The sequence below is a fragment of the Taurulus bubalis genome (assembly GCF_910589615.1).
Source record: "Taurulus bubalis genome assembly, chromosome: 4".
Taxonomy (NCBI): domain Eukaryota; kingdom Metazoa; phylum Chordata; class Actinopteri; order Perciformes; family Cottidae; genus Taurulus; species Taurulus bubalis.
This window is the reverse complement of record NC_136592.1, coordinates 17,140,373-17,212,256: the sequence shown is the minus strand read 5'-3', so window position 1 is coordinate 17,212,256 and position 71,884 is coordinate 17,140,373. Positions and strand designations below refer to the sequence as shown.

The 71,884-nt window shown below is 40.8% G+C and overlaps 6 protein-coding genes across 6 annotated transcripts in view; 5 read left to right on the top strand and 1 right to left on the bottom strand.

Annotated features, from left to right (window-relative positions):
* Positions 1-11,299: 11,299 nt before the first annotated feature.
* Positions 11,300-15,604, top strand: rcn1 (reticulocalbin 1, EF-hand calcium binding domain; the record flags this gene model as incomplete). The annotated part of the gene is made up of 6 exons (XM_079217442.1): positions 11,300-11,529; positions 12,371-12,564; positions 12,670-12,848; positions 13,772-13,832; positions 14,171-14,370; positions 14,524-15,604. The coding sequence occupies 6 exons, from the start codon at positions 11,300-11,302 to the stop codon at positions 14,629-14,631; spliced, it is 972 nt and encodes a 323-aa protein (XP_079073568.1). The 3' UTR covers positions 14,632-15,604.
* Positions 15,605-23,672: 8,068 nt separating this feature from the next.
* Positions 23,673-30,450, bottom strand: wt1b (WT1 transcription factor b; the record flags this gene model as incomplete). The annotated part of the gene is made up of 9 exons (XM_079217576.1): positions 23,673-23,794; positions 23,964-24,056; positions 24,574-24,663; positions 24,893-25,043; positions 25,128-25,233; positions 25,660-25,740; positions 27,013-27,109; positions 27,881-28,003; positions 30,033-30,450. The coding sequence occupies 9 exons, from the start codon at positions 30,448-30,450 to the stop codon at positions 23,673-23,675; spliced, it is 1,281 nt and encodes a 426-aa protein (XP_079073702.1).
* A 9,963-nt stretch (positions 30,451-40,413) lies between these two features.
* eif3m (eukaryotic translation initiation factor 3, subunit M) lies at positions 40,414-46,721 on the top strand. The gene is made up of 11 exons (XM_079217133.1): positions 40,414-40,512; positions 41,126-41,258; positions 41,569-41,707; positions 42,020-42,143; positions 42,337-42,431; positions 42,648-42,731; positions 42,827-42,926; positions 44,370-44,451; positions 45,247-45,390; positions 45,708-45,768; positions 46,481-46,721. Exons 1-11 carry the CDS (start codon positions 40,471-40,473, stop codon positions 46,602-46,604), a joined length of 1,128 nt encoding a protein of 375 aa, XP_079073259.1. The 5' UTR covers positions 40,414-40,470; the 3' UTR covers positions 46,605-46,721.
* Positions 46,722-50,901: 4,180 nt separating this feature from the next.
* prrg4 (proline rich Gla (G-carboxyglutamic acid) 4 (transmembrane)) lies at positions 50,902-54,579 on the top strand. Its single transcript, XM_079216419.1, has 6 exons — positions 50,902-51,211; positions 51,299-51,462; positions 51,550-51,577; positions 52,076-52,214; positions 52,966-53,154; positions 53,293-54,579. The coding sequence occupies exons 1-6, from the start codon at positions 51,118-51,120 to the stop codon at positions 53,318-53,320; spliced, it is 642 nt and encodes a 213-aa protein (XP_079072545.1). The 5' UTR covers positions 50,902-51,117; the 3' UTR covers positions 53,321-54,579.
* Positions 54,580-55,384: 805 nt separating this feature from the next.
* qser1 (glutamine and serine rich 1) lies at positions 55,385-66,085 on the top strand. The gene is made up of 13 exons (XM_079216917.1): positions 55,385-55,517; positions 57,358-57,467; positions 57,967-58,104; positions 58,455-61,772; positions 62,478-62,782; positions 62,889-63,005; positions 63,118-63,251; positions 63,338-63,525; positions 63,667-63,804; positions 63,940-64,037; positions 64,186-64,332; positions 64,518-64,613; positions 64,780-66,085. The coding sequence occupies exons 1-13, from the start codon at positions 55,408-55,410 to the stop codon at positions 64,918-64,920; spliced, it is 5,040 nt and encodes a 1,679-aa protein (XP_079073043.1). The 5' UTR covers positions 55,385-55,407; the 3' UTR covers positions 64,921-66,085.
* A 4,448-nt stretch (positions 66,086-70,533) lies between these two features.
* depdc7a (DEP domain containing 7, paralog a) overlaps positions 70,534-71,884 on the top strand; it is an 8,863-nt gene continuing 7,512 nt past the window's right edge. Inside the window, exon 1 of the mRNA XM_079216405.1 lies at positions 70,534-70,613. Coding sequence (XP_079072531.1) covers positions 70,598-70,613 — 16 coding nt within the window. The 5' untranslated portion in view covers positions 70,534-70,597. The remainder of the gene's footprint in view (positions 70,614-71,884) is intronic.

Sequence of the window (71,884 nt, the reverse complement as noted above, 5' to 3'; positions counted from 1 at the left end):
CCCATACTCTATATGCACAAAATATAATGCATGCAAAAGGGCGAGAAAGGAAAGCAAATTATGTTTGGGATACTTTGTTGTACCCTGAACATATAGATTATTGAGGACTTCTGTGAGAAAAATAATGATAAATTTCGGGTCAGTGCTTCACTATTGATCTTATTCACTCCATCTCTTATAGCCGGTTATTCAGCAGCACCCCGCTGTGGATACACACTACATTTCAGCCTATACAGTGTTAAGCCTGCGTACTGGCAACAGAAAGTCCCTGTATAGACCACGGAACGTTTCTAAATCTAATCACAAACGAACCGTAATTAGACAAGTAATTACCGGCGTAATTAACAGCCTCTTTCTGCTCGCTGTGCTTTGATATGGATGGCCAGTGAGCTCTGCGCTTTATGGCACACAGGCAGCAGCAGCGGCAGCGGATAAAGTCTTTATTATTATTGCTGGAAACCCATCTGGTAATAGTCTTGCCCGAGACCTCCTCCCCCCTAATCAAGGTTTTAATTAAAGACGGTTGAGGGCCATGGAGAACATGAAGGCCAGTAATTAAGACTAACATTGGACCCTAACAGATGCAGCCCTCCTTCTGCGTTTGTGCAGAAAAGGGAAGCTCTCAAACCAAGAAGCGCACAGTCGTTTATGCATAGATGTAATATTCAATAAATAATGATGGTTCAATGTGATTGGCGGTCGCTGATCATTACAATGCATTGTAACACGAAATATAAACAGGAAAACATTTGTATTTTTTGCCTGGGTGCTTGTTTTCATATTTCTTTGACATGTATGGATTTGTGGACAGCTCTGGGGTTTTGTTGCGAGAGAGAGAGCCCCCGGTCACACTGCATTAGTCTGATGCCTGCGCACAATAGTGCGTCATTTGATCATTTGATCATTCTCTCTCTCTCTCTCTCTCTCTCTCTCTCTCTCTCTCTCTCTCTCTCTCTCTCTCTCTCTCTCTTTTAACACACACACACACATACACAAAAATATTCTCAACTTTAAAAAGATATATTTATCTGAGGAAATTATTCTCAACCCCAAATGTCAGGACGATTTAGAAATTAAATTAGATTCCAAATGAGAGAAATCGTCTCATGAACAAAAGTTATGCATATATAATAAATTGATCGCACATGAATGATCCAAGGTAAGAGCCAGGTCTCAGTATAGGTACCACACAAATAATCAAGCAGCAGATTAGCTTAATTGCTAATACAAATCTGCAACAACATCAAAAACGGGATTAATGATACATGTGCATGCTATGTCTAAACGTGTACCTGTAATCAATCACGGAGAAAATACAATGCAACTGTTTCATGTGTGTTTATCAATATTCATCACATTCTCTTTCCATGGCCACTCATCCACTCTGTCTATACGCACGCACGCGCTCTCACACACCAAGAGACTTCCTCCATAAATTGCATTGTGGAAGTTAAAGATTTGCACCTCTTCAAATGGGCCAGCAGATGGGCGGACGTTTAGCCAAACGCCCACGCGAAGTCCCCCCTGGCCGCTCAGACACCACTGGAGAAGGCCGACAAGAAGGGTGAACTTTGGCTTCTCGATCTCGTCACATCTCCCTTAACAAATGGCAGACTTGAAAACGAGTCAAGATTCAACCCTGGGAGAAACGACAGAGTGAGAGAATGTTGCCAGGTGGAACCAAAGTAAACACACTCCAATGGAAGGGGCCATCATATCTTTCCCCTTTAAAGCATTCATGAAAGAACATCCGCCACTCAAGAGTACTAATACTTAAACACAACATCACAATAACAACTTTGACAAAAGTAACCGAATTTATGGTAATAATATGATGTTATGATAGTATATCGCTGTGTTATATAGGACTACTGTTTCTAAGTACTCATAAGTACGCGCCCATTATGTAATATAGCGATCTTTACTCAATTATATACAATTAATAGTTATATGAACTGCCTCAAAAAAAAAGCCCCAAAAACAGTTCATATCAAGTATATCTCAAGCTCTAAACAAACCAACCCAGAGCTCTTATGAAACCATCTTCAGGTGATAACGAGGAGAAAACTTGGCCAGTGCTGCAGTGTGCTCTCCACCATCGCCACTTGTGGAGCTTTTCTGCCCCCTAGTGGCTAACTGGAGACCCACAGACACTTTGAGTGACGACGCTGTCGTTAAATATCGAAATATGCTGCAGGTTGAATTTGGGCTCTGCGGAACAAAAGTGACTTGGCACTGTTTGTATTCACGTGAACGTATTCGCTGCATGATTAGTTTCACTGTTTGTGTGCACTATATACTTTGAGATATGTCAATAATTATATTATATAATTAAATAAAACGGTTTTTTATTTTGTATTTCTGATATTTGATTGGCTTCACGTGAATGAGGATCAGGTGAGGACACAAAACATGAGGATGTACTTTTTATTGCTAATCGTAATCTATATCTATGCTCTAAACCGCTGTAACAGTGAAATGTCCCGACTCCATTAATAAAGTACTCTATCTGTCTATCTATTTATCCTAACTGTCTTGAGTCATTCACTAAATTTAGTTTCTTGATTTATGAAAATAAACTATATCCCATTAACAAATATGTTGTTCTTAGGTCATAAATCACGATGAACAAGATGTAAGAACAAATGTAACTTTATAACTATTGCAGCTGATTTGATTATATGATATATTTAAGGATGTATCAGGGTTTCTCTGTGTTGCACTTTGGAGCGGTTGAATACAAATATTATCATTAGTTTATGCAAACATTAACATCTTAACGGCTGCTGACACATGTTGATGTTTTTACAGTCACACATTGTTCATTGATGCAGTTAATGTATGCATAGCTCCCTGGTCAATAGTGATGACCTCACATATCACAGTTTATGTTGGCAGAATACATCCATCCATCTAATTATCAAGCTTCTATTCTGCTAAAAATATACCACAGTATGGGGCCTTAAATATGTTATAACATTTGACACATTATCAAAATATATCAAAACAATACATGTTTGAAATAATTAATAAGAATTAGTATTTTATTGTCTTCATTTGAATACACACAAAGGTTGCCATTTAGAGTTTTGAACCAAATCCAGAGCCAAAGGAAAACAAACCTTACAGAGCATTAAGCAGGATTTTTAACAAAGTATCATTTCATGACACAGACTGATGACTTTCAGTCAGGGATGTAGTGGAGAGGATAACAAAGTTTTTAAACTGCACATTTAAACACATTTTCAAAATCTAAGTTTGTGTGAGATGTACTGCATACAAATGCATGTGTCTGATTTTCCCTTGTATTTGTAATAGTTTTCTTTATGACAGACACTGACCAGAGGCTTTAACTATAGTCCACCCTTGTTTTTTTTACCACTACATCAGGAGAGCCGCTCTATAATGCGTTCTGCTTCAGGTACACAAGTAGGAGGCAGGCAATTATCCTAATATCCCAGTAATGTTAAAAGAATGAGGCTTAATTTTCCATCTGGTTGCATGGAGAGAAATGTCAAACGTATTGGATTGAGACCGTTGTTTTAATCATTAAGGGATGAAGTCTGATGAAGAGGTTTTGCAGTTGTGCTGCTCATGCATAAATGACTATTGACCAGGTGAATCTTGAGCTTATATGAACTGTATATTGGCATTTTGGATACAGTTGTGAATCTTGTGAAAAAAAGTGTTTTAGACTTTGGAATATATATTATAATTTTCTGAAGGTAATAATATCTGAGTATAAACTGCATAACTTGATGAAAATATGACGATTATTGAGAAATAACTCTTAAATAAGCCAACAGTTGTGGCATCTCCAATAGACACACTGTGTCTATGCTGCAGTATTTTGTCCTGTAATGGAAATGTGTTTCCCTTAGAGGATCTCTGTCTCTCCCTCTCTCACTCATTCCCTCTGTTTCTCTCTCTATGCATGGAGGGAGGTTGGCATTTACTTGACAATTTCTGCCTTTAAGTGCAGGCTTTAAGTGCAGTGTTTTTATCTACACCTAAGATAGCTGCGGACCAGGACAATTTAACAGGCAATTTAACTGACCGTGTGTTAGTGAAGCTGTCTGAGTTCCACTCTCTGCCAGAGCGCCATGGCATGATGGATGTAGGCAGTCTGGGCTAGGTGAAGACACACACACACACACACACACACACACACACAACAGAAACACACATACATACACACGTGCACACACACATGCACACACGCACACACACACACACACACACACACAATCCTATTGAATACACAAATACACAGACACACCGCCCTGCCATATTTTCCCAATACAAACGCATATGGGCCAATCCACAGCCAACCCCCTTCCATTAAATCAACATCTTGTGCTGGCGGTTGGAACAGTGCAGGGCTGGAGTCAGGTCGTCCAAATCCGTCAGTAAGAGGACGCAGAGGCGTTTGTCATTCTCCTCTCTGGGCACCATCCTCCTGGAAGAGTGAAAGGGGGGACAGAGGGTGGTGAAGCTACGTAGCATCTGGCTCTGGTAGCTCCAGCTGCAGGGATAGAAGGGAACAGGAGCTCTGCTGCAGCCCAGGGAGACACTCTTTCTGCAGCCAAAACCGCTCCACCACCACCATAACTGCTTGATGGAGGAGTAAGGAATCGCATGAGACGACACAGAGAAGGAGCTTGCAGGTGTTGTCGATAACCTAAAGTGAGGAAGAAGATGTAGTTCAAAGAAAGTAAAGTACTGATATTTAGTTTCTTGATTACTGTTTCAGTGTTTTAATTATCATGGCAATGTTGCATTGATCTGACTTTGATCTCTTGATGACTCTGAGAAGAATTAGGGTCATTAGACTATGGAGACAAACCTCTTAAAATCACATATGATTAAGGTCTTTGTGGCTTCACATAGAGAGTGTCCTCTGTCACAGAACAACCCTGCAGCGACAGCAAAAAAGGGTTGGAAACAGCATCTGTGGATCGTGCGCACAGTTCATACAATTTCACTCAAACAGGCCACAGTCCAGAGAAGGTGTAAATAAAGTAGTGTGACGTCAACTGACTAGGATGTTGGACCAGAGGAAAATGTCACCCAAATGATGACCCATAAATTGCAGGGCACAGACACGCAGCCAAGGCCTAGAGACAGTCTTTATCATCCAACGTCAGCACACAAATGATTTTTAGCCAGTGGCGGACATTTAGCACCAGACTCCATTGCCTCTGAGGCCACTTTGTCACAGATCTATGGATGATTCAAAGCCTGGGGACGGCATTTAGTATTAGCACTTAATGTCCCAGTGTGTTTCAGGGTTTGTTCTTGGGCAATATAGTTATGCAGATTGAAGGGAAGGCAATCAAATTAGATGTTTTGAGGAAAAGGACGAGAAGTACTCGGGGAGGAGGGGCGGGGGGGGGGGGGGGGGGGGAGGGGGGGGGGGGGGGGGGGGGCAACACATGCTTTGTCTTATTGTGAAGCGTGACCTTTATCGGGAAAAGATCTAGGGGGCTGAGGAGCCCCTCTCCTCAATCTGAGGTGTCCTCTGGGATTAATTAACCCCATTCTCCCATTAGGCCCTCAGGATTTGCATTGCTTAAATTGGGAGAAGTTGACACGAGGAGCCTACATGCATCGCTCTTCTGATCTCTACCAGGTGTGTGCATTTCCTGTTCTATTTGAAAGACATCACTCCCCCCCCCCCCCATAATGTATAGTCAAATCTTTGAGATTTTAGCAGGACGTGATTTTGTATGCCTTACTCCCCATGAAGGATGACTGCATAGCTAATTCCAGATGCTGTAAACCCCAACAATGAAATATATAGTAGAATAGAAAAGCATGCACAGACCAAATATCAATCTCTTGCATTTTTGCACTTCTTGTTTGGATGCAACACAGACCTTTACCACATTGTAAAACTGTTGTGGTTAGCCGGAGAAGCTAATGAAATTAGCGGCACAGATCACAAGCATCTGTTCGATGTCACTAATGATGTGTCAAGGGGGCTGCCATGTGCTATTGTTCTGATAGCCTATAGATGCATGTCTGTGTAATGTGATGAATGTCATATTCTCAAAAGAGAGGACACAAATTTACTATTCTTTCCGTAAACTGGACCATTAATGTCAATCATGTGGACGGCAGCAGAAAGCCAGAGGGGTGCCAGCTCACACAACAAGCGCTGGTCCCTACAGCCTCATGATGATGGTCCCTAGACGGTCTGCTGTAACAGCTCCAGCTAATCTTCTTTTCATGGTCTTCATTACGACCTGTCAGGACATAAATTGACAGTAAATTGCCATGTTTATTAACACAGCACTAAAACAGCATCCTTAACCGTTCTGCCCCCTCGTGCAAATGTTAACGTTTAACAGTGACCAATGGGATCAATTAAGATGCGGCATAAAATGATGCTGCGCCTAAACAAATCCCCTCTAACACACACACACACACACACACACACACACACACACACACACACACACACACACACACACACACACACACACACACACACACACACACAAGGCCTCACATTTACAATCCCACCTTAATATGCCTCCTCAAACATTATGTCCTCTGTTGATGACCCCTTTTGAAGACCTATTCAGACAGACACTTGCTCGCCACATATTTGCAGCTCGAGTAACTAAAGGAAGAGCCATGCTTCACGAAGCAGTGCATCAACAGAGTCTTGAGTCTGAGACTTGCTGTGGCCTTTGCCATATAACACAGTAATTACTAGATCAAATCTGTTCAAATTGAGGCAACGCTGTTCTGTGATCCCTCCTATACTAATCAGCACGCTGAGGTATGGCTGTGCGACTATAAATTGCTGACTTAATTAAAACCAGGACCTCTCTGTCATCTAATTACAGGGAGAAAAGGTTATTGCTTCAATGCAATTTTCCAAATATGATTCCTTCACAGTTATTAAAGGCTCAGGCGTCGTTTATTGTTTCAGATTTTTCAATATGGAAATGGCCCTGATGACAGACGTAATGACTCGGGGAAAACGCTTCGTCTCGATAGTGGCCTGGCACGGTCATTTGTCTAAGATAAGTGGAGCGGACAGGAACTGGGAAATGTCATGGGAGGCATCCCATGATTGCCTCCATTTTACAGTTGTCATTAAACAGAGCAAAGGTTTCTTTTCTCCTATGTGGCAGCAATGAGAAGTTTATTAATCTATCCAGAATAGTATGGGCGGTGAGTTATTATAAGTATGTGAATTCACAAGGGGGGGTGGGAATAATTGTGTGATGAGAGACTTTATATTCCCTGTTATTGTTGAGTCAAATCAATATACTTCAACTCCTCCACAAACCAACCTAAACCCAGACAGAAAAATGATTGTAGACACAAAATTCATATTCATAAAGAACAGCACTGGGAATTCCCAAGAACACCACAAACCAAAACAATGTCTTAGAAAGAATATAGAAACATTGGTGAAATTACCGTACCTGAAGAGAATAAAGCAGAGGAGTAAATTGAGAAACAATGTCATTGTAGTTTCAAAGGTCATGTATTCAAATGTCTGGCTCTATGAATTATTTTTCTTTCTGCTCTCTGGTTTAAAGCTGCATTGGGGCAGCTTGAAGCAAATCAGGAAGAAGCCTTTTCTTACCATGAGTTGCAGCTGACTGATAGCATACAGCACAGCAATTCAATATACTTTCATTGGTCAGATGCCTGAGTAACAAACGGGGGTACATTTGTTTAAAGAGAGAGGTTATTCTTCTATTGAATGAAACGCCAGTGGAATATCCTACATTTACCCACAGGTTAGATGCCTTTTTAGGTAAATACTTTGTCTACAATAAGTAAAGTAAAATACATTAAAAAAAGCTTTTTGGTAACAGTCATATTCACTTCAATAAATTAGTGTAAAATCTCAGTTATTCATAAGCACTTAAATATTCACAAGTTCAGATGAAATTACGCATAAACAAACTAGAGCTTTTGTTGCAAAAAAAAGTAGATGGGATAAATACAGTCTGTGGCTGTGAGTGTGGGGCAGGAAAAGGCCACAACAGAACTGTATATCCCGGACACTAATGCTCTATGTCTCCCACCATAGGGTTTTCTTAATTACATTAACCAAATGCCTTCTGCAGTGTGTGTAATCTCATGGTTAACTGAACACCCCTGTAGCTGCAACCCCTCCCCTTTCTATTCCTCTGTGAAATATTCATGTTGAAAGCCACTCTTCCCAACCACTTTCTCTCTCCAACATGTTAATGTCTGCAGTTGTTCAGCTATGCTACTATTGTTTGAGATTAATCCTTACTTCAAAATAACCTTCAATTCAAAAGCATCCACTAAAATGTGGGATAAAATGGTATACATTGTTATTTAAGGGAGTTAAATGCAGATGCAGAAGTTTAAACATCTATAATATTGTTCACAGAAAATATGATCTATTATTGTTGTTGAAGCTTGTGAGATGCATGTCTAATACCAATACTTATGTTATCTTAATATAGCCCAGACTTTACAAAGTTTGTGTTTATTTAACATATTTTTAATAGATTTCAGAGAAGCCTCTCACTGGGAAGAAACATTTGTATTTCTTCATGTCTGCACAACACACTGATTCAAATTGACCAGGCAGGACTAATTTAAATACATTAACTATTCATTAATAGAATAAAGAGGCTAGTTAGCCCCAGGGCCCCTTTATAATCATAAACTGGGGTGTACTATTTATGCAAATAAGCAAAGTGCCATGTGCTGGCTTATTATGCTACTGATGAATGGCAAAGTACACATTTCTCCTGCCCACAAAGAAGGATTAGGCACGGCAGTGTCAGCGACTTGTTTCCAGGGTACAGAGTCTGCTAGTTAAGATGCATCCAAGTAATGTGATTCTTCTAGTCATCTTCATGTAGATATAATCGCCCCCCCCCCATGCAAATTATTTCTGTCTTTTCTTAAAACATTATGTCGCAAGCATGAAGTTAAGAAAACAGGGACACCTCCCCACCCTCACCGTAACACACGTAGACTAGACTAGAGCTACATGTAGGGCCACTGGCTTGTGCTTGTCTAGATTTAATAACAGGATGCATCGATTCAACTTGTTCTCTCCCAATACCTCAACTCAGAGAACCTACCAATAGAGTACAATCTAGTGTTTGTTCTGTTTGTTCTGTTTACAGTGTAATGCAGTGGAGGTCTCTGGCCTCTGAAAGCAGATAGCAGCAGGTAGATATATCCTGAGTTGAATGTAATTTGTAAAGCAATTTTTTGCTGTTAATTTTAGTATTGTTGTTTGTTGACTATGTGATCAACGACATGTCATGTGTTCTAGTGACAGGGTCGTTAAGGACAACTGGGAACACCTGTGCCCGCTCTTCCCAGTCTATAAAGCCCTGCTTGCTAGTAGCAGTTGAGCCCTGGCTGCTGCAGCGCTCAGCGTCGGCCCTCTAGGGATCTGAATCAGTTTGAGTATGCTGCCTTGGCTGTGTATTGTTTTTATGCACATTCCAACACACATACACCCATCACTTAACCACACACTGCTGGTTTCACTGAGGTTCACACTAACCCTTTAAGTATGTCTTTAGTTAAGCTGAATTTGGGTTATTTTGTTTCAATAAAAATGTGTTAAATTTCAACTTTGTGCATCTCACTTCTTTGTTGCAGCCCATGAGGTGGTCCTAGACCAGAGTGGAACTAAGTCTTGGACTTTATTGACAGTTAACAGGAGGAAATATATGAGATTGGGGGCATTTCGGTGGGCTCTCAACATGGCGATGGTGAGAGAACGTTTCTAGCAGCGCAAACGTGCCAACAGAGTGAACATTGTCTACCTGAGGGGCAACCAGAGGGTAGGTGCTCCGCTTCAATGCAGTCTGTTGATATAGCGTTATCAGCTGTAACCAGTGAAGAGCTAGCCAGTGGGACAGCTAACATGCAATAAAGGCACACCTGACTATGCCAACAAAGCAAGGAGAGAGAGAGATCTGCTCAGGTAGACATTACTCAACTGTATCTTTACATACATAATAGTTGTTTGATGCTATATTACTGCTCTGAATCCTGTATAAAGGCTGTTTTTACAGCAGCCATTCTGACATGTCATAGGGTAAACACAGGTGCAATCGATACCAATAATTATAGACCCATTGTATTTAGTGTCCCAGCAAGCCAGCATGCACAATAGCAGGGCCCTGGCCTACCTTAATGGAACAGGGCTGTAATTAATGTTAATTACACCTTTGTTTAATCTGCAATGACATCAAAATGGCTATTGTGACAAGGACAAATAGCACTGTTTAAGCAAAAACCAAATGCAGCACCCTACCTAATAACTTCATTCATACAATCCCTAAATTCAAATACTACAGGTTAGCTACTTTTGTGGTACCAAACTCAAAAGACTCAACCGCTAATGATTGTTGTAGTGATGAAACAGCTTTTGTCCCAACAGCAACCAAACATTGTACTAATTTTGTTTAAAAAAGAGACAACTGTGCCTCAACACACACAAACACTATGACTGAACATACAGGACTTTCTTGGGGACAACTAAAATATGTTCAAGGTGCCCTTTTTCAATAACTTCAAGCTTTGTTTGATACATTACAAACTACAACAGACACAAGCTTCTACAGGGTTACATATGTGTTGGTGACGGTGCATAATTAAAGCAATGGGGGCTTGGACCCTGTTTATACGTGCACACACCTGTACGCTCGACACATTACACACTGACAGCCACACCGTCATGGCTGGTGCATGTTGGTACGAGTGGAAACACGACCATGCTAAAGAAAGAAGCAGCTATGCAACCAACAGAGCTGTAACAATTTCGTATTTTCCCTCCTAACTTGTTTCAAACTGAGCCGTACTGAATCCACCGTGAACTGAGTTTGCGCGTCAGCGTGCAACGTGGCGACTGAATCCCTCTCGTGCTACGGCATCCCGTGGACCAATGGCAGGGCTCCTGTCAGCGGCGAGGCTGGGTCTTGCTTGAAACGGACACGGTGATTGGCTGTACGTAAGGCGGCAGGAAATCCCGGTTTGGTTGCGTCCCTCCTTCGGAAAAAAGGGGGACAGGATTGCCTAAAATCGTTTGAGTGAGGTACGTAAGTGTTCTCAGTGGACTCGTGTGCAGGCTCAGGTGCACTCTGCAGGTTTGGTTATTGCGCAGCTGCAACATTGTTGCACACCGCTGCTGAAGAGAGGAAGAAAGGTTGGTCTGGGTCGGCACGAGCAGTGGAAGTGGCTACACAGCCGCTTGCTCATTGTGCATCGTAGTGTCACAGGCCTGTTTAGAGCAAGTGGGAACCTCCAGCCTCATCCCTGACTGATGGACGTCTCCAGCTTCATGTGTGCTGCGCTTCTGTGCACCGTTGTGGTGCACGGTAAGCCAACGTTGAGGAAAGACAGAGTTCTTTCCCAGAATACTGACCCAGAATTGGGCAGGCAAGCCCACGAAGACAAGAACAGCTTCCAATACGACCATGAGGCCTTTCTTGGCAAAGAGGAGGCCAGGACATTTGACCAGCTCAATCCCGAGGAGAGCAAGGACAGGCTTGGGTAAGGACATATCATTACTCTGACACATGGGCTGGTTTTGATATCAGTCTTGGTTTTACTGTCACGGGCTCCTTTGAGCCTTTGTGTTTGTAAATCACGCTCTCTTCTCCTGAAGGGGTCTGTTGCGTGTAACTGTTCAGGCTAAGGACATTAAAATTTAACATGAGCACAAGTGCCTGAGAAAGATGTGCATGCCAGCATATCTACAAGGCTATATAAAACGGTGCATTATTGCGCCACCAGCACTAGTCGCACACTCTCCTATAGAGATAATTGCTCAGCCGAAATCTTAATTATACATCGGCATTAAAGAACCATATGTAGGTGGTAAAGTTTGAGTACAGTTGTGTTGCAGTACACAGTGTTCATGTAGAGGTGCTGTCACTTACAGCAGTGTTTAGGCCTACACTTCATGTGCTACGTGGTTCTGGGTGTGTGCTTCATGTTTTTTTTTTCTTTTCTTCTTTTGCCACTGCCTGGTTGACAAGTTGGCACCATGTAACACACGTTTGCTAAATGGGCTTTCCCTCTAAAAAAAACTGTTTCCTGTTGTGTTGAGAGTGGGAGGATCACTGTAACATCACAACGTGGCAAACTAGGTCTAAGAATACCCCCAGCTACACCGCATTCTTCACTAAAAGGGCTTTGCCTGCTCCTCCCTATAGGGTAGTCTCAGTGAAGCCACGTCCCTTATAGTAAAAGTGGTGCAAAAAAATATTAAATTATTGTCTGAAATTAAGATAGTGTGCCTATTTTGGATCTTTACCATCATGTTTGAGCATTGAAAGTATATATGATAACTCTAACAAATGTTTATTGTCCTTATTCTCTTGCCTTACAGTAAAATAGTGGACAGAATAGACGGTGACGCGGATGGCTACATTTCCACAGCTGAACTCAAGGCTTGGATAAAACGTGTACAGAAGCGTTACGTCTATGAGAATGTGGCGAAGGTGTGGACCGACTATGATTTGAACAAAGACAACAAGATTTCGTGGGATGAGTACAAGCAAGCCACATACGGATACTACCTTTGTACGTGTGTTTTGTTCACGCTACGTCATTTAGTTTTTAACGTACAGTATTAAAGTAGCTATTTATATGCGTGACTTTAACCTGATTTTAATTCCCCGTTTTTAGCCAATCCGGAGGAGTTTGAGGAAGCAACCGACCAGTTTAGCTTCAGGAAGATGCTCCCTCGTGATGAGAGGAGGTTTAAAACAGCTGATCTCGATGGGGACTTGGCAGCAGACAGAGAAGAGTTCACATCCTTCCTCCACCCTGAGGAGTTTGAACGCATGAGGGATACTGTGGTTCTGGTAAGCTCTCTGTAACCACATGGTTGTTATACGTGTAATTAGAAAGGGGCATTAAGCACAGTGTTGGACATTCAGATTTGCATGGAGAAAAATATATAATTCTTTTTAATTTTGAGTTATGTGCTACATTTGGATAACACCTTAATGAAATTTTAATGGGCCAGAAAATGATGGACTTTCTGTATGTTTTTGGAACCGGTCCAGTGGTATGGACCGACTGTCCTATTTAAGACTCAAACTTTAAATATAAAATTGGCTTCATGGAACAGTTGCGCGGCAAATGTTAGCAGTGATGCACTATGCGGCTCTGTTCATAAAAGTTGTACTACCCATTTGACAGAGTTAATAATTAATCTCTCATTTTTGTGACATCATCGAATGTTACAAACTGTTCCGCCAGTATGTTCACTGATTGTGGTAAATCTGGCTGAAGCTCAGCCTGATTCTCACAATATTAAGAGGTCAAGCTCCTTTTATTTCTCCTAACACAGATCTTTCACACAACAATGAGTGATTGATGGTCTATGTCGTCATACGAGGAAAGGACAGAAGGAGACACTTTAGAAAGGACATGATTGTAGGATAGCAGGACCGGTCACTAACGGAGCTCGTAGTGCAGGTTACATTTAAACCAGTTCTTGTTAAATGTTTGGCTTCACTTCTACCTGCTGCTATCTGCTTTCAGAGGCCCCAGAACTTCACTGCGTTACATTGTAAACCGAACAAGCACTAATAGGTTTTCTTTTCTTGTATAGCCTCCCCAGTGTCCCAGAGGAACATCGCGCTAGTTTGGAATGGCATATTCCATAAATCTTTGTATTGTTGTTTTTACATTGTTTTTCTTTTATTACTCAGTGAGAGTTCCACTAATGTTGACCCTTGTGTTTCCCTTTTATGATATCATTAACTTATTCTGAATGCAGGAAACCTTGGAGGACATTGACAAGAACGGAGACGGACATGTGGATGAAGATGAGTATATTGGTGAGTTTAAGCAATCTAATGCAATAAGATTACACAGTAAATATATTTTAAAAGGGCCACAACAGGCCAGTTGTCAGGCACAGGACAATACAGGTCTGTATCATCAGCATAGCTGTTATTAGCATTGATGGCAAAATTCATTACTTTTTTTTCAGGATGTTGTGAGTTGACCTGAGGAAAGAATCTGAAATGTTTGTTGCATGTGAAATATGTCCGACCGCTGTTGTTGCCATTTAAGTAGGCATCACAACAGTATTTTAAAAATATATATTTTTTTTTATCTGCCAACATTACCTTGAAATAATGTTTTTTGTTTCCATTGTCCTTTGCTTTTTCAGCCGACATGTTTGCCCATGAGGACGGGGGTCCGGAGCCGGACTGGATCAAGACTGAGAGGGAACAGTTTTCTGACTTCCGAGACCTGAACAAAGATGGTAAAATGGACCTGGACGAAATCCGCCACTGGATTATGCCACAAGACTACGACCATGCCCAAGCTGAAGCCAGACATCTGGTGTATGAGTCTGACCAGGACAAGGTGCGTAGTTTCATCTGATTGTATTTTATCATCATTGCTGTGGCCTTCGATTGACACAAACAACATGTACTTGTTTTTTCATATACTTTGATACATCTATTGTTATAAAATAGGGGTTACTTATCTTGCAATTCCCTTGTCCTCCCTCCTCAGGACCAGATGCTGACCAAAGAGGAGATCCTTGAAAACTGGAACATGTTTGTGGGAAGCCAGGCCACAAACTACGGAGAGGACCTCACCAAGAACCACGATGAGCTGTGAGCTCTCTGTGCAGTTTCTGACTTGTGTGGGAGGAGGGTTGATGAACATCTTTTGTCTTCAAAGACCAAATCAGACTCTTGCACCTCCTCCCATCCCCGCAACTACCACTCCATCCTTTCCTCATAGTAGTGGGACAGATGTCAGAGTGTTGGATTGTAAGTCAACACTGTAGATGCTAAACAAGAGGAGGGATAAGAGTTGGTCGTACCACTAACACTAAAGGTCTGCCTTGGTTCGGTTTCTGACATTCAGGAGCAAAGCCAGACACGGTGGACTTACTCTTCATCTATGGTCCCTTCTAGCCGCATCGCCGGCTTCACTGCCTCAGAGATCTGTGTAGAGAGTCTTTATAAAAACCTGTCAAATCTGAATGTCGGGCTTTAGGTGAATTGTAATATGCAAGAACAGTTTTTGTTAGCACTGTTAATGTGAAACTACAGCGCAGAACAATTATTCAGATTTTATTTATTTATCAAATATCTTTTGTACTTTAAGTTTGAGAGGAATACAGTGATTGTTTTTATTCACAAATTATGTTTCTTTGTTTACAGTTTCCTGGCCACATGATTTTAAAGACTTGTTGTTTTTGTGCTTTAAGAAATGTTTATTAACTGACAATTAATGGCATGTTTTTTTTGCACATGTTTAGATTTAAGTGTAGCCTGTGAAAATGTTTTTCTTTAAACTTAGTTTGAAATGTATTTATTGCTATACTTAGGCCAACAGTATGCTCCATGTTACATTTAATTTACCTTTTGTCACATTTGAGCTTCTTCCTTTTACAACTGTCTATTTTAATTAAGGACTGTGTTGTTTTTGAGTACATAACTCCACATGACCCCTTGTTTCCTGTTACATCACTCAGAGGTCATCTTTTTGTCTTAGATGTACCAAATGTATTTATACTGCATTTGAAACCATTGTGTGTATACTGTATAAACCAGGTGTTTTGTAACAACAGAAAGTCATCTTTTTATTTCTGTATTTCCTAATGGTTGCTTTGTATTACAAGTCATGATGAAAATCCAATTATGACCAGCATTTGTAATTTTAATCAAGTGAATGTCACTTAAGTTTACTTCGCTTTTCTTTCTTTCTTTTTCTGTTGTGCTTTGTTGTCCCAAACCTCATTGCATTCATAGTTCACAACACACATGGGCACAAACACATCAATATGTCTCATTTTCAACACTGCACATGCTCATTATTTGGGTCAAGATAAATCAAAATAATTATTTATTTAGTGGCTGCAAAGCATAATTATTATATTTTTCAGTATTTATCTTTTATAGTATTGCTGTTCAGTTGCATGGTGGTGTAGTGATGTCACCTCACAGCAAGGGGCCTGGGTTCAGATCCCCGGTCTGTGCAGTCCTTCTTGACCCGCGTCAGTGTGGGTTCCCTCCGGGTTCTCTGGCTTCCTCCCACAGTCCAAAGACATGCAGGTTGATTTTAAATTGCCCAAAGGTGTGAATGTGAAAGTTTGTCTGTCAGTCTATATGGGTGTGTGCCAGACGATAGATTAGCGACCTGTCCAGGGTGTACCGCCCAATGTCGGGCATTCAATTCCATTATCCAATAGCCATATGTTTATCCTATTAGGGTCGCGGGGAGGCTGGAGCCAATCCCAGCTGACAATGGGGCGAAGGCAGGGTCCTCCCTGTTTATCGCAGGGCACATATAGAGAGTCCAGTCACGCATTCATATTCACACCTACGGGCAATTTAGAGTCTCCAATTTACCTAAACTGCATGTTTTTGGGCTGTGCGAGGAACCCAGAGGGAACCCACACTACCACGGGGAGAACGTGCAAACTCCACACAGAAGGACCACCCAGACCGGAGATCGAACCCAGGCTCCTCTTAATGCGAGGCTACAGTGCTAGCCACTACACCACCATGCAGCCTGTATATCAGTGTCATTTTATATTGTAATTTCTTAGTCTTAACAGCTATGGCTTACAAATACCATAGTCTCTCCATTAAGAACAATTGGAATTTGAATAATTAGATAACAGTTAAAATACAGGTTAAGCAGTGTCCAACTGTCCTTGTCTCCCTTCTATTAAAGAATGTGTGCTGGTGAACACTTGTCTGTTCCCTTGTAGTCTGCAGCAGTCAGATGCCGGACTACAGCACATAATACTTTCGAACCCTTTCCTCCAGTACACTGTGCTATGTTCTCACAATTTCATTATTATGCTCCTGCTGTTATTACTCCCACTCATTCTGCCTCTGCTCACTTGCAACGGACAGTTTTGAAAGACACCAGGCTCTCATTGTGTTGTTTATTTGAGTCTATAGAACCTATAGAGTATTTCTCTTTTATGGTTCTCCTCACACTTTATCTGCGTGTGATGAGTAGCTCAAGGAACTATATCGGGAGTAGGCCATTCAAATGTTCACGCCTGCATTGGACTATTGACTTATTGAATACTAAGAACAAGTAGTTGCTGTTAACACTTCTCATGATTAATTGCAGTCTGCACACTCATAGCAGAGATGGAGTTAAGCTGACTTGCCGTTGCTGCTGGCTGTTGCAGTAAAACTCTCAGATGTAACTAAGAAAGCAGCTCTGCCACCCAGCCTGTCCCCTCTGCTTGCTCATGTGGAACATATGGATATATGTGTGCCAGTTAGCAAGACAAGTCAAGCGGGACCAATGCGATAAAGCTCATTAGGAACAAGGGACAGGGCGATGTATGTGTGGGATGTGTTATTCTGTCGTGAAGTAGAACCTTCCTCAAACACTCAGACCATGACTGCAAGAAGACAAAAATGTCTGGAAAGCTATTCAGCTCTGAGTTTAATATAAATGTATTTGACATTTTCCAGGTTTAGATAACTTTGTAAGAGGACGGCATGACAATAAAAATGTTTATTTCATACACATTTGCAGAAATAGGTTACCATATTCTGGCGTGGCTCCACTTGTGCAGCTTCATCCAAGAATACAGATTTGTTTTCAGATTAATTCCTTCTTTGTTCATCTGACAAAAGCTCTAGGTCTGAAGAACATTCAAAGTGGAGGTGTTGCCTGTGGTGTTGAAGTTTTTTGTTATTTTTGGTCTCTATAATGTCTACTGGATAATCAAATGTTTGCTCTGTTGCCTTTCTAAAGAGTGTGGGGTCAGTCTTGCATCATGCATTTGAATAATTGGGAGGCCTAAAACACTAAGTAGCTCAATATACTTCCTCCAAATAGCATATGAGGTTTGTCATGTGTCAGGGTGCATCTGTGAGTCTGTGCCAGTGTGTGAGTGAAGGTGGATGAGTATTAGTGGTGCACGCAGATGTAAAAGAACCAAATGTGTGTTTGACTGAGCAAGATGGGGGCACATGGGCTATCTGTGCAGCCTGCCTCGCGGTCATGTTTAACAGCCTGCCCCTCCTGTTTATGATAGGTTCCTAATCATTCACACTGGGGGAGTGTGTGTACAGTAATGCCTTCAGACAGCTCTCATATGAGTGTCTGCGTAGATCAACCCCTCTCCACTGATAATAATGAGCCCTCTGGGTGAGAACAGGATGGAAACAGTGGGAGAGGACAGTTATAAAGTGTAGAATATTAATGTCTAAGAAGCCCCCTAGTATAATCTTCAGTTAGACTTGCATCTCCTTTGAAAGAGCTTTTTTTCATAGTACACTGCCATTTCCATAACAGTAATTAACAGCAGCAAACCCAAAATGACTACTACAGTTAAACTGCCTGCATAATAAACTATACAGTGCATCGCCCTTCAACTCCCCTCCTGACTCTTATCATCATGATGCCCTATTTTTAAGCTGCATAAATCTGAGTTCCCTCATTTTTGTCTTTTATCTCTTGTGTTAGTTCCTTGTGCCCTGAGGATTTGTAGCCCACTGTGTGGTTTGTAATGATCTTTGGGACATCTAAACCATCCCGTGCTGAGACTTTCATAACAGGCGTTCCACCCATTATATAATAACATGCATAATGGTAAAACAACGGTGCAATCTCAGTTCATTATTGAGCTGTTTAGACAAAACATTTAATATTTACTAATCTGAATGGATGAACTTTATATGTTTCTTGGCCTTACATGACAGCTTGAGGGACAGGCTTTCCCTTTTGTCTTCTCAATGGAGGTCTGATCATAGTTTGTATTACTGAAAATGCATGATGTGACCGCACACAGAAGAACTTATATATGATATATAACATTTAGAATAATATCATTTGTATTGCTATTACTGTCATAATTAGTTACTACTTGCTAATATGTATATTTATATATATATATATATATATATATATATATATATATATATATATATATATATATATATATATATATAGTTTAATGAGGTCCTCTGTATTTTCTCTGTGAATTAGGCAGCTTTAGCAATCTAAAGGGAGGACTTTTCTTTCTACAGCCATCAAACGTATACATGGATGGGATCGTAAAGGCCGACGGCAGTTCCTCATGTTCCTCATGTTCCTCATGTTCCTCAAAGACACAAAAAAAAATAACAAGGTTAGGCCGACGGCAGTTCCTCATGTTCCTCATGTTCCTCATGTTCCTCAAAGACACAAAAAAAAATAACAAGCATAACATTGCAATCAATTAACTTTGTCTCTTATCTGCAACAATGTAGGTTCCCCTCCTAAAACACACCCCAATGAACGATGAACAAGTAAACATTACATGGAATCAATCTAACTTAGATCACAGAACAAGGTTGTTTGATAAGATTACATGTGAATACTTAAGGGCAATACATATTCTGGATTTTGTGCATATGTGGAATAGGCCATTTTGTGGAATAGGCATTTAGACCATCATGTAGGAAATTCCAATATCCTCTTGTCTGGTGTGTGGTGGAGGGGCTACATTTTGTCTTGGACCTTTGACCTCAGCCTTTCTATCAAGCCTTCTATCAAGCTGGCGATGCTACGCAGACCATTCCTTCTGTATTTGTGCAAGTTGTGTGATTGTATGTGCGTGTCATGTGAATATAGGCTGATTCGGCGCCTCACATGTTTCTACTTCTGGACAATGAAGCTTGAAGGAATCCATCAATCTTTAATGACATCTTGGAGAAAGTGGTTATCCCTCCTCTCGCCCATCACAGGACTCTACTCCTCCTAGTGGTGATGAGGCAGAACAAGAGGCGACTTCCTCTTGTTTTAACAATTGCACTTGTGCTCGTCTATCATCATGAGTTTTTATGTGCCCATCAACGTAGAGTAGATATGGAATCGGCCATTAATGACTACACAATTAGAGAGAAGGTTTTAAAGAGCGATACATTTCAATTTAGGAACCATAAACCTAGTGAGTTGGTAACTAATTGTAACTGCTTTCGGAGTAATGGGAGCCCTTTGGACTGAGGTCAGGATGACTCAAAATCAGTTTCAAACAGCTTTTATGCCGCTGCTTTGCTGCTTTAGTTGCCCACTCATTCTGACAGGCCACTGCATATCTTATAATGATACAGTATGCAGAGAGAAACTTTTCGAGTTTTAATTAAAAGACCAAAGTGGTCCACAATGTAGTAGTTTTGGAGTTCACGACAGTGAGGGTGGAGACAATGTTATCCAAGTGAGACTGATATCTTTGGACAAAACGCCTCTCTCGCTTCATTTGTCAACATTTTCCTCTTTCATTACTCTAGTCGTGTCTCCCCATGTCCCAGCATCTGGATACCTTTGGGATGGAGGGGAGGAGAGGGGAGACGTGGCCTTGTTTCATCCCTCCTGTCCCGCTGTTCCCCAGGGGGCTTGGGTTGGTTTGTGATCTTGTGTCTCACATGATAGAGACACATCTAATCCTGTTAGGCGTTAATATCTTCCAGTGGAATAGAGGAGACAGCAGGAGGTAGAAAAGAGGAGAAGATGAAAGACGGGATGGTTGAGGAGAGAGGGGAATATTTAAAAACACTCTATTTGCTGGCCCACATATTGGTTTTGAGTATAGTACATACATGTGTGTGTTTGTGTTTCTGTGCCTGTATACTCTCATGGGATCTTCCCGGCTGTTGCCTGCATATCTGACAGACTCTTCTCAAGGTGTTTTCCCCTCGCTGTCTTTATGTATCTGCTCCATCTCTGCTCCCTGTGTGAGAAAGTTTACCCTCTAGGCCCCATCTGAGCTCCAGGCCCCCAAGGCTTCTGCATTCCCAAAGCTCCTACACACCGGAGCCCCTCAGGCTCCCTGCTTTACCACAGGGAATACCCCCAAGAACCCCTAGGCCCCTCAGACTGTGTGGAGCAGCAGCTCTGCACAAGAGAGCTAGCCCGAGGGGAGGGGGTATGCTGTCTGGGAATACAACTAAGAACATGCTTCACTAAACATTTGAACTGTTCTTGACAGCGCCTCCTGTTGGTGTAGCACTGTTTTTGCATGCAGGCCTTCTTGTAGCCCCGTTTAGTTTCCTCTCTGGGGCCTTGACCTTGTTAACAATCCCTTGGGCCTTATAGAGGTCTCTGTGTGCTACATGTGCATTGACCTTTCCTGCTCCCGGAGGTTAAGTAATGTCTTTTTGGCCCAAATAAATGCAGTCGGCGCTTTATAATAATGTTGGATGCACCTGGGACTTCACTGAATGACTCATTGACAAATAATATCCCCTCATCAGACCAAGTAAATGAAAAGACTCAATAGTATGGAGAAAGTTAATGTTTCATTTTGCATATATGGAATGAACTGTGCCTGTTTCTTGGCTTCCATTGTGACAGTGAGGTTAAATCACACTTGCATTCAAAAAGAAGGCTTTTTGGGGGGGTTGCACATGGATATGGAGGCTGTGAAGCTGGCAGGCCTGCTGTCCTACAGATGTCTTGGGCTGTGCGTTACCAGGTGTACGTCACCTGAGATTACCCACGCTGACACCCCTTAAAGGCAAACAGCCAGCAGTACAGCTGAGGGGGCATCTGGTGGCGTGTGCATGCGAGTGTGTATGCGTGTATATGTATGTGTTCATGCAGGCAGAAAGGGACTGAGTGCAGACATTTGTAGTGTTATGAGATACTTTCTCCCACTGTCTATGATCAGAAACAATCTATTGAAGGACTGTAGATCAGGGAGATCCATGTAGGGTTTTTTGAATGTGTGCAATAATGATGGCAGTAATGTTTGAGGATGTTTAAAGCATGGGTTCCTCATGCACCACACAGCCTTGGCAGTCTCCAGTTAAGAGTGAACTGGAGTGAGTAAAATGTTCAACTCCGCTGTCCCTCTGATCTCTCTCTTCCTCCTGGGGCCCCCGCAGAGAGAGAACAAAGAGAAACAGCTCTTAATCAAAGTGCATTGGATTAAGAAGCTGAAAAAAAAAACAGATCACAGAGATAGTACTTCGTAGCCATTTAGTGGATCGGAAAACAACCCGAATCACCACTTCATATGAGTCTGTGACCCTGAAATAGCCGAATGGCATTTTAATCTTTCTGTTAGTTTGGAAAGTGTCAGGATCTGTTATGGAATAAAAGCAGCAATGCAGAAGCAGATGTGTGTCTGTACTGTATGTGTTTAGGGTGAGAGAATGCCTTCAGTGAATGTGCACTGTGGTTTCTGTGTGAACATGTAGCCAACAGCTAAATATACCATGTGCGTGTTTACATTGCTTTTCCAGGTATGTGACATCATTAGCCCACAGAGCCATGCAGCTGCGCTATTCTTCCCACATTGAGTCATATTTTATTAACCTACCTGCTGTAGCTGAATCATCTCATCTCTTATGGACTTGACACACAACTCCATCCACATCATGTATATTTGATGGGGGAGGGCATGCGCTGACGTTGCCTTCCTGTTTCTCACTTTCATTGATTTTAACATATTTATTGTGGCCTCTCAGGGCAAGACTGCAGTTGACATGTATGATATGAAGAATGAAGTGTAAAAGTGAAAGCACTATTATGGGGTCAGCCACACTCCAGCACTCACAGTGCATCAGCTGGACTGAAAAGGCTGATACTGCCATCATGTGGCTCCGTGATGTAAGGTCCCATTCCAAACTGGAGGATAGTATTTACAATTGGGACTTTAATATGTATGTTTGTGTGTGTGTGTGTGTGTGTGTGTGTGTGTGTGTGTGTGTGTGTGTGTGTGTGTGTGTGTAGGGGCCCAGCTTATGCAGAAGTCAGTGAAGTACAGCAGCTGACACTGAGGTATGTGTATTTTCTAATGAGATTTACTGGGCTCCAGATGTTCCTAGTTATGAAGATGTGTGTCAGAGATTTAGGGTGAGACCTGCATCCTGTCAGAGTCGCAGCTGGGTGCTGTTTTACTGTCTGTCATCCCCCCACCACTACCACTCATAGGTGGCCTCTTAATCTGACAACACCAACACCTCTTCTCTTTCTAACTCACTCACACACACACACACACACACACACACACACACACACACACACACACACACACACACACACACACACACACACACACACACACACACACACACTTAAAAGACAACAACGTGAATCAACATTTTATAAACTTAGAAAAAACATAGAAAATACAAAAGGGACATCTATAAAGGTAAGCAAATACATCACATATATACAAAGCAATTTAGAGTGTATACTGTAAGAATATAAGGATGTTCACATTCCCCAAAGCAAAACATCTCAACTTAAAAGACAAAGAAATACACATTGTCCATTTACTAAATCCAGTTTAAATTGTCCAGCACATTTTCAAGGTGACACATTTTTTAACAATAAAAAAAGAAGCCAGTGCAAGTGTACTAAAATATCCAAAAGAGTGTATCAACATTTTCTTCATCTCACATAAAAACAATTTTCTTCTTGGCTCAGGATCACTGTGGTATTATACCCTCTCAGTCTGAGTTTTAAAGTCAAATAACCAGAACTAGTTCTAGTTGAGGTGCGTCAAGAAGATCGGGGTTCATCAGAGTCTCTTGACGTCGGCTGGCAGAGGGAGGCATCAGCTGGGCTCCCCACTTCAGCGAGTCTGGCAAGGCACCATAAGCGCTGACCAGGCTCCAGCGTCCTCCTCTACGCGCTGGCACGACATAATGTCACCTTCCTCTTTCTCCTCCTCCTCTCGCTGCTCAGATGGCAGGCTGCAGCTTGGTCAGGTTCCTCTGGTGCATGCTGTGGTGGCGCACCAGCTCGTCAGAGCGGGCAAACTTCTTCTGACAGTTGGACCAGCGGCAGGTAAAGGGCTTCTCACCTGACAAGGAGGGGACAAACAAGGAAAAACAAGATAAATCATTGCTTTAGAGTGAATTCAACTCATGGAATGCAAACTTGCGTTTCGTTGTACATGAATTAAAGTCAGGTGAGCCAAAAAAATCTCATTTGGAAAAGAATGGAAAGGTAGAAAATAAAGGTATACGCACTTGTTTTACCTGTATGAGTCCGAGTGTGCGTCTTAAGATGATCTGACCGTGAAAACTTTCTCTGACAGGTCTCACACTGAAAGGGCTTCACTCCTACACAGAGGTGCAAACGGTCGTTTGTTTGTTGAGACAGACATGAGAAGAGGGTGAGGTGAGGGTCAAAAGTTTAAATACACAATGAGATGAGCGATCACTGTGGAGGTTGGAATCATTACAAATAAAAATTCATCAGGTCTAAACTATTTTTTGGGGTCATTTAGAATTCACACATAATATATATTTAACTTGTAGTGCACATGTAGTGTCATATTGTATTATTTTAGTTACATTTTCTGGTAGACCTAGTTGTATTTCACATGGCCTTCTCTAAACTGTCAGGAATACAACCCTGATGAGGAATATAATGAATCCTAGAAATATTTATTTATTTATTGGCCTAAAAGTAGTCAAAGTAAATATACTGAAAACACTTGAATCTGCCTAAAACGACCCACCTGGTGTTTTACATTTTTTATAATGTGAAATGTTAATCCCCCCCCAAAAAAAAATTCCAAGGAAAAAGAGGTCATGACCTCAGTGGTAGCTACATCCCTGGAGGAAAATCATGTACCTGTGTGTCTGCGCTGGTGCCTCTTTAACTGGTCTGAACGAGAGAATCTGCGGCCGCAGTCTGTGAAATCACACTGGTAAGGCTTCTCTCCTGCAAAATAAACCACCCAGATCAACAGCGTTATCAATCTACCTGTAACACAGCTACACACATTCAAACATGAGCATAAACACTTGTTTCACCAACAGAATACGGCATCCATATTTAATCTTTAATTTCATTTGTAAACTCAACTTCAACAGCCTGTATGTATTTCTCATTGTAATCTATAAAAAGGAGCAGCTTGAGGTCTGAGCAGGAAAAAGTCAAATCCTCTCACCTGTATGTTTGCGGCCGTGCATCTGCAGATGTGACAGTTTGAAGTATCTCTTGCTGCAACCAGGATAAGCACATACAAATGGACGCTTTTCGTTGGCCTCTGATGATGACCTCACAACTGGTGGACCAATACCAGCTACGCGTCGAACATCCTTTTGGAAAGAGAAGGAGTTTGTAGAGAAGTTCACTTGTAATTACTTGCTGTATGTATTGCATGTGTGTTAGTTTTGGCTTACCTGAAGTCCTCTGAAGACACCGTGTGTGTGTATGTGGTACTGGGCACTGACGAGCATGGGTGGAGGAGGGGCTGTGGGATCACTGTCATAGCTCGGTGGATGGCCACTACCGGGCAGGAGCAAAATTAGATTGAGTAATTAAAACACTGAAAAGTTTGAGTGCACAGTTTTAGAAAAAAAAAAAATTGTATAGATTTGTCAGATACGGTTGATAAACAGATACATACTAAATCGTGTTCATCAGTCTAAATTAATATAGTCACGGGTAAAACCACAAAGAGTTTAATCTACATGAGAAAGGTCTTTCCCTCCTACATGGCACAAACACGTTATAATCCTAACTACAGCACAAGACTGTAAAACTACATATACGCAAACATGAATACGGTCTTCTCCACTCTACTGATTTCCCTTGGCAGTAGGCCAACAGCCATCTGGTCAAATCCTCCTCTTCCTCCTCCTCTGCACCACCACAAACATTGGTCAACACTGAGGAATACAGCATGTCTTTAAAATAAAAAATAATGCTCACCTTTTCATGGAAGATGCCAGGTTGTTCATTTGGTTCCATGTTACACAATCCAGCTGAGATGCCATTTGGTACAGGTTATCACTGAGTGAAACATACAGCAGTCATTAGCATTTTAGATTATTGATTACTAGATTTGCACTCTTTATTTGGTTTGTGAGATTTCAAGGTAAGAAAAAACATACAATATTTATGAGCCTGTCATTATTTTTTCCCTTGTAAGGATAATGAAGGCATTTCATTCAGGGGAAACTCAAAATTGCTCGCTTATTAACACATCCTGTCCACCCACCACACTCCTCACTGGCTTCATTAAAAAACATGGGCTCAGAGCCATTCTTTACCTTGGCAGATCACACTATTGCACACACACACACACACACACACACACACACACACACACACACACACACACACACACTTGACAGAAATACACACACTTGGAGATGCAGTTGTGCACTCTGCGGGGGTGAGTGCCTCCGTGCCTAGTACACCATGGACCAGTGCATGACATCACTCTGTCCTCAGTATCATTAAAGGCGGGAACCAGTTTCGGGGGAATTCTGGACGGCATTCCTTGAGAAGTCCTTGAAGGAAGGATCGCGATGGCTCGCTAATCAGCTCTCAGCTATGTTAAACTGTGGAAAGACTCACTGATATCTGACATATATTCACGCTGTGTACGGGAGAGCGTGTGCGTGTGCATGTGCATGTCTCTGTGTTTGTTTGAGGGTTTCCAGTTCATGCCATAACGCTCTAACAACCGCAAAGTCTTCCTTCTTCTTATCAACTTCTGTTCCAGTATTTGGGTTGCACATGTTCCTTTTCTCCAACAACATCGCAGGGCGGCATTCAAAGAATTTTGAACCCTTTAAGATGTTTTGCATCAAAATGAGAACAAGTTGGAAGCACATTCAGAGGTTACAGTGAGCAGATTCCCAGCCTTTAACTACCCCACATCCCCCACTTAACTTTCACTTTCACTGAACTTGTCTCTTTTACTTTTCCCCTCATTTTTCTTCAGGGTAGACTAAGACACATCAGCAGTAGATCGCTCAGTGTTTGTTTTGGCCTGCTGAGCACCAGTGGGCAGCACTTAACCTCAGAACAAATTATAATTCAGGATCCAGACAGTGCAGTGGCAGACGCAGGGCTTAGCATAGGATCAGAGAGAGTTCACACTTCTAAAAATTACCAGCAAGTGAGGGAGCTGCATGTGGTGTCGGTGGAAAGAATTTTACATTAATTGATGAATGAGGAGTCTGAAAACGTTTGGGAAGAGTGGAATTGTAACAAGAGCGGATTCAAAGGTAGCAGGAGTCAAATATAGCAGCATGCAGAATCAAATCAGTCTACCTGTTGTAGTTTCTCAGCAGCAGAGCTTGGCTGCTTGGACAGGATTCAGATGGATTGTGGCAACCAAACATGGGAGGAGCAGGGTACTGCTGGTCAACTAAAAATACAAACACAAAAGTTGCTTATTTTCTCGATATTAGATACAAAATGCTGGTCTATAAAATGTATTTTCCCAGGAGCTGACATATTTAAGTGGCTTGTTTTGTCCAACCAAAAATATGTATTTATTCATCAAAGAAGAAAAAGAAAACGGCCAAATATAAACACTTTTAGTTTAAAAAAAATATTTCAATGATTAATCATTGAAGTAATTTCAGGTTGCCATTGCCCTTTACCATCTTACTATCCAGTATTAAGCTGAAAACTCACCCCAAAACATTCCTGGGGAAACATGTTTGTATTTGATGGATATTTCAAGTTCCCTTCATCAGAGCAGACACAAAACACACACAAATATATTTTTTTAAATGACTATTAAGATATGCATGCACACACGCACAGCTCTTCCATTCAAAGAGAGAGAGAGAGAGGTCAATGAGAAACAGTGGTCCCTATCAGGTTCATTTAGTATATTGTTCCCCAGACAGTTTTTGACATTCCAGCGAAGTCACATAAAGCTGTTTCCTCAAGTTATCATTTCCAGAGACATTAACCATACGTATGCTTCGTAAGCGAGAGGCAGGCTGTGTTTATGTATGCCTGCGTTTATGAATGCGTGTGCAGACAGAGAGATGAAGGAAAAATGGAGAGCAGTGATTCTGTTGTGATATGAAAAATGATGGGTTACTTATATAACCTTGCTGTGACATGACAGTCTTCCAGTCTGCGAGTCAATTTAGTGAAAAGATGTCAGGATCTAGACAGTTACCTATGTTGTGTGGAGGTGACAGCGTGTCCTCGTGTTTGAAGGACAGGCTGGAGAGCTGAGGGGTGTGGTGAGACGGAGTGTGACCATAACTGGGGTTGCTGTCTAAACCCACTGCTCCGTAGCCTAAAAAGAGAAAACAAAAAGGGAAGCAATGGTAAATCGAAATGATCTCATTTGCCTGGTTGAGTCATTGGATTGCCATCTTGCAAACAAAGCTTGCAGTATCTGGTCAGTTATCCGAATCCCCCTGGTAATAGCTCTTAGACCCTGGCAGGGTCACCACAGAGAGACATTCATCAAACTAGTAAATCCTATTTCCTTGTAACATAGCCCCGCCATCTATCTTTGGCCTTGTGGTTTCAAAATTTATGGCAGGTGGAAAAATAAATTTGGCAAAAACACCACAGAAAGACTGGGATGAGTGCGGGCGAATATGCTCAGTAGAAAAATAAGGTTGAGAAGTAATGAATTTAATGTATGCTTAATTCATTCATTCATTTCTTCATTCATTAACATTTACAAGTCAGCAATAAATAGTTTCGTCTCTCTTTGGGGGAGATGAATAGTTAAAGAACAATGTTGCATTTCAGAAAGCTATGTGAAATGTGTGGGCATGTTTATTTTACATACACAGCCTAGACAGGTTGCTATATCCTGAGTCAGACCTGTTGAAATATTTCTGAGAAAAATGACTCACAAATTCTTACTTAAATCCCTTCAGCCTGCAGAGCACTACGCTAAGTATTCTATCACTTCATCAAAAATGACTTTCCAGTGAGCAAACAACAAAAGACTCATTGCATACTGACTATGACATTCACATCAGCAGACACTTGGCCTTAAACCTGCCCTCTGAGTAGTGAGCCCCAATAGACAACAATCATGCGTTGTTTACAGTAAAGGCAGATAAATCATATCCTGGAAACAGATATACGGTTTGATTCCAAATTCCAAGATTCCAGATATATAACAGTTTAACTCCGTTTTATCTTTTTTTGTGCAGATCTATTGGGATTAAACGATCCCAGAAGTATTGTTTGGAGAAGAAAAAAATCAAGCTTAAGCTTCACAATTCATTAGTTAAAAATGTTCCACTTAATTTTAGTTTTTGTTTTGGGAATTGAGTAATACTTCTGAATAAAGATGTTAACCGTAATCTTTTTTTTTCTTTCTTTTTCATTTCTTTTATAGCAGAGGAAGTTGTTTTGCTCAACACAGCACTTGTGGTGAAATGTTTTAAAAACAATTATTTGAAGAAAAAAAAGGAAAGCACACAGTCGTACGGGTTACGTTGTCCATGCAAATAAAATCTAAACTTTGAAATGCAAAATGTTGTCATTTATTTACAATCAGCTGATGAGCTCATTAAGCATCTTTGTCTCCTGTCTTTGGCTAATTTCAATTCACTGGATGAATTAAGTATCTATGAATTAAGACGACTGCAACATTCACTGTGGCAGCTCAACAGGTATTATTTATATATGTATATTTCCTATTAAGTTGGTTGGTATGTGCAAAATACTGGATTACCACTACCAAGGTAATGAACCAGTGCGAGTAATATTTGCATGTCACTGCTGCTGTTAGACACGCTCATGTATTTTAAAACAGTGAGTCGTAGAAAGCAATGTGCATGACATTTAAAACTGCAAAGGAGAGTGTGAGCATTCAGCATAAAACAATACTTTTAACTACAATACACTGTAACTTCATATGGATGCATAAGAGACACCATTCAAAAATTGTATTTAAATACTGGCATCGCATTTGACAAATGGACAAAGAAGTAATGCAGGAATAAGACCTGGTGAAGGAGGAGATCTACCTGCATATATTTATACAGATGCCTTAAAGGTGGTTGTGACTCTGCTAGTGATTAAAGTGCAAAGGATGTCTGCCAGAGCATCACCAGAAAGCTGTCAAGCTTGTTCCTGACATGGGACAGAATGACCCAGGACAGCACATAACATCCTGCTGAGACACAACACTGTTGACAACCCCTAAACATGAAGTTACATCAGGATCACACGCAGTAGGAAAAACACAATACATCTGGATTTTATTGATTAGTGTGTGAAAACATGTGCTCGTCATGTTTTAGTATCTTGACATAACATTAAGCTGATGAGAGAAGACAGATGAGCATTCTTACCCTGGTTCCTGGGTGCAGGAGGACTGTCCATACAGCCAGGCAGGTAGGTTCCATTGGGAAACATCAGTGGTTGACTGGCAGTTGGCTCTCCGAAGGCCCCAACTCGACAGGGGCCCGAGCCTGTAAACTGGCCCGAGAAGTGCACTGTGAAGGCCCCGAGTCCACAGTGAGGGTCCTCTATTGGATCAGTGGTCCCCCAACCGGGTTCCTGCTTGATGAGGGAGTGGTGGGAGGGCAGGGAGCTGTAGGGAGTGCCAGGGTGGAGGTCCAGCAGCTGGGTCCACTGGCCACCACCAACGGACATCCCACAGCCACCCCCAGCGCCTGATAAGGACGACACAGGAGGCACTGGAGGTAAGAGGGTCAGATCTCGAACATCTGACCCCATCGACATGGCTCCACACGGTTCGGTCAGCATTGTTGAAGGCAGATCGAGACAGTCCAGAGACGGAGCGATTTTAGTCCGATGGAAGACACGGCTTAACAAGTCACTCAGTAATTAACTGTAAAAACTCCTGAAAGTTTAACAAAAACACCTAAAAACTATTAACTGAAAATGCAATAAGCAAACTCTTCACCAATAACAAGAGCCATCTTTTCCGCCACAAGTCATGAACTGAAGATGACCAAAATGTGCACGCCAAATCTCAAGCTCCCTGGGTATCGGTAGTGTGTTTGGAGTGGGAGTCTGTTAGGGTAACAGTGCCTTGTCCCTCTGTCTCTATAATGTCTGACTTTCCTTACTCTCCTGAAGGCTCAAATACTACATAACTCATTGGACTGGGGGAGGAGCGAGGGAGGCTGAGAAGAAGATGACTCCCTTGCCTTGCCCCGGTCAGCACAGACTGCACTTCTGAGTAGATTCGGACTAATGTCACATTTGCATGAGCGGGTAATGCTCTTCATTCTTTGTTCAAGTTAAAGCGTTGCTTACATTGAATGTTTGTGTTAGTATGAATAAGTGTGTGCAAGACAGAGAGACGTGTTTTTATTTCATTTCTCTGAAGGACTGCTGACGGACTAGAAGCATTAAACAGCCACATGAGTATTCGCAAAAGAGTAGTTCCCATCATGTAGATGTCCATGCAAGTGCACATTCTAATGGTAATTCATTGTTTTTTATGGCTCAGAGATTTGTAAAAATGTATTATTTAATTTTGAATTTGTGAGTCAACACATTCTGCACATCTGTAAAAAATAACAGATATTTAGAGCTAAATAAAATATTTAAACAATTGTAATTTAAAAACTGTAAACAAAAACTGCAAAACTGAAATGTTTTTTTTTATCTGTACACTATTTACGTGAGCCGTCAACATGTATCATCATTTCTGACTCTCCTGACTCATCTGTTTTTATGAAATATACCCCACTTTCAAAATATCCAAATGGATGAGGCAACGTCTGAGAGGTATGGTGAGATCTTTTTTTACTGATGTGTTGATTCTGATGTATTTTTAAAACCCAAAGTTTTTTATTTAATATATTGAATGCAATGACATATTTAAAAAAACTGGATTGAATCACAATTAATTTATATACAGATTCATTCATTATTACTCTACTCAAAATGTAAAAATGGTAAAACATGCAGAAGATGTGCTCTGAATTTTCCCATTTCGGGAATAGTACTGTTTTTCTAAAAGCAACAGGCATAAACTGCATGGCCTTGGAGCAAAGCCACATCACACAAAAGAATAATTATTTATTAGTCGAGGAGAGGGGGAGTGTCTGTGAGAGAGAGAGAGAGAGAGAGAGAGAGAGAGAGAGAGAGAGAGAGAGAGAGAGAGTGTGTGAGTGAGTGCATAAAAGATAGAGGTTTTGACCTTAACTCAAGCTTAACTCGATGTGGAACTACACAGGAATGCAGTAAGTTAGAATATGCCTATAAATTCAAGACAGCTGCTGTGGATCTTTTAACATTATAATATTTGCCAGATCAGCAGTTCCTGAAAAAAGTTCCTTTAAAGTTCCTCTTTAAAAATAGACTGTGTTGCATTCAGTGTAGCATAACAAATAGTCAAAGTCAATATAACACGATTCTAAAAAGTGATTACATATTGGATTACTATAGATTATGACATGAGAAAAATATCATATTGGAGATCTTGAATTACTGAACAGTTGGCCGTATTCATGTTTATCAAGTCATTATGATCAATCTGTATTTGCTGGACATTACTGCATGGAAATACGCAGGAAAACAGCAAAAGCAAAAATAAGCCTCAAGCTGTCTGTCCATTAATTGTACTTTCTTTACCCCTGAACTAATGACCTGTTGGACACCTTTTCCATTTAGACCGCAACATGATGGATAATGATAAATTAGCTGCTAGAGAATTAGTTTCACAAAGTCATTTAATTCAATATCATTCATCACTCAGTTTTGAGATGGCATTAAACAATACACTATACATTTGAGATAGAAGACCATGGACGATGCTGTGAGGTGAATTGCGTTAGCCAATTCCTGTCATCACCATCTGGAAAATTAATCTAGGATTCCAGTGAATGTCAGTGACCCCTAATTGAACTTAAGAAGTGGTGGGTGGGGGGAGGGAGGGATATTAGGCATAGGCAAAGAACAGGAAAAAAGGGCACTTAAGGAGAAAAAGAAGTCTGAAGTCACTGTAAGAGTGATGCAATCAGATGGCAAACTGCTGAGGTGACATTAAGTATTGCACAATGTCACTTCAACACCCTATTAATTCAAGTTTCAGTGAATTTAAGTTAAGTTCAGTCAATGAAGTTCTTGCTGCAGCACTAAAGAAACTGCAGCGTTAAGTATGTTTATTATTGAATACTGAACACTCAGATTGTTTGTGCAAAACCAATGGTCTTCACCAGCAGTGACAACGGCTTGCTAATAGGTCAAATGCAACCCCCAAGTGACACTTGGGCCTGAAAGAAGAGGCCTACTGGCAGCTGAACCCTTCTAAGACTGCAATAAAACGCAGGCTATTTCCCCCAGTTTTTGCAAAACAAGAGAAAATATGACAATCATACAGTCCGAGCATATCTGATTACAACAGGTCACAACCTTACACATGATCCTAAAAGCTAAACAAAGATTCATCTGAGTGGTTTGTGGTCATGGAGAAGATAAATTGCTCTGTGACTTACACTATTCTTGGAAATAAACGAGTGCAAAGACAGACCCATACCCCTGAGGAACACCCAGTCATTCAGAGGATGTCCACATAGCTGAAATCAAAATAGTAGCACAGAAAATTAATTTCTCCCAAAACAATTTGGAAAATTGTTCTGTGTTCCACCCACTACAAACAAACACAAATGAAAGTAATGTGCTACATGTACAAAAGGTTGTGGCACTATTAAAAGTATCTGTAGTGAAAGAAAATGTAGTGCCTCTGAGCCAAGGCAAATGCTGGCCGTGCCTTCCCCAGCGGAGTCTTTTGCAGGGATTCATCAAAGGTGACGGGGCCGGGAGAAAACAACCCTTTCAGCTACTATGACGGATGGCAGTCCCCAAATACACCCATTCTTGAGATCAATCTCTGGTTTACTCAGGGTTTAAAACAACATCCCTGTGCACAGAAAGTGAAATGGCCAATACTGCCTCTGACCCTTAACAAGAAATAAAACACGGCTCAGACTTTCTACACCATGATGAGTAAGAGGGAATCTGAGAAGGATTTCTTTCAGCCAAAAAGACATGTGATAAACTATGCAGATATGTGACCTGGCAGAACATGTGAAAAATACATTATTTTTCCATGTTAATAAACATCTGTATTTGTGCTACTGCATCATGAAGCTGCTTCTTTTTAAATCAGGAGCACTATTGCTTCAAAATGACATTATTTATTAAATAATCTATATTATTAAATATTACTAATGTATATGTAAAAATGAATGTGATATGATGCAGGAGAGAACTGCCGAAGAGCAACAGGTAATATTTTGATGTGATAGTTGCATAAAAGAAAGGCCCAGTCCTTCACTTTTTTTGTGTGAGCATGGAAACAAAGTGATACCAAAACAACAGCAGTGTTGGGATGTTTCAGCAGTTCCCTCCTATCTGCCTGTGATATCTAGGAAATGCTTACTGTTTCAAACAAAAGTCAGGCAGAACAATTATTAATCTGTGTTTCTTCGCTACTTTCTCCGGGCACTATTTGGACATGTGTGACAGCCAGGCTTCTGCTCTTTAAGATAACAAAATCTCAATGTACTGGCCATCATCACTCATTGCTTTACACATTCAAGGACACATTTGGTAACATTCATATTATACCGACAATGAATTTCTCTCCAAGGCAATATCAAACACTGCTTTAAACAGTATGTACATTGTTCCTCTTCCCTATGACCCACATGAAAAACAACAATCTTCAGTTTTTAATTCTCTCCCGTATCTTCTCCAAGCGCTCTTCAAAGTGTTGCATATCAGACAGGAGATAAGAAACAGAGAAGAAAGATCTGTGGGAGAGCGGCATTTCCATGGTTCATGTGTCAGACACAACACTGGTCCAGTGATCTTTCACACACCAGCTCTCTTTTTGTTGTTGATGATTCCCCCCTCTCCTTTGCACATACGTTCAAAGCTGGAGGCTCCTGGATCCAATGCAATAGGAAAAAACAAGGAATATAAACACACAGGTTAAACTATGTAACCACTGTTATAGTCAGTAGACTGTTGTTAAAGGAAAAGGCTCGAAATATTCTGATTGTTTTATATTGTCAACAAATCCCGTCCCATTAAAAAAATTAAAAACAAAGCTACATACAATAATTTGCTAAAACAGCTGGGCACTAGTTTTCAGCAAATGTTACTCAAATAGACATGTTTTTGTGTGGGACTATTTTCAGCTGCGGAGTAAGACACATTTAGTTCACTAGTGAGTCTTTTGGGGAGCAGGAAAGTGTATGTGTATGGACTCAAAATAAACCACAGTGTCCATGTTTATTGCAGTGAAGATGTGGCTCATTAATGTGTTGATTAGTTTCTGGACAGGATTCATTCAATGCCAGGATTTTCTTAATAGGGTTTATTGACCATAAGAATCAATAAAGAACATTATGTATCTCATAATTTAAACTAAATACAATTGTCTCTTTGTTTTTAACACTTTGAAAGCCAACCTATTTGTAGGCCTCTGCTTGAAAATTGCATACCCAAACTAAAAAGGGTTTATCTCTGCAACCGGCTATTTGAATAATTTTGGTGTTTTAATAAAATGATACACATGTGAGATTTTGTTCAGATGTGTAAATATCAGTGTATATGTTACTGGTTAAGAGTAAATTAAGATGACACACACCAAAAATGAAAATGTTTCAGGTCCGCCTAGAAAAAAAGCACTTTCAGGATGATTATTTCTTTGAAATGATGCAGCTGTAAGGTCTAACTCTAACCCAAATCATAGCACAATATGTGAACATTCTCTCTGCAAAGGTTGACTCTGATAAAGTGAAGCAGAACAAAGTTAGAGAGGGTTTTAGTACAGAAAAAAGGTCTTTTGCTTACATTTGCGCACATCTGTGGCATTTCAATTTATATTACTTATGGTGTTCAATACCTCCAAATACAGCAGTTCAGCAGGGTATTGGTTTTAAATAAAGGTGACGTTGACCAATTTGAATATGAGCATGATAATAATTTGTCATTTGGAAACCTACATAAAGCTGCATGAAATAAAAAATTATAAATATTACACGTTTACAAATCAATATAATTCTAAACAATGAATTTATGAAACACATTACCCATGTCAGTGATGTTAAAAGTATTGTTTAATTTGGCTGAACAACTTGTGTGTCATGCCAGCAGGTGCATGTGTGTCAGGATCAAGGCCGGCCTTTATCAGTTCTTTACAGTAAACCACATGCTGTCACACCCTAACAGCTGTGGCTGTGGCCGGGGCGTAAGCATCATCAGAAAACATTTCAGATATCTCTAGCGGTTACTGTCTGTTGTCGTACCCTTGAGCCTCATTCTGAGAGAAAACGAGCAAAAGTTTACGGGATGACTCTGAGGTATGTTCACAATGATGGGAAAATATAGAAATTACCACAATCAGCACAGAATTTCCTATCGGTCACTCCCCTGCACATCCCGTCATACTTCATATTCAAATACACTTTCCCATTACACTTTCACATACATTTACAGTACACTTGTTTATAGTACTGTTATCTGTTTGTATGTGCACTTTATTTTATATTTTATATTCTATTGTAAATGTAATATGTTTCTATTTCTTGCACTGTGTTAATTGTTGTTGATTGTCTGTCTTATGTATGCACCACCGACCAAGACAAAATCCTCGTATGTCAAACATACCTGGCAATAAATGGTTCTGATTCTGATTCTGAATGTGACTATCGGGAAATACCACTTCACTGCAACTTTCTCAACCCCGGGATGTCAATATGTTCAGCGTTTGTATTGAAATGATTTGCTGATGATCTGTTTCTTTGTAAAGACTAGTGACCTAAATAATAATAAAATAACTCCTTTCTAACATCTTTTGTGAGACAAAAAATTACATCAACCTTTTGTGTCTAAGCTATTCACTTAATCACTGAGAAAGTGTTTTATGTTTGCCTGTTATTTGTCATCAGCATTGTATTTATCGGCACTAATGAAGCAGTCTAAATGGTATCTCAAAAGCAAAGGGTCCCTCAGTTTTACATGCCTCTAATTAGTGTTTGAGATCTGGCACATATGGCTTCAAGCCAAATACTGTGCAACGTATCCCCCATTTGTTTGACTGTACTTTTTAAAGTCACATTGCTCCTCCTGGCCTCTGAGTGCGTGTAATATAAACACACTCTGATGACAAGAGACCACTCCATCATTAACAGAGACCCAGTTTTCATGACTCGATTTCTCCAGACAAACTCAGAATTCCTGGAAGATTGTAGCTTTTTTTTTTGCTGCTACCATTAGGTTGAAATGGAGCGCACACATTCCACATAAAGGGGATTAACGACCTCAGATAGCTCAACACCACAAATGCAAACTTGCTTTGATTGATTGCTGCGGCCTTTGGTGTGATATGAAGCTAGTCATTAAGTGATATGGAAAGATAACAGTGGCAGTTCACGAACCAACCTTCTTTTTCTGGTGATGCAAAAGTCAGTAACATCAAGCAGGCAGATAAAACGATGATACAATTATAATTGAATGAAGAAAAGCTCACTGGAACAAGTTTGTTTTAAAGTATGCAGCCTGATTCTAACATGCAACATGTTTTAAAGGATTAATACACCATTTTTATTCCTGATGAATTAATTAATTAATCAGATGGTTTATATGACGTCAGAAAATGCACATTATTACATATGACAATGAAAAGCAGCAAATCCTCACAATTGAGAATTTTCTTTTCAATTTGAATACATTTTGTAATGATTTTGCGCATTTTCTTACTAATTAATTGATTATTATTATTGCCAAAATAAATTATGTCGCTTGATTTATCACTTAATCGTTTCAGCTACAGGGTTATTCTGTTAGTAGTAAAAAGTAAAGAGGAAAAATAGTTACAAATGGACATAGAGGCAATGATAAGTGTACAGCAAAGAGTTGATAATAAGGCCACGTGTGACAGCATCTGCACCTTTTAACTCAGCACAGTTCTTAGCATGACATCACGTATCAAGTATTAATGTGTTTATTGTCTCACTGGTTTGAATCTAAATGTACATAAGAAGTGAGCTCAGATAATGTAGTTCAAGTAATTACCAAAAGATAACTGCCCTGTGACATCTTTAACTATTTCAAGTGATTTCCATGCATATTAAAATATCTAAGCTGAATTAAAACCCAAGGAGTATGATCAGGGTTTTAACTCTCTGTAGACATAAAAGTCCATCAGAGTGCCCCGTGGGATTTTGCATGTATTGTACCATTGTGGCCTCTGGACTGGCCTCAGTGTAATACCTTGCCTTTGTTTGTTTATTTGTTTCTGGTATTTGTGTGTACTTGTGTAGGGAGGGAGGGTCAGCTTATAAGTAATTAACAAGCAATTCGCTCCACCTAGGGAAGCAGGGAAGTTACTCATGCGATGCACCCTGACAAGGTCACTGGCTGATAGATGAGCCTAAGCAAGGGGATTTTTCAGAGATTGTGAGGGCAGGCAGAACTGTGGGAACCAGACAATTAGTGGAAGGTAGGCCGCCATGTTGGATGATGACCATGAGATGGGCTTACATGGATACTCACCACTTGGCTGGCTGACAGGGAGAAAGCAAACACCTGGGCTCAACTAACTCTTAACACACAGTCATTTATCTTTGAGCAGCTCGCGCAGGCAATTTGCCAACAGTTTAGGAAGAGCATGTGCTATTTCCAATCAAACAGACATGGATGAGGTCAACATAGACATATTGTCAACATCAATATTTCAGACCTACACATATACATAAATAAATGTTCATTTTGGATAACCCAAAGTAGTATTTTGTTTTATAATGCATATATATATTTCCTTGATCAATTATATGTTCTAGGAAATATATATAAAGTGGAATTATGTCTATAAACACAGAGTTAAAACCCATTGTATCAACATTTCACTTTGGGAAACCAAAAACAGCAGTCTGTTTTTAGCTTGTCCCTTCCTCAATTTTGAGTGACAGAATTGACACATTAAAACACATTTACAGTAGTCTGCACAGTCAGATACGATTCTGTCACAACAAGGCTAAGAAAAGAAGATCCTTGTGAGAACATTTTGAATTAACATAGAACATTAAGTTTTCTTGCAAAGGTAAAATGACATGAATTACCTTTTGCAATTTCTGTAATGATTTCAAAACCTCAAGGGAACTCATGACTTCAAGAAACACACTGCCTGGAAAAAGCAGAAGGACCAATGGTCTTCCACTGAATTCTGTACACATCCACCAACATAAAACACCCAAGCAGACATCACTGAAAACATCACTAAAAACATAAGCAATATTTGCTGCTATTACGATTACTTCTTTTGAAGACTTCATTGACAGGTTAGATTTAGAATTATAAAAACAGATTACAGCCTAGTTTAATACAAGTACCAGGTACAGTATCTTTGGAGTTAAAAGGTATACTGAACTCCAGTATCCATGCAATTTTCATGACATTCTGCAATATATATTATGAAGGCTATCAAGCTTCATTACACACTTTGGCATTTTAAAGACCTTTTAAGGAAGACAAAAACAATGTATCATATGCACCTGGGGCTTCAAAGCTTCTAGAACTCTTATTCTGGACTTGAAATACACCAGGCACTTGACAACAGCTGTTAATCAGATAATGAAAGCCTCACAGTTACACAAGCACACTTGTGGAGAAGCGGCAATAAATTATTTGCCATGACAGCATACAAGGGCAGGGAGAGAGTTAGGGTGGGATTTGGTACCAGGCACTTCCCAACACAATGACGCATCAAACCAGCACTATGGTGAAACGCACATCAACTGTTTCCCTTCAGCACACTATTTTAAGGTATTTGTCCTGCAGAATGCAATAGTTAAGGCCTCTTACTTTAACCACTTACAGAAACATGTGACAGGCAGATTTTCAAGGAAATATGACATGATATTATGCGTCTCCTAGTCTAATAGGCCACACATATTTTTGTGGCTGATGAAGTGTGAGCTACAGTGCGATTTCGAAATGGAAAACAGTCCACGGTGTCTTCACACTGAGATACAGACTGCTCAACACCTAAGATGTTAGTAACCTGACTACATAGTTTGAGGGTGAACTCCTGCTCCACTTACCCTTTTCACCTTCTTCACCTCAATCACCAAGTGGCCTGCCATTGTAGCAATACGCAGGATCCCACTTGGTACAGAGGCCCATAAAGCGCACTCATAGGTCAGCGGGTGTATGGTGGAAGAGTGTTGCCCTTTGACACTGACTGTTTCCGGGTTGAAAAGCTCTGGTCCAGGCCTGCCATGGTGGTCTGCACAGATGGACAGCAGCTCAATCAGATAACCTCGCCCGGGGATCAGGTTCACCTCTGTAAGTCTCATCCAAGGCATCCATGCTAAATCTCTCAGAGTAAAGATTTATAGCTGGATAAGAAATAATGAAACATTAGGATATGATGGTGGACGTCTATGTGGGTAGCATACCTTTTAGGAGGTTATCTGACTCCTAAAGAAAGAGGGTCAAGCCGAAGCTGCGGATACTCATTAAAGTCCAATAATTATTGTGTGCAGAATGGTAGCCGAAATATTTTAAGAATTAGAAGTTGCGAAAGAGGGATAAATGCTACCACAATCATCCATGAAACATCCATGAGAAATCCATCAAATCTTTTAAAACCCCCAGTTGTTTAGGTTACTGTGGCTTTAACAGCATGAACCGGAAGAGGAAGAGTTTCACCGGCACTGTTGCCTTTTCTTTTCCGGTCAGGTCTCGTCGGTGGTGGGAGCGTGGATTTCATCTTCAAGGCTCACAAAATCACCAAAAATGAGCGTCCCAGCATTTATCGATATTACAGAGGAGGACCAGGTACGACACATGTCTTCAAAAACTCACATTGCATCATCCCGCTTCCGGATGGGTCGATAAATGGGAACTATCCGACCAGATAGTTTATCACGCTAGCCAGCTAAAGCTACGTGCTGCTTGTGAGCTAGCTGACGATACATGCTGAGTATGTGACATATGTGAAAGACGTTATGGGGATTATATCACTAAACTTGACGTGTAGATGATGTGTGTGAATGTTGTGTGAATATAGATTTTTCATTTTCGGCTGCCTCTGTCCTTAAATCTCACCAATGTTGTTACGTTAGGGTAGCTAGGACTGCTACCTGCTTAGGCACAATGTTACATAGAAGTCAACACAAACTCATTAAAAATAACCACTCAAAGCATCCCGCCTGTAAGACGACCATAGCTGATGACTTAACATAGAGAAATTAAAGATGTTTGACTTTCCTCTCTAGTCGACTGCAGTAAATGTTCTCAAAACAACAACATGAGTGTATGTAACCATAATGAAACCCGTTATGCTACATTATTATATCTACATTTTCACATTATCGACACACAGCTTGGCACTTCCTGTGCTTTTAACTTTACTGTGAACACTAATACTACTTATTTGACAACCTTACAGGCTTCAGAGCTGAGAGCCTACATGAAGTCCAAAGGAGCTGAAATATCAGAGGAGAACTCTGAAGGTGGACTACATGAAGATCTGGCTCAGATCATTGAGGCATGTGATGTATGTCTCAAGGACGATGACAAAGGTAGGTCGTGATGAAGAACACCACTGCTTCTTACCCATTGTCAGCTCTTAATAGATTGGACAATAACGAGCAATATGCCATTTTCATAAGTAGATATTTTGACTTGTGTTACCAGGAAAATACAAGTTTAATTAATGTACATGTTTTTTAAGAGTCCCAGTCTGCTATACCAGTGATTCATGTACAATACGAGGATCGGACTGGCTACCCTAAATGTATTGCAGTATCTATGTATGTTTAATTCGACTGACTCTGAACCTTTATGACAATATCCTATTACTTATGGCCCTCTCTCTGTATCTCGCTGCAGAGGTAGAGAGTGTGATGAACAGCATCGTGTCTCTGCTGTTGATCCTGGAGACGGAGAAGCAGGAGGCTCTCATTGAAAGTCTGTGTGAGAAACTTGTGAAGTCCCGTGAAGGAGAGAGACCCTCCCTCAGGATGCAGCTGTGGGTCCTTTTGTTTTTCCTTTTAAATCTGTTTATAGTACTTGCTCTTATCGTTGTTGTTTCCGAAGCTCTGACCTAGTACATATTACATATGCATGGAGGCTAAGTAGGGCATTGTTTTGATGTTGGTTAATATAAAAACTGCTGGACTTGACATAAGGATGCTATTGCCAACATTGATAGGCAGGAAAGCTTCTATCTTCTCTTTTTTTTTTAAGCAAAGAAAGCATTTGTTAAGCAAACTTGGAACAGTTAAAACATCTGTACTCTATTCAAACACTTGACTATCTCTTTCTTATGATGATGTTACAGACTGAGTAACCTGTTCCACGGCATGGATGAGAACACTACAGTGAGGTACACTGTGTTCTGTGGGCTCATCAAGGTGGCTGCAACTTGCAATGCCATTGCTTTCATCCCCACTGACCTTGATCAGGTATATCTTTTCATTATGATCAACTGGGATAACTGACCATACACACTGCCACAGCACTGCTTCATATTGTGTATTTCTTGCATTGAGCTGCAATGATGACAAAAAAAAAGTTGTCACACATTTTTCAAGTCTGCCCAGGCTGCATTATTTCCTCTGCATTTGATTTATGATGCCCGTTTGTGCTGTTGATCAGGTGCGCAAGTGGATTATCGACTGGAACCTGACTACAGAGAAGAAGCACACACTCTTGAGGCTGGTGTATGAAGCATTGGTTGACTGCAAAAAAGGGTAACTACATATAGGGTCAGATGGGTCATTTCATGTTTTTGAATGCACAGACGCAAGAATACAAACACACATAATTTATGAACTCCTGCATTGAAAAAAAATAAAAAATGAAAATGTTTAATCAGCAGAAAAGACATCAAACCAACCACTACACTTCCGAGTAAATTATTTTGGTACAAGAGTCATCAACAATGTTCTTATCTACTCGTATCACAGCGATGCTGCAGCAAAAGTGATGGTTGAGCTGCTGGGAAGCTATACAGAAGACAATGCTTCACAAGCACGCGTCGATGCCCACAGGTAAACTTGAAGACCTTGTTTACCATTTGTCATCAACCCTTGATATAACGTACATCTCATTCATACATGCATCTATTGGGGTCCCTTATCTTTAGATGTATTGTCCGTGCACTCAAAGACCCCAACACCTTCCTGATTGACCACCTGCTCACCCTGAAACCGGTTCGCTTCCTGGAGGGCGAACTCATCCATGACGTGAGTACTGAAGGATCTGCAAAGTTTTGTAGTATTAAATATATAAAAGGCTACTGACAGTCAGATTTTTTTTAAATGTCTACCTTTTATAGCCTTTCATAGCCCACATAGCACATTGAAAACATGTTATTTTCAAAACGAATAGCAACTGCTCTCCACTCAGCCCTTACTCATCTTGAAAATAACAACCACATCAGGATATAGATTTTCTTTCAGCCTTCAACACAAACTTTCACATGAAACTGAGTTGATAAACACAGCACTCTGGGCTTGAGGACCTCACTCTGCAATTGGTTCTTAGACTTCCTCACAAACAGACAACAGGTGGTTCAAATTGGCAGTCACACCTCCTCCACTCTAGAATTGAACATCGGAGCCTCCCAGGGCCATGTGCTCAGTTCCGGCCTGTTTCCACTTTACAACCATGACTGCTAGCCCAAACACTCTGTTGTGAAGTTTGCAGCTGACACTAGCGTCATCGGCCGGATTACAAACAAGTCTCTCTTCATATAGAGAGGAAATCAACAACTTTGCAGAGTGGTGCTCAGAGAACAACTTACTGCTCAATGTCGGTAAAACCAAGGAGCTTATTGTTGATTTTAGAAAAAAGGAGGCAAAGGGACACCCCTGGCATCACAAACAACCTGACATGGTCATCGCACATCTCCATCCTGGTGAAGAAAGCTCATAAACGGCTGTATTTTGTAGGAAGGCAAACTTCCCATACCAAGTTATTGTCAATTTTTACAAAGTAGCAATGTATGGTTTCTTTACTCTTGCTGTGAGACTCCTTAACTCATCCTGCACCCTCCATATATTGTATAGTTTTTTTTTTTTCTTCTAATTTAGCAAAATAAGACCGCAATCTGAATTTAGTTGTGCAACCCTGTTGTACAATGACACATACAAAATAAAAAAAGGATACGAACTAATCCAAGTTTCTGAACACAGGAGATGGTGTTTTCATGTGAAACGGGATACTCATTTCCATGTAAACGCACAATGTGAAAGCCTCTTCACTGTGTTTTACATGGTTATAGGGTGCATTTGTTATGTCATGTCAGTGACATTTAAGGCACCACAACCCAATATTTAAATGCTGACCAGTTATAAAAGTGGACTGGTGAGCAGCAGGAATGTTCGTACATTACCCGTTTATCAGGTTGAGACAATGAAACCTATTCTTTAATGGGGCGTGAGCACAGATTCTAGTTTTTAGTTGTTTTTTTTGTCGTAGGTCAACAGACTAGCATTTCCAAGGGTATTAATAGTATAGCCCAATGTTCATCAAGCACAACATTTCCGCATTGGAGCCAGTGATTTGTATCATAACCTTAATCTCGACATGATTATCGTTACAAATGTGGCCTGTATGAATACAAAGATGATGTGACTGTTTCCAGATTCTTATGGCATTTCTCCCTCCTCTCACTTCTTTTGCAGCTATTAACCATCTTTGTGAGCGCAAAACTAGCAGCATACGTAAAGTTTTACCAGAGCAACAAAGACTTCATTGACTCTCTTGGTAAGTAGCCATACATTAATATATTAGTTGCATCAATTCTACAAAGTACACACACTGACTAATGTTTAGAAATACAGTAATAAGGTTTATTTAAAAAAGAAAAACTAGGTTGTGCTGCAATGGTCTGATTCTTCTAAAATCTCAGTGTACATAGGGGTTGATGAGTACTAAAATGTGATCTTTATTTATCCAGACCATACTTGTACAGCAGTATTGACAAAACCGTAAGCATATTATAACTAAAGAAACCTGCTTTGTAGTATAATGCTGCCACTCTAAGAGTGTGTCATTGGATTACCATCTTTTAAAGTAGTTTGGAGAATTTCTGTCTTTAGGAAGTAGTGTTTATGATTTATACTGCTATGATGGCAAAAATTATTCTAAATCTTAAGTAGGAAAATACTCTTGGGATTTGAATATGACAAAGTTATCCTGTATAAATAACCTCTGTACAGCACAAAAGTAAATTTAAAGTCCATCTGAACCACATTTTCCTTTTAATAAACTCTTCTAGATATTGAGCCAATGTCCTACGCTCTGTTGACGCAGTAAAGGAATGTGTGTGTGTCAGCAGTGTGTCTCTTTCTCACTACTAAAGGCTTTGTGTGTAATTACAAGCATGTGTAGGATGGACTCTCAAAACAGACAATGTGGAGTGGTGTTTGTGTTAATGAGTAGATTCACCGAATGCATGCTCCTAAATGTAGAAACAATTATCACAGGGAAACTCCCCAAGTCAAGAGTAATGGACTGTGACTGTTTTGTGCTTAATGATCCCTGCGTGTTGCTCTCCAGGCCTGTCTCACGAGCAAAATATGTCCAAGATGCGTCTGCTGACATTGATGGGCATGGCTGTGGAATTCAAGGAGATCTCCTTCGACACCATGGAACAGGAGCTGCAGATTGGAGCTGATGACGTCGAGGCTTTTGTCATTGACGGTACAAGCGCTTCACCTCAAATGAATCCTCGCTGTCTATCCTTGTAAAGTGTGCTTTTAGTTTCTCACAGGGGACTAATAGGGGAGGAAAATGGGTATGATTGGACAGTGGTCACAAACAGACACACTCTTGTCCCAAAAAGGGATGTCTCCCTCCTTGAAGAAGGAATACAGTAGTGATCATGGTACATGTGTCAGGTTTTACAATGAAACAATGGCATCGAACCAAGAATAGCACTTTCAGTGTTTTGTGACCCTTTTTTTTTTTTCTTTCTGTCAGAGCTCTTTATTCCTTTCCTGTCTGCTTTTTCTTTCTAGCTGTTCGGACCAAGATGGTGTACTGCAAAATTGACCAGACACAGCGAAAGGTTCTTGTGAGGTAAGTACTTTAATCAAACGACACCATACATGGCTTAACTGTGTTTACATTTTGATTAAATAAATATCTGTTTTAGAGGGGTTGTAGCAAATGTTGGCTTGGTACCAAACGAGACATGATGTCCTTTTCCCGGGATTATCAGATATCAAATATGGTTCTTGGTCCCCAAAACAGTTCTATACTGATGGTGCCTATGCAGTGTTAATGAGAGTGCACCACTAATCTTAAGCATTTTAATATGTATATTAATTTGCAGTACAGCTGAAATTGTGTTGATGTGAAAATGTGAGGCTTTTTCTTTGTCTTCTGTGGAGCTATCTGTTTGATCTTTTTTGCCATTTGTATTATTGTTTATGAGTGGCCAGTACTATGCTGCTAGTATTGACTACTTAACTCGTATGTTGATTAGTTTGTATTCCTGATCTCTCTCTCTGGTCAAGTTCAAGGATGCTATGAGTTTATTTGGTTCTGGTCTGCAAATAAATATGTAATCTGTGTAGAAACAAAACTTGTATTTGAAATGATTATACCTCCGTATGGCTGTGATTTGTCATCTTAATACAGACAATGTCATGTATTTTGTCATAGTTACATTTAATATAGCTCTGTATTTTATTTCTTCATAGTTGTGAGATGTGACCTTGGCCTGTATTTTGTTTGTTTTTTCTTTGTCAATTGAACATTCTTGCTTGTCTGTTTTCCACTCAATCAGCCACAGCACACACCGCACCTTTGGCAAGCAGCAGTGGCAGCAGCTGCACGACAGCCTCAGCTCCTGGAAGGCCAACCTAGCAGCCGTCAAGACCAGTCTGCAAGCCCTGTCACCTTCTGCTTAATTCCACCATAACACAACTGTCTAGACCGCCTGGCCCTCCATTCTTTTCTGCTTTCCAAATCCCCAGACTGAATTGATCAGTTTTTATTTTAATCCAATAAAAGAACAGTGGAGATCACCTGTACTCCTTTCTTGTTTAATATTTAATGCTTGCTAAAGTTCTTTTCAAGTTAAATAATGGCATAAACGCACAAGGGACTGGACATTGATAGACAATTTAAAATGTTGTGAAACAGCCGAATGCTTTACTGTGCCCTTAATGGATAATACATCTATTCAGACAACAACCCCACTAGCTGCCTTATGATCTTTTCAGAAACCCATACAGTGACTTTAATGGGAGCTTGTCCTCTAGCGGTTCTCAACATCTGGTTGTAGTTAAAGGACGCCATGTCAGTATTAGATGAGCTGTAACTTTGGGTGAGAAATAGCCTGCAACATGAGGGTCACTTGTCTGGGAACACGAGAGGTGACGATAGTAATGTGAATTTAGGATGACCAAGTCTGCTGGGGTCAGAGCTGTATTATTGTAGCATCAACACTTATAGCTTGTGGCGTAGGCTGATTCACTGCCACTACAACTTTGAAACTGTCCACTGGGTTAAAAGATACTGTTCAGCTGGAGTCGGCATGACTCACTGTCTTTTAGATGTCTTTGGAAAATGGAAAGACACGGACTTCTACAGTTTTTAGTTTACCTTTCCTTTGCCCATTGATGTAAAGTTAAGTACCATTTATCCCGCATAGTGATCTGTTCTCGGGCACCGGTCCAGAGCATTAGGATGTGAACTCTACTGATATATGGCCCAGGCATTAGGTGTAAAAGGGGTCTGCTGGAGTTCTCTCCCTCTGGGGGTGTGATGAAATCAGCAAAAACTGACGAACTGCAGAGTACTGACATTGCACACTTTAAGTCCCCAGCCCAAATACAGTGAATTTTCTTTGACTAATACAACCGCAGCGCAGCCTGTTTGCTTAGTTTTTTTTAGTGGTCTGCCACTCCTCATTCTGTCCTGATTAAAGTCGTAATCTGATCATTTCAGCCCTGCCACTAAAATATTTTCACTCCGATGAAATGGGCATTAGAGGTACACATTTATTGCTGCAGCGAGTCCTTTTGCCTATCAGAAATCTGCAGAAGCTCACCGCTCACTTCTGTCCAGTTGTCCACGGAGAGCAAGCATCTCTGACGCTTATCAGCGGGTGTAAATCACAGAACACATTCTCAGGAGCACAACCTCATCACAGCCACCTGCAAGGTAGAACAGATAGAAATGAATGTGACCTAGACTTAACACAATGTTTGGGAAGCCTCATATCTTGGTTTCCTTTACACAGCAAATGCTCTTTTCTCTGCAAGCTATTGCTTCTCAGATACTTTTGTCATACTGTAAAAGGGATCTCTCGCTCTCTCCCGTCTCTAATTTGTTCCACTGGCTTTAAGTAACTGTTTTCTGGATGGGCCGTCATGTGAGGTGTCCCAGATGTAAAGACTGTGTGCTGTGGTTTGTTTATCTGGTGCAACCCCATGACCTCTTATCAGTCAGATAGAAGTAGTTCTGCATAGTTTAGTGATACAAAAAAATTGCATTTGGAAGTTGAGCTGCTTAGCCCCGAATGGACCTATATAGGTCCTTTTTTTAAAATTTTAATTAAACTGTGTAAAACATTACAATAATCATGAACAAATATATTGATGCTATACATCAAATTAAACAAGAGAACCTGGGCTACAATAATTAGTCAGCCATTTCAACACAACTCAAACACCAACTAAAATAATTATTAAAATAAAATAGTTAGAATTTTGTCATGAGTCAGCCCACTCTGCATGTTTCCGGAACTAGCAGCCCGTAGCTTGGTGCTATCAGAAAAAGACAAATAGCAAAAAAAGCAAGACAATTCCCCACAGATTCCAAATCTATTCACCAAATCCCTCTGCTGCAAAGCATCATCGAGATACGAACCAAAGAACACAGCAACATAAATCGCTGAGTCAGCACATTTTTAAACTTTTTTCTTTTGTTGTTGAAAAAATGCATTTCCCCCAGTAAATCCACACTGATACAAGTTTATTTAACACCATAAGTCATATGAAAGTGAAATATAAGGTTTGCTACATGAAAAAATTCAAATGTCACAGATGCGTGAAAATATGCGCAAATGTGCCGAAATGCAAATTTTGGAAACCTCGCCTGAATTCTCTCTGTACTTTACCCAATCTGACTTTGTTCTGCTTCACTTTTTCAAGTGAAAACAGTGCAGAGAGACTGTTCACATATTGTGCTATGATTTGGGAGAGCTTCAGGGCTTAGTGAAGCATCATTTCAAGGAGATAATCATCCTGAAAGTGCTTTTTTCTATAGGCGGACCTGGAACTTCTATTTGTTCTGTGTTTCAATCTTTATTTACTCTTAGCCAGCAACATATATACTAATATTTACACACCTGACCATAAGCTCACAAGGGTTGCCTTTATTATAACACCAACATTATTCAAATAGCCCTTGTGGTTGCAGAGATACACCCTTTTTAGTTTGGGTATGCTATTTCGAGCTAAATCCTAAAAAATGCCTTGGGGCTTTAAAGGTTAACTGGCCTCTTTTTGCACATGAAGCTCAGGTTATCAGCAGTAAAGTAACTATAGTGCATTTACTCCAGTACTGTATTTACAATTTTGCTTATGGTAATTTATACTTCTACAATTCAGAGGGATATATTGTACTTTTTAACTTGACAATTTAATGGCATATATATATATATAACGTACTTTTAAGATTACAATTTAATTTACATTTAAACAAGAGTTCAACAAAGATTTAAACATTATTCAAAATTGCACAGACAAAAAAAAATGATTTTAGAACACCAGAACTTACTTGATTTGTTATTTATTTACTTTGTGACTCTTTCAGAGTCTGGCCCCTTGGTTGGGCTAAAACCAGATTAAATTACCGAACTGTATATAAAATAGTTAAAACTAGTCAACCAGTTATTACAGTGCAGTAACGGGCTTTTTTTACTAAGTGATAGTTTTAAATACTTTATAATAATATATAATTACTGTGTTCAAGCACAAACTTTGCTGTGTGAGCAGATATATAACCTAATGGATTCCTCAGCAGTAAAACACTATTAGTCATTATAACATTCATATGGCCGTATGTGGTGTAAGGTGGCATCTGACATCACACACGAGATACAATGTGGAATATCTCATTTTCCTCACCTCTTTTCTTCACATCAACATTCCTCAGGGTAAATCTAAGGATGTGATGGTATCCAGAGACGTAACCAAGTACAAGAGGGGGGTCTCACTGCTCTTCAAGTACCACCATCCATACCACCGTCAGCCGGATAATGTACATTTACATCATATCTCTATTTTTAATAAACACTGGCCAAGAAGCCCAGTGACAGATATTTGTATTTACGTGGAGTGTGAAACATAAACACTATTATGGAGGATAGTTTGACAGGCAGAATGGGAAACTTTATCTTCACTGTGCTGCTTCATGTTTTGCTGTTTGCAGTGCCTCTAAAGTTGCTATAAACACCATTCTTTGTGGTTGAAAATGCCAGACTAAGTGGATTTTAACACAGATGCTCGTTACACAACATTTCCCCATACAAGGCCTGTGAATAGTTGTGTCGTCACCAACTCTTGCACTACTCAGAGGAGCGTTAGTGCTTTTAAACGAGTCCTGCAAAGATCCCAAAAGATAGCATCGTGTTACAACAGTAACTTGCATTAGAAGTGAAGATTCAACATTGAGGCTGGGACTAAATGACCCTCTGAGTGTCATTAAAGTAGGATTACCCTTTAGATCCTAATAGACTTAGTATGGAAGGTTACATTACAAAACATAAGTCATGAAACCCTCATCTCAGTGTCCTGACCAACTAGTATAGCTTCTGTATCTATTGCATGGTTTGCCAGCCACTTCCACTTTTGTGGTTTCAGCTGCCATCTAGCGTCCATCTGTATTTACATAACTTATCTCTGTTATCCAGGTAAACGTAATCGATTGGTTGAGTCTGCGCAGGTAGTTTAGGAGGAGCTGAGGCCACATCTGCTCGGAGTAAACAGATCCCTTTTTTTATCGACCGAGGCTGTGTTGAGTGTTCGGGCACAGCAACTTTGTTTTAACTTTATCTTGAAACGACAGTAGCCGTGGTAAACTTTTTCAAAGGAAGTTGCTCCTCAGCTGCTGTTTGTCACTGTCGCTGAACGTTTCCTGATTTATCTTATCTGCGTCGAGGCTGTGACACGCGCACCTACCGCTCCTTTAGTCGGTTTCATTTGGTTGGTGTTGAACTTTGTCCCTTATGATGTGACACTTTCCATCATAGGTAAAGTAGGATATAGGTAAGCCTATCTGGTGCCGGTTGGTGAAAGAAAATTCTACATAATAATAGTTTGTAACGGCTGGATGCGTTGTTAATGGTACTATGCCCTCTGTACTGCCAATTAATGCCCCACCCGCTGTCCGCGCGCAGGTGCACGCACGACCATGTTGTTTCATCTGTTCATGCTCCTTCAACTCCTGTCTTGTGGAGACCTGGCCTGTATGAGGAAGCTACTGTCGAAACATGAAGACGAAGAAGGTGAGATGTTGTCGAAGAATGCCAAATGAGTCCACTCGGATCTGTCGGCTCTGTTAATCATTTCACCCGTTTGGACACGCGTCCTAGTGTTTGTCGGTGAAGGGGACGCGAAGTCGTACTTGGGTCGCCATCTGTTGTTCAACCGGTTTGACTTTGAGATTTTCGTTCCTGGAAATCTGGAGAGGGAGTGTTATGAAGAAGACTGCAATTACGAAGAAGCTAGGGAGGTCTTTGAAAACATCCCGGCTACAGTTAAGTGATGCTGCTCACTGAGGGCATGTGCACAACGAGCTGGCCTTACATCAGAGTTACCATACTGACGATACTTTGTTTTGCAGGATGCTTTTTGGAAGAAATACTCTGCAGGTAAGATACATAAGGCTACATACGTCTATGTGTTACATATATCGTTTTAAATGTATGTTCTCACTGCTTAATATAAGGATGAGCTGTGTATACATGTTGTTAAGGAACACTTGTAGCCTACAGCCTGTACTGATGTAACTAGTGCTTTTGAAAACCTGTTTCCCCACTTGCAAGGCTACGAGGATCTTTATTTTTAATTGTACTACATGGTTGTTGAATAAAATGCCGTTTGTAGTCTCATTTTGCTCCATAAGAACAACAGAAAAACAATATCATATTGTATTGGGTGGGAGATAAAGGAACAAGTACAGTAGCTTTGAAAGTTTTCTGTCAAAACTCTGCAACTCTATTTTGTTTTGCATTAGGGATGAATGCATTCTAAGTAGATTCAATCACTGTGTGTCTGCTGCTGCAAGATCAAACTATTCTATACTGCTGAATGAAAAAGAGGAACCACCCTGTGATAGTCCAGACATGATAGTCCATGATGATCCACAGAAAAGGACAAACGCCCCACACGGGTTGATGTGACATCTCTTTTGGTGGGACTGGTTGCTGTTGGTGTGGCCATTGTTATTGGTGGCCTTCTGCTCTGGTATTTCTGTCAAGGCAAATGCAAGAACTTAAGTCATGCAAAGTAAGTGACATTTTTTTATCCCTATTAGTGGCAGCTACATTGTTCCTGCACACTTTCCCCTTCGTATAATAATAATAAATAATACCCACTTTTAGCTACAGTACCTCCAAGGCTATAGACATTATTACCACTCTGTTGCACCATAACCCCAGATACTTGAACAATCTGTCAACCTGTACGCCATATATTATACAATGCGTAATATTTCAGAGTTTGGACATTTTCATATGCAGAAAACTACTCTTGTCCAGTATCTATTGTTCTTGCTTGTTTAGGGCATCAACAGATGTTTTCATTATCGATTAATCTGCTGATAATTTTCCCAATTTATGTTTTTGCCTATTAAATAGAAATAGTGGAAAGTGTTAGACACACAATTTCCCAAAGCCTAAGTTGTCATTATCAAATTACTTTTTTTGTCTGACAAAAGCCAAAGACACTCAGTTTACTATAATATATGACAACGAGAACCACCAAATACTCATATTATATTATATACACTGAAATAATTAATAAATGATCAAAAAAGTCAGAAATAAAATAATTTTCTATGAATCAACTAATTAATTAATAAGTCGATCGATACCTGTTCAAACCATATGTTACTGCTTCTTGTCACACCTAGAAATACAATTTGGTGTGCACAGTTGTATAACAAGAATAGAGTCCCACCCATACCTTGACACTTAATGGCATTGAGTATCAATAAAACATGAAAGACATGATATGCATGTCTACATTCCTCTCACAGCTCCGTCCAGGTGCGACCGAGGAGGAGTAATGCTTCACTAATAATGCGGCGGTTAGAGGAGGTGTCCTTACAACCTGTTCTCCCACCTACACATCCACCGCCTATGGAGGAACCAGTGGGATTGCCATCTTATGAGCAGGCAATTGCCAAAAGTGGACCATATGATGCACCACCTCCTCCCTATCCCGGGTATTTGCATAATGCATTTCTGTTTGTAGATGTCATAACTTCCTTTTCTTTTTTTAAAAATTGTATACAATCCATAATGCAGTCACTGAAAGCGCATACAAATATATCTTTTATAACATCTCTTATCTTTGGTTTTAGCTCACGACCTGGGAGCATTCGGCGGTAGTATCTCCAGAACAACACATCTGTCAACATTAAGCAGACAATTGACAACTAACATTTATACTGTTCTACACTGCTTAGCATTGTATGCCCTTTTTGTTTCATTAACACACAATTTCAAAAATGTCTTATGCCTTATGTTTCTTGCTCTTATCTTTTTCCACTCTCACATTTATAATCTTTCTGGCCTGTTGGGGTACCTTTTCTTCAGCAGAATAATCCCTCTTCTTAACACACTTGTGCCAAAACATAGTACTCTGTTGTCTGCACTGACTATTTTCCAGGGTCTAATTATGCTTTATATTATTACCATAAACCTGTGCAGAATAAGCTTTATAATACATTTTACCCAGTTTGCTGCTTTTTGTCTAAATGTAAATGAATAATCATTAAAGATTTGGACATGAGGGATTTAAATTGCTGGAATACTAAGGCCCTAGCAGTTGCTTTAGACACGGCATGTATAGACTGGGCTGAGAGAAAGATTATGTTTCATTTCATGATAAGTATTAATTGCAAATGAAGAGAAACAGACTGATCTGTGTAGTCATACAACTTCCTGTTTCTAGAAGGAAAAATAGTAACACCAAAACTGATTTAAATGGTATGATTGTATATATAATATTGCCATACAGAAAACGCTTTGAAGGAAAATACAAGAGTTTGTATTTCAATGCTCTACCAGCTTGCTTTGTAAAAATGTACTTTGTACTTTAAGCTTCATATCATACTCTTATTTTTTGGTTTATGTGCAGATTTCCTTGCTGTTTTTAAATCTCTTGTGCCATGACATGTATGTCTGAGTCACCAACTAATATGTGAAGTACTGTTTAATTTCAATATATACATTGTAGTTGATTATTAAATGTACTCTAAATAGATGAAGGTGGAAGCTCTAAAAGCAGTTCTACAATATTTTACATTTATACTGAAGAACATTTAACAATTCTACAATAAAGTCATAGCTGTGAGGAAAAGGACAGGTGAAACACATTTTAACAGTTGGGGTATACAGTTATCCAACATGTCCAAAACAAAGTCACTCACTTAACTGTAATTACCAATAGCATTGTACAGGCCTGTTGAGGCTGTTGGTGTTTCATTCCCATCAGATGATGCAGAAATACAAGAGTTAAGAAGTCGTTGTGTTCCTCTAAATTACCATGAGCAAAGTGTTATCATGACATGATAATTAATGTTGGGGTAGCATTGTTGAAGCAGATCTGTACCCTAACTACTTGAAATTAAAATATTTTATAGATATCTTTTTTTTATTTAGATTATTTTTGTCTCTGCTTTCAACTGTGTGAGGCTGTGTACATGTGTGCAAGATGGTTCAATGGTCTACCCATTCTTATTTATTCATTTTGTGTGAATATGATCAGCTTTGAGGGCTTTATCAGCCATGTTAGATGGACATTGTATATTCTGTAAAACATATTTGGATGGATTTATAGAAGAACAAATATCGTCAATGTGGTGTTTGATGTCCTTGGAGAATACCAAGAAGTTGGGCTTTTTTACCTGAACATTTCTTGTAGTTATGTGAAATTTAGCCAATTACATTATCAGGAGCATGCAGCTTTTTTTAAATTTAATTGCATTTTTAAGTGTATTATTTAATTAAAGTTATCTGGGGATTCTTTTTTGACTAATTGCTTCGCATGTGGATTTGGGATTTCTATGAATTGTAGAAAAAAAACTTGTAATCATGTAATCTCACATGATCTACAAAATAATTACTTACCTCTATCCAAAAGGTCAGATTTAAGGAAAAGGTGGAACTACAAAACTTCCAGCCAAAGTCTGCGGTGCATCCTGGGAAATTAACTAACATTGGTACGTGAAACCATGCAAGGCTTGCACGGCTCCTCATGACGGGAGACCAACACAAAATACCGAAATCACTCAGAAGGCTAAAGGTACACTCTTATCTACGATACCTCACGACCTCGCGGAGGCTTACCGGACTCGTTCAGCGCTCTGACGGGACTGCCTGCCCTGGTCGCTCGGTGGGTCGGATCCGGTTGCTGCTACGATGCGTATCCGCTGCTCCACGAAGCTCCGTCGGGGAAGTGAATCTTTCACCGGATGATGGACAGGAACTACCCGACCTCCGGCTTCGCGGACGCGCTGGCTCCACCAGCACAGACCGTAGCTTCTTGGGCCTATGACCGCAGCACAGCGAGTGTCAAGCCAAGGTAAAGGATGAAGGAGAGGGCACCTTCCGAAGGAAACGTCGGTGATGGAGGGCCTAGATTTGCCTGGTGGAGAAAACTGCAGAGTCCTTGTTGTTATCAGGAACAGTGGAGGAATCGGAGAAATGTCGGAATTTGATCGGCTTTGACTTGTCAGTGCTTCCTTTGCCGTTTGTTCCAGCCACGCACCTTGCTAGTTTTCGCTAGCACACCGTCCCTCAGCGTGGCCGCAAACAGAGTTTGTGCTGACTAGAGAAGGAGTTGTTTCATACATGTAACACGCGGACCAACTAGACGACTTAAATGAGCATTTAACGGTCGGGTTTCTTGACTCTCAGGTGCTCGTAAGGGCCAAAAACAAGATAGGTGACTAGCCACCAATGCTAGTCATGTCAGTTATGCCACCTCAAATTAATGGCACATAGCTAACGTTATTGGTGTTGTTACCTAAGAGGCGACGTGTCCAAGTCTGTGCATATTTGAGCCATTGTTTTAGTTAGGAGCTATCTTTTACATTATTTTAACTTGCTTTATGTTTTGTAAAATAGACAGAATAAGTGTGACTGCGATACATGCCAAAGTTTTAGGGCTCTGACTTGGTCAAACTCAAGACTCTTTTATTATGTTCTTCTCCATCTTCTAATAATAGGAATGATCACACTTAATGACACAATTGTGCTCACAAGCAGCACAACATGTATAACTTATTATACAGCTATTCCTCCACAACGCATACAGAGAAGGGCTAGAGTAGATTATGTAAAATGATGAACTAAATTAGACTACTGAACTGATAACTTAATCGATTTGGTTGAATGAGAAATCTATTGTAGAGGAAGCAATTGTGTTTCATTAAGACAATCAGTACACTAACTGATACACTCCAGTGGCAACTTTATTTTATACAAAGATAATAAATTGGTATTATGGAAGTTTTAGTTTGCAGTGGTGTTGTACTGGACTGCATTATATTGAGATGTGTATCAAATTCTTCGCCCAACGCCTTTACAAACATGAGGGGGGAAGAATATTTAAAACACATTTCAGAATAATGCAGTCCAGTACAACACAATCACTAACTATGACCTCAGTAAGAAACGCACTGTTTTAATTTACACACTGCTGATCGTGTCAACCAAAATGAACATGATAATCTTTGGAAATGTAGAATATGTAGCAAATCAGTTTTTGTTGGAATTGCATTATTGGGCATGGCTATAAATTACTTTATAGTTAAATTGCCAAGAAGAGTTGCATAACAGAAGATGCAGTGCGTGTGTCTGTTGAAGGGATGAAAAAGAGAGGCTGATGACTCCCTTTCAGCTCTGTGTATTCCACAGATGATTACCTTCTGGCCAAAAGGGAACACTTCTGATCAGGATGGCTGCATCGAATTTCTTCTGATTTTATATCCGTTTCCTATGAATTTTCTTCAGAGGGAAGTCGTGTCTCAGATATTAAGCTTATTTTTTTCCGATTTATCTCAGGCAAACATAGAGACATAGAGTTTATACATTATTTTCAGTTTTTTAACAAAAGGCAGATTTTTTGTTTGTTCTTCTCTGAACAAATTGATCATTTTAGGTAGCCTTAAAGATGTACTATGTTGTGTATAAATGTCTTGCCTTTAATGACTTACTACATCATGTCTTTCAAAGCATGTTTCATAGAGCTATCATTGCATTTTCTATCGGGTGTTTGTCACTCAGTAGACAGCCAAAACTTTACAAAATGAATATTTGAAAACAAACCTGTGTGATAAGGAGTAATTTACTTAGTTGGGTGCTTTATTGCTGCTTGTGAAGATGAGAACTTTCATGTACGTGTTTGTGTGTTGATACAGTTCCAGTTATGGTGCAGCACACCTTGATGCAGAGCTCCTCCAGCGGCAAAGCTACACGAACACCCACCAGCTTCCCACCTACACTACGTCGCACCTTCCTGCAACAGCAGGTGAGTTATGAATGCTTGACACATGTTTGTTAAAGGGCAAGTTCACCCAAATTGCAATGAATTTACTCTGTCACTTACCCCTAGTGGCATTTAGTCATGCAGATATTCTGTATTGTAATGCTTTGAGCTATCACATTGTGATGCATGTGTCACCAATCAAAATAGTCACTGTAAAGGATATTTACCTTGTGGTACTCAAAACACTTAAAAACGTCAAGGAATAATTCAACAGTGCAGACAGTTTTAAGTTGGGGTAATTTAATTACTACTACTTCCATTTCAAACCTACATTTTACTATTTTATACTCTGCAGATTGGCCTTGCCGATTTATCTGGCAAGTGTTGTAGATATCGCTAGAGGCAAGTTAGAGATCAGTTCATTTTTTTGCAATTTTGGTAAAGTAACCCTGTTAAGGCTCTTTTTTACTTTGCAAATATGATTGTGATTACTTTGTTGACCGTTTTAGTGGTTATGTTTATTTTCCTTTTTTACCCTCAGGAACACTTGACTCGAGCAGTAATTCTTCTGAGACCTCAATCATGAGCTTCCTGTCAGCCATGGAATCTAGAAGCCTTCAGGCTGGTCCTGTTAGTGCCTCACTGCTTCCTTCTTTTAGACCCCCATCTTGGCCCGCCGGTGAGAATCACACTAATTACTGTGGTATAGATATTTTTACGATGCATGAAGGCTTTTAATATTTTTTTAACATCACCTGGAAAAGGTACTACTTTTAAATGTGCCACAGAGTGGTGAATACATAAGGTATTTTTTCAACACAGCTAAGTTTAAGTATGGTATTTGTGTGTATTTGTACAGAAACATATTTACTGATAGAGTTTATCCCAGAGTCTAATAATCTATAATCATAAGCCCAGAATACTATTGTATACTAGACCAGATCATTTTACATTACCCCTAATAGAAGTTGGTCTTATCCCTTCATGTTGCCTGTCCGGTCCTTATTTTGTCTACTTTGTGCGATGCAGGTACCAACTCCACCACAGAGCTGTATTTGACTGGCGCCCTGCCTTCTACTGCCACTTTTCCCTCTCCTGCTGCTCTGTCGTCCTATCAGCACACTGGTGCCTACCCTTCCCGGAGTTATGCTACCAACCCATCCTTGGCTCTCCAGGATCCTGCCTTCAGCACTTCCACCAATGGCCTGTTCTCTCACCATGACCCCCTCATCCATCTCAAATCAAGCCAGACTGTGCTTCCCACTGCACTGGCATTCAATCATCTCTCCACCCCAGCTTTAGGTTCGGCTCTGCCTGTTCAGTCCTCGACCTACCGTTCAGCTCAGGAGTCAGCCCCCCACCTCTTACAACCCCAGTTCAGCCTTCTCCCCTCTGCCCTGCCTGCCCCTCATGGTGCACCACAACCCTATGGGGCCGCGGTTTTCTCAGGCTCTATTGAAAGAGCTCTTCAGCGTGAATGTAGCGTAATCAAACACCACCAGAGGCCTTCCAGCAGCCACACGGTCTCAGAGCAATTGCCCAATTCAGATCACCCCTTACAAGGATACTTTGGCTCTGGCAGTGAAGCGGATGTGTCCTACCAGCAGGACCCGTCCCGTCAGACCCCTGTGTCCTGCAGCCCCTCCACAGGAACCGATTCCTCCCAAGGGATCAATCGGGCTCCACAACCCAAGACAGACTCAGTCACTCAATCTTATTCGTCCACTTCTGTGCCGAAGGCTAAAGACTGCTCTTCCAAGCTAGCTCAGCACCTTATTGGGGATGAGGAGAGTCACAAGCACTCCCAGAAGCTGACTGGAGGCTCTCCTGACCGTTACTCCTCCCCAGGACAGAAGCAGAACTCAGTGATTGCTAATCAGCAGTCAGTCCAGCTATCCAACTTAATGTCCAGTAGTCTGTCTCAAACCTATATCCCCCCACAAGCCCAGTCACAGCCTTCCCATTCCACCTCAGACAAACACTCTACCCTTTACAAGACTTTGCCTTCCCTCTCCAGCCAGTCTGACAATGTGGCAGCTGTTAGTCAGACTCTTGTTTACTCCTCCAGTGCTGGGATGAGCCATGAGCAGGAGATCCAGTATGGAGCTCAGGTCCAGGGCTTGTGTCAGGGGAATCTCTCTGAGAGCTACCCCTCATCCCACTCTCAGGGTGCCCCAAATGTGACTTTTACATCTCAGTCACAGGGGCAAGTTTCTGTGACTCAGAGCTATGTCACCGGACAATCCCTTAACCTCAACTCCTCTTACCCACCGACATGTGTGCGGAGTCTGCCCACATCAAATTCTTCACAGGACTACACCCTCATGCAAGTGTCAGTGGGGGGTAAAACACATGACACACAGCAGCAGACACAGCCCCATAAATATGTTTTGTCTACACCATTGCCTACCTATTCTTCAACTGCTCAGGCCTTACAAAATAACATTAGATCCTCAATACAGGACATAAAGCCAACATATGGGAAACATAAACTTGTAGAGCTTCCTATCCAGGACATAGATGCTCTCCAGCAGGCATCAATGGAAGCGTCTGCTGCAGCTAGTAATATGTCCGCGCACAACAATGTCATCTATGTAGTTTCAAAAATGGATGATCATCACAAAACACAAAGCGTTATCCGAAGTTATTCACGTTCTGATGATCAGCTCATGGGACTAGGTCACACGAACACAGCGCAGATAAAGGATGAAAGGATGGGTTCTCTGAGCCAACAGCACATTCATCTAAGCAGTGTCAATGGTCAGGAAACTGCCAACACAAAAACTACAAATTCCAGTATTATCTCTTCACATGTTCCACTTAGCTCAGAGCAGCTCAAGCAGCACCCTCTCCAACTCAAATCTCCTGAGCCACATCAACAAAATCCCCAGAATCATACTCAGTCACAGAGCCAGGCCCCAGTAGCCCACACCCAATATATCACCGTTCCCAGTGCTCTTCTCGAACCCAACCAGATGATTCTGCTTCAGCAGCCCCTTATCCACCATAGTCAAAACACTTCTAAGGTGGTATCTGTGCAAGGTATGCAACCAACCCAAGATTTGGGCCCTGTTCATGTCCAGTATCTTCAGATGGGCCGAGAACTGCTGGGCCCCAGTGTCACTGAATCCCAGAGGCAGCAGGGCACAGTCGTGTCTGAACAGAGCTCAGGATGCCCTGATTCCTCTAAACACCATTACAGCCAGTCGACAAATCAGCAACCAAACGATGTCAAGAACCACTTTGCTCTCAACTCCATTTGCTTTCCCGACTCTATGCTGCTTGCAGATGACAGAAATATTTTGTCAAATGTCGATGACATCCTGGCTGCCACGGTGGCAGCCTGCGGTGTCACACCGCAAGACTTCGTCAAAGCTGCATCCTCTGCTGAGGCTGAAATGGCAGTGATGGCTAGCCCTGTGGATTCCAAATGCCACTTCCAGACTGTGGATATAAGGCACATGTCACCTAGTTTCTCCTCAGCACAACAGGCAATTATGACCAACACTAACTCCCACAACATGACCATGACCCTAAATGACGTTCAGATGGCCACAAACTGCCATGGTCAGCCTGTTCACCACAGCAGTTCAGAGCTTGACACCAATGGAGATGGAGGAAGCTCTGAGAATGATTATCATTTATCCGGTCATGTGTACGACCCCCCAGGTCTCCAGGGCATAGTCAAAGGGAATGCAAGATGTATTAAAACAGAGGATGGCCTCATGGAATGCCAAGGCGTTGAAGACTTCCCAAAAAAGAAGGCTCGCTCTAAATCCTTGACCAAACCTGGTGGTCCTGAAGAGGACAGTGGACAGGCCAGACCGGCCAAGCGCAGTGGGCAGGCAAAGCGGCAAAACTCCAGGGGTAGTGATGTCAGCTCGCCATCTGCCTCACACGGTGTATATGATGGTTGTCCGCAGCAGGAGAGAATCAGACAAAAGATCAGAGAAGTTGAAGAGAAACAGCCAGAGGTCAAAACTGGCTTCATTGGCTCCTTCCTCGACTTCATAAAATCTGGCCCCAAACATCAATACTCTCCAAGTCCGACACGGACTATTAGTCGCCCGAGAAAGCCCTGCACCACTTCCAAGCCACCGCCATATGCTTTGCCTCCTTTGCCGCCCAAACTGCAGACTCTGCCCGGGCCCTTTATTCCCCAGGAGAGCCATGGAGTGAACACCCAACAAAAGCGTCTGGATGAAGATTTGCAAAAGAACTTGGAGACTCTGCCATCGTTCAGCTCAGATGAAGAGGAGAACACTGGAAAGAACCAGGCTCTGAGGAATAGCATCAGCTCAGCACTTTCAGCTCTGGATGAGTCTTCAGATCGGAAAACCAGGGCAGGTAATAATACCCTGCTTAAGCTTGTTAATAGCCTCCAATATTATTAACATAGACCTAGACATCAACCTAGACTCTTTTTATATTATTTTTCATCTATTGATTGTGTTTTTGATTATTTATACAATTTTTAAAACGCTGAAGAAATTGAAATGGCCATTTAACCAAGATTCACAGCATTGCTTAAACTGGTAGCTGGCAATGTGTACGAGGTGTATTTTGCAAAGGAAGTGTTTTAAAGTTTTTTTAAATGAAAATTAAGTCTTTATCATAAGTGAGAAAAACAAAACTGTTCAGTGAAATACCCAACAGACGTTGGGTATTTCACAGTTTTGTTCTATGCTCATCTCTACCACGCTAAGTAATTCATGCTGTTTTTTTTCTTCAATTTGATTATAAAGTTGGTCTAAAATTAGTTTGGAGTTCATTAGAGTGGCATTAAAAAAGTCTAACTTTGCTTATGCTGTAGAAACACTGCAAAAATGTAAAACAATGTCAACAGTATTCTTTTTGCCGTGCTGTTTTTAAACTTGATCATTTATGAGATGTAAGTAATACCCTTACATCTTAGATCTTTATATGCTGTGATAAGTAAGTTGTCGTTTTTTTCCCTTTTTATTAATGTTGTCTAAAATATCTTTATTTATTGTATATATGAGGAGTGGTCATTTTCATGTTTCTTTCTGAAAATTCTCTCTCCTTCTCCAGATAACCAAATCCCTAGTTTGATGATGAAGACGGACCAAGTTCCCACCATGCCCCACAATGTCACCGAGACCTGCTTGTCCCGGGTAACCACGCCTACACTGACAACAAACACCATCTCATCAGGGACTGTTTTTGCGGCCAAAGAGCAGTCTAAGGAGACCCCAGCAGGCCAGTTGGCTGTGCAGTTGACGAGTGTGGCCATTGAGGGACTGACTGACGAGGAGCTGTCAGACAGCGGAGGAGAGGGAATGTACAGGGAGAGAGACGAGTTTGTCGTCAGGAATGAAGATATTGAAAACTTGAAGGTACAGCCTTGAAATGCATAGTTGTGTAATAGACGCTTCATAGCCTCATAGTTGAACGTTCATTGTTTCCTTTTCTCGGACTATAACTTTTACTACATGTGTCTAGGTGACAATGAGAGTAGGCAGTGAGCCTCCAGCCATCTGGAAAGTCCAGAAGGCTCTGCTGCAGAAATTTGTGCCTGAGTTGAGAGATGGAAAGCGAGTCTTCTCAGCCACCAACAGTGTAAGTGAAAGCAGACACGCCAATACTCATGTATGCCTGTATGACTATTCAATCATGCTAATTATTTTTCCTTTAGTCTGCAACAGGTAACGTGTTGTTTTTCTTTGTGTAGTATCTTGGATACTTTGGTGATGCCAAGACCATGTACCAGAGGGTATATGTGAAGTTCTTGGACACCGTAAACAAAAGGGAGTATGTACGCGTTTGTAGTCGGAAGCCACGCTGCAAGCCGATGAACTCGCTAAGGTACGCTTAGACGACTGACCGATGTAATGCCATCATCTATAAACATGGCTCTTCAGTGGTGTAACTTTCTTTGTTCTGCCACCCAGGGGTATTCAGGTGAAAACTTTGCTGGGCTTGACAGCCGACCCCTCCTCAGTCTCCCAAAGCCAAAGGGCTCGACCCAAACAACTCAAGCCGAGGGCGGAGCCTCCACCTAAGAAGAGGAGGAAATGGAAGGAGGAGTTGTCACCTACAGCCTCGGGATCATCTGCAGAAGAGGGGGGTGAAGATGATGGTGAAGAAGCCTTTTGACCTTTTTCATTCAATCTGGCTTGAATGTGATTTTATATGATATGATGTCTAAATATCTTCCCGCTCTCTCACTGCCTCTTCATGATCTTTGATCTCTCCCACACACATACACACACACTCTCAGAATTAAACCCCCCAGTGCCGTTTGCTTCACGGTTACTCAACACGCGGACCATGAAGGAGACATTTAGGAGCTTTGTGGAACTGCTCATCAGCATTGCCTTAGACGAAGATGTAATGACAGCGCTTGAGAGGGCAAACGGTGAGTGAATTGACCTTTTACTTTTTTTAACGCTATTAGCTTAATCGTTGGCCAAATAATAATAAAATGTGAAAACAAGGGGCAGGTGGGTAGTAGACTGAAAGTATGTTGACTTGTTAACTTGTACTGTTCCAGATGAGTTTCTGCTGCCACAGATGAAAAGAGTGGATGGGATGATCACCGACAACAGGAAACGCCTGCTTCACAAACTGCACATAGGGCAGGTCCTAAAGGTGTGTGTGATTTGTGTTTGTTGTGGGCATTACATCTTACTCCCAAAGGCTTAAAAGGCAATCTTACAAACAAAATCGGAATCTGTTTTGATGACAAAGAAGAAAAAAAAAAGGTAACCCAAGTAACTCCCATGTTCTGTGTCCTCAGGCGGCTCTAGACAGCTTCCCAGAGATCTCAGTTGTGACTGAACTTAAGAAGGATGGCGAAACCCCAGCCTTTAAGGTGCGTCTCAGTGGGAAGGCTTACAACAAGAAAACCATGAAGCCCTACAAGATGCCAAACAAAGTGCCTCAGGTAAGACAAGAACATAGTTCTAATTCACTATGCTCTCAATATCTGTCCATCAGAGGGCACCATTTAGTCTTTCTCTTTACTCTGTTGAGCACTGCAGACCCTGTTCCCTTCCCTGCCATTGTATACGACTAATTGTATATAAGACGTATATCAAATGCATTTGCTTTGCTTTGTCCCTTTTTTAGGAGTATACAGTGGACCAGCAGAAAACGCAGTGGTTCTCGCTGTACCATTCTTTGCAGCATTACAAGTACCACACTTACCTTGTGTGTAAGGAGGAGGTGAGACATTGTTTACGCAAGTATGCTTGCTCTTCTAGCTTGTGTTGAATTAAAATGTTACCCTCTGACAAGTAATATTTAGTGGGTTTAATTTCAGATGCCAATTATTCAGGTGAAACTGTGCTCTTTGAGAAATGTTTTTTCTGTTTGTGCTTCTGCCCTCCAGATTGCATCTATGCGGGTGCAGACAGTGGACCTGGGGCAGGAGGAGACGGTACAGAGGTGTCTGCAGAACGGAGCTTGGGTAGAGGGGCTCTTCGATCGCTTCGGAGAGCTAATCAATCAAGTGCAGCAGGCCTGCCGGTGATCCAGTCTCGACAGGCTCGGTTTAAAATGAATCAAGCAAACTGTAAAACAACAAAGTCCTACTCTTAAAAACAGAATGCCTCCAGCTCAATATGGCAGCAGAGAAGGATGGAGTGAGTTTCTCCTTCCAGTCACAGAGAGCTTTGAATCAGGGACCTGTCAGCTGACTTGCCTGAAAGACGTTTTGGGGTCTGTGGCCTAAAGGTGGCAGCAGTTGAACAGTGAGATGGTAGTAAAGTTAATAGTCTGCATTGCTGCCTCTCAGCAGAAAGCAGTCACTTGATCAACAGAGGACAAGGACTTTGGTTTTTAGAGCATTTTTTGGGAAGTCTTCCACATAATGCTTTTCCTAGTCTTTGTAAGTTTTTGTAGTTACAAACCCACTTTTTATGGGCCTTTTCATAGAGTTTTTGTTTTGCAATCCATTTTTATTTTTTTGTGAAATGCCAGATTATAACCAGTGAGTATGCACTAGATAGAAAGCAATCTGCAAAGGACGTAGAGCACAACAAATAATAATGCAGAAAGTTGATTACCTACCGTTATAACAAGCCTTTGTCAATCACTTGATGTGTAGGCTTACATACTGAAAATTGATGTATTGTAAAAAACGAAAACATACAAAAAAACTCTATATATTATGTATAACCGTAGTTATATATTGTTTGTAAAACATCCAATTTTTTTTAATGGAGCGCCAACTTATATATAATGTACATTTTGTATAAAAAAACAGGGAGGTGGGAACTGCAGCGATTCTCTTCAGGAGGAATTTAGTAACTACATACTGTAGTTACTAAATTGTTATTATTATTATAACTTTTGTGCTTCAAACACCCATTTGCTTATCAGATGCAAGTCAGTGCCGTTCCAGTACTGCTTTTTAAGAATTTTGTTAATCAAATATAATGACCTTGACTTACCTGAAGGTAAAATGAAATAAATAAAAGTTGTCTTTATACTCCTTTACAGATTTAGCCCACATTTTATGACAAATAGATATATATTTTTCACATAAGTAAATATTGTTCGAAGACACTTTTTCATTGTTTTTTCACAGTTTTCCAAAATGGACTCTTTATATGTCAGTTATCAATTTTAAGCTATCAAAAACAATCTTGTTGTTTACAGATACAGTTTGTAAATAAAGTGCGGCATGTATTAGATGTTTGATTTGATGTGTTTTGTCTGAGGGGGGTTAACCTCTTCCAAATGTTCTGGGGCTCGTGTGTGACGCACCACATTCTGAAATTGTTATAGCAGCATAAAAGTCTTTGCTCCGGGTTCTACCGAGAATACAGTTTTTAATTTGAGCAGTTACAGAGTAGGACTGCGTACCAAGGTTGTTTGGTACATTAAATTAGCTCCATGACACCGGATCTGATATCTGCTGGAGGGAGAGTGAGATTATGATTTTTCATCCTTCTGTTGTGACGGCACCTCCAAAAGCCTCCCAACACCTCCAAAAGCCTCAACAGTGACTCCTGGCATCACAGGAAAGTCCACTCATCGCTGATTAGAACCTGATGTCCTGACGTATGTTAGCTACAGCTTTGCTACTGGTCTCTGCACATGCAGTCCCCTACTCCAACATCAGAGAGGCCACTTAGTGTTAAACTTCACCTGCTTGTTGGAGTGAGTGTGGCGTTTATATTGGCTCATATTCTTCAGCGGGAGGACATGAGTGCGATGCTCGCCCACCATGCTCTCATGAGCAAACGATTCACTGGGAACTGGTGGCTGACGTTGTGTCGTCTGAGAAGGTCTTGAGCCTGTTGAATAAAATATGATTGTCCAGCCACAAGACAAAAATTACTGGCAACCCCCAAACAACAAAAGTGTCTCTGTGCTGCAGCGCCGGCTCTGTGAGGGAAGCCACTGTCCTCTGTCCTTTAGAGCTGCGGAGGAAGGCCAGTCGGGCAAGCGTTTGAGATTCCAGCACGGGCACAACTGGTAGAGACAGATACTGAATGTCTGCTCTCCAGATGAAAAGCATATTAATTGTAATGCACTGCATTGTTCCATATGTGGGAGAGACTGAGGGGACCCTCGTCAGAATGTGAGAAGGGCACGGTCACTGCACAGCTGTGTGTAGCACTGCCTGTTGGCTTTGGAAATGCCCTGAGGTAAAACCTAATGTACTGTGTGGTTCTTAAAGCAGCTTTAACCAGTCATGTACACACTTGCTGAACATCTGCATCTGTGCATTTGGCAGTTTTGGAAAGTAACTAAGTACATTCACTCAAGTAAGGTACTTGTACTTGACTTGGTGGTTCCGTTTCATGCTACTTAACACTCTTATTCCACTTCAGTTCAGTGGAAAATATGAATTTATTTAGCAGGTCTAGATACTAGTTAATTCAAATGCCACTACTTTTACATAAACAAATGCAGTGTTTGATAAGCTTAAAAATAACACCAGAGGTTTCTAAACTTTCTGGGGGAAAGCTTTGTATAGTTGCAGCCTCTTGTGATGTGTCCAAGGTCTGAGATCCACCTTTTTTCCCTCTAAATTTCTCAGATTGTTTCATTAAACTAATTGTTGAGGCAAAACTCTCAAATATTTGACAAAAAAAAGCAAAACTTAAAGAATATAAATAAATGAATATAGATTTGTGTCTGAGAACCATGCATGACCCTGCATGACCCTTAGGATGGGCCTGACTCCGAGTTTAGGTAACAGTGGACTAAACTGCCCAATTGTATATAAAACAGTGAAAAGTAGCTCCACCTCAACCAGCTAAAACTGTAAAATGTGACTTACACTGATTTATTTTTATTTTTTACGAGTGATTTTACCTTAAGTATATTTATCTGTATTCTTACTGTAAGCCTCATTTTAAAAGTAATCAAATTATACTTCCTCCAAGACTGGCATTTGGGGCGTATCTTTCATGTTACATTGGATCCCTAAACAGAAACTATTTTTTAAATGCCGCTTCCTGGAGAGAATTCCTTTGTCATCATTATAACTGAAAACAAACTAGGCCTTGACTAACATTGCATGACCGATAAGAATGAAGGGGAAAGAAAGGGAAATATGCAGGGCTTTCCAGGCAAATGGATAGAAGCAGGAGAGTAAATATTGCTTTGACCTTGTGGACTAGAATTTCTGATTTTATTTACCAGAGTGCTCTCTCTCTCTTTCTCCTCTCGCTCTCTTTTTCTCTGTCTGTCTCATTTTCTGTGTTTGTGTAAAGCATGTCTCACTCTAAAGCACTGAAGTCAGCATTGTGGCAAGTTTACAAAATACCAGTACATCAGCCTGCATAACAAGTTGTAAAACCAGTTTGTCCCTCAAGCAAAGGTTTCTCACTCTAGCAGAACGCACGGAAGTTACCTCTCGTTTAAGGTGTGTATTTTTTTTAGTTCCATTTGCGTGGACAAGATGGCTGTGTGGACATAAAAATATCTCTGCACTGTATCATCTACAGTAACAGAAAAGGTGAGTTTACAGACACATACAGTACAATAAAGCCACAGCAAGTGTCCCGAGTGCTCAAGATCGTTTGATGCCAGAAACGGACTGCTTATATTACATTTAGCTGACTCTTTTATCCAAAGCTATACAAAGCTTTACAATAAGTGCATTCAACCATGAGTACAACCTGAGAACAACAAGAATCAAGAAAGTACAATTTCTTCAAGAAAGCAAAACTACAAAGTGCTATAAGTAAGTGCCATTTAAGTGCGTATGAGTACTCCATTGTGCTGATAATCAATGTCAAGTGGTATTGTTAAACTAATTTGTCTGTCTCCGGGATAAAGAAAGGTTTACTTTCTTTTGTGACTGAATGCAAACAAGATCAAATACAGATGTGATGTGCTATTTTCATATAAGGGAAGGGGAACAAAGCAAGAAAGTGTTATAGTCCATGTTACATTTCATTCTTCTTGTTCCTGCGTTTAGCCACCCAGGTAAATGGTTCTGTTTAATGACGATTCATCTTTTTCAACTCTGCCCTGCTTTGTTTCCTGAAATGATTGTTTTTTAAACTGTATCAGGCGGCACAAGGAGAGAGATGCAGCAAAGGTCACCAGCCAAACTCAAACCAGGGATGTTGCGATTCATGGTGAGCATCCTAACTCCTAGAAGCCATTAAGGCGTCACTACTTTATATTCTTAAAGGGGTACTTCATACATTTAGTGCTGCATTTCCACAACATTGGTCGACTCGCGAAATGTTAAGACATCCTGACAAGTATTTCCTAGTGTGGTTCAAGCCCAAGAATCACCTGATCCTACATTTGTGGTATCTTTTAGTAGACTGCATTCTAAATGCCCACTTTTTTTAAAAACCCCACAACTCCAGTTTGTAGAGCAGGCAATACGCAAGCCATTTTTCAACTTTTCAAAACCACAGATAATAATATACGACTGTTTCTGTGATGGACTGCGTTGTATTTCTGAACATCGTGTGTAAAGTTAGACACATGCACATCTGCAGTTTCCTTAGAGCGCCCTGTCCTGCCTTGCTCAAGAGCAGCTCAACAGTATGTGAAGTAAGACATTTCTGTGCTTTGTGAATGCAAATAGGGACTTGCTCACAGCTCTTCTTCTCTATAAAAAAAATAAAAATAAATCTTTGCCTCTTGTTTTAATGCTCACACGTTCTCTCTTCACCGTGTCACCTAAAAGAGCATTTTTCGACATGGATGAGGTGAAGAGGACTGTAATCAGACCGGTTTACACACCTCTACCCGTTGCACCATTGTGTCTCGTGATGATAGTAGCTGTCTTCCTTTTTGTCTACCTTTGAGTGAGTGACCAACAATGTGAGTTACAGTGTCATTTTACAATTTTTCTGTTGTCAGATTATATCTCAAGAAAGAAGGCACTGGGTTAGAGCCTCGTTTTTTTTTTTTAGATAAAAAAAGATTTTAGATTTTTTCAGATTAATCTGGGGGTGTACATGCTTGTATATGATGGCAGTCTTGAGATTTTAGATTTTAGTGACGCCTGCTTAGATGATCCCAGATGAGGTAGAATAGCATCAGGGTCACAACACCGAAGTCACCTGTAGTCACACAAGGCATCTATTGTTTTGATTGAAACTGTTTTTCCTAAAACATCCCAATTCTTATTTGTGTGTGTGTGTGTGTGTGTGTGTGTGTGTGTGTGTGTGTTTTTTTTTATCCTTTAAATCCTAATCACAAAGTAGCTGCTGTTTACATAGTTCTTTATCAGATTGACTTCCAGAGTAGGCTTTAAGGGTGGGACTTTGTGACTGAAAGATTGTGCAAAAACCTCTTGGATTTTCTGCATTTCATTTAAATTAAAAGGCTTTGATTTGACCAATAATTATATTTAATAAAGGACTTAAGTGGGGAATATTGGCAATTCTGCACACTAGCTTTATTTACTCGGCATTGCATTATAATAAAGTAATGTATGGCACCTGTAAAACCTTTCACTGGAGGAGCTATGGTTACACGTGGTAGAAAGAGTTTCAGCTCAGGAAGATGCCCTTTTGTCAAACTTCTAGGAAGCAGTGAAAGTCTTTTTATCACGTTAATGTAATGCCCGGACAGGGCGGTGATCGGGACATGCATAATGTAACTCAGTGGGAGGAGACGGTTTCGGGTTTGACTTGGTGAGTTGCGTGCGTCACGTTGTGAATTGAAGACCAAGGACATTGACTGAATGGCAGTCTACACAGTCATTGGAGGAAGTTTTCATGCACCGAACACCAGGTATGCGAATACTAATTTAATCACATTTAGCTGAAAAGGTAATGGCGAGATGTTGTTATTTACTATCGTGTTTGAAATCATGTGAGCGTCTGGTTTATTTAGCTAGGAAATGTAACCTGCCGAGTTGAGATGGGATATTTGAAGAAATACATTTGTCGCCTGCAGCTAATTTGTATTTTACCGAAACTACTGGTGCCTTAGTGGAAATGTAATGTGCCAAACGGGTATTGTGTATTTTACGCACGCCGTGCGTTTGGGAGTATTTGCTCTATATTTGTAGTGGGACATGTGGTCTAATGCTCATCGAAATGTTTCTACTAAAGAGCCACTGTGGTTATAAAATAGGTTAACAGCGTTTATGTCACCATTGTTTGTACATTATTGTTATTTAAGTCTGTCGCTAAACATTTGTTAAAGTTTGTTTTAAGTAAATGAGAAAGAAAAACATTATAACAAGGATTTATAAAGTGTAATTTAGCTGCTGTCTTTGTTCAAGTTGAATAAATCATGTAATGCGTTGGAGATGAGTTTAAAGCTTTGAATGTCTTCTTTGAATCAGCAGCCTGCAGTGCTTGTGTTTCTACCAGAAGAACAGGGTCTTTACTGGGTTAGATCACACAGGATGTAAGGATTCATACGGGCCAATCTCCACGGTTCCGTGTTTTCATCTTGTGCCTTGAGGCTGGATCAGTTGGTCTCACAGCTCTCATGTTGGAGGAAGGTATATCTGCCACATGCTATTAACAACCTGCTGCTACCGGTATGCAGGGGCCACGGAGCATTTTTAATCATAATCATGATCATATTATCATAATGTCCTGAGCTCGAAGCCGGTTCTGACCACAGTGCTTGACAGTTAAATCCAGATGCGTTTGCTTTGAGATAAAGCAGCTCAGGCTTTGAGCGTGTTAAACTCGGCGCTCTCAGGGGAGACATCCCCATGTGTGACTGCGCTGCTCCCTCCGCGATTATTTACGCGATTATTTACCTACAAACACACGGCGCGCTGTTGCTCTCGGCTGAATTGCAGGTCAATACCCTCTTTTAATCGTCCTGCAGTCTTTGTGCGGGGCGTTTCTTTCTTTGTAACGAAGATCAAAGTCACAGGGAAGAAGTCTGGCGTCAGCTGTGCAAACTGGGCTCAAGCCTCAGCCTGGCTCAAGCAACAAGAGGTGACAGATCACAGCCGGGTTCCCAGGATTGTTCTGACCCCCACCCGACCCCCATTTTATTCCTTTTTGAACAAGAGGCATTAATGGATATTGATCAGA

Bases quoted from the DNA above. Each gene is read 5' to 3' on its own strand.
- prrg4 (XM_079216419.1), top strand. From the start codon at position 51,118: ATGTTGTTTCATCTGTTCATGCTCCTTCAACTCCTGTCTTGTGGAGAC. The intron at 51,463-51,549 runs GTTAAGTGATGC...TTTGTTTTGCAG, and splicing joins TTGAAAACATCCCGGCTACA to GATGCTTTTTGGAAGAAATA. The intron at 51,578-52,075 runs GTAAGATACATA...GATGATCCACAG, and splicing joins TTGGAAGAAATACTCTGCAG to AAAAGGACAAACGCCCCACA.
- qser1 (XM_079216917.1), top strand. From the start codon at position 55,408: ATGATGGACAGGAACTACCCGACCTCCGGCTTCGCGGACGCGCTGGCT. The intron at 62,783-62,888 runs GTACAGCCTTGA...ACATGTGTCTAG, and splicing joins AAGATATTGAAAACTTGAAG to GTGACAATGAGAGTAGGCAG. The intron at 63,006-63,117 runs GTAAGTGAAAGC...TTCTTTGTGTAG, and splicing joins TCTTCTCAGCCACCAACAGT to TATCTTGGATACTTTGGTGA.
- eif3m (XM_079217133.1), top strand. From the start codon at position 40,471: ATGAGCGTCCCAGCATTTATCGATATTACAGAGGAGGACCAG. The intron at 42,432-42,647 runs GTAACTACATAT...CTCGTATCACAG, and splicing joins TTGGTTGACTGCAAAAAAGG to CGATGCTGCAGCAAAAGTGA. The intron at 45,769-46,480 runs GTAAGTACTTTA...CCACTCAATCAG, and splicing joins CAGCGAAAGGTTCTTGTGAG to CCACAGCACACACCGCACCT.